Genomic DNA, 71,074 nt, shown 5'->3' with positions numbered 1-71,074 from the left:
CAGGGGATGATGCCTCCAGGCCTGGTCTTCACTTGCAATGGGGGAAGAGTTCTCTCTGCACATGTGAATATTTGACCTTTGAGAAAAGTTCTTTTTCCTTGAGGTCAGATCCCCCCACTGAAGGACAACAGCTTTCAGATTTTGAGGCCCCTCCCTTACCTCACAGTCCAAATTCCCAGATATAGCAAGTTCAGATGGGTGGAGTGGGAGCGGGAGGTTGGATTCCTATTAGCATCAGAAAGAAACCAGGAAACTCTAGAATTATTAATAGAATGGAATTCTATAAACAGCCATATGTCTATTCATACACCATTCAGGGTATACAATAGTTATTTTTATCTAAATTATTTCCTGAACAAGACTAAGATTCAAATGTTAAATTAAACAACTGTTACTCTATTTAGTTTCATTTTATGGCTAATGAAACTATGAAGACAATAAGAACTTACAATAGATCCAGAAAATATTATTACTGAGCTGATAAAAAGAGTATAAATAGTGCCCTACAAATTAATGAGTAAAACTTGAATAAGAAATATTTCTGTTTTGCCGGGCACAGTGGCTCATACCTGTAATCTCAGCACTTTGGGAGGCCAAGGTGGGCAGATCACTTGAGCCCAGGAGTTTGAGACTAGCCTGAGAAACATGGCAAAATCCCATCTCTACCAAAAATGCAAAAATTAGCTGGGTGTGGTGGTGTGTGCCTGTAGTCCCAGCTACTCAGGAGGCTGAGGTGGGAGAATTACTTGAGCCCAGGGGGTTGAGGCTGCAGTGAACAGAGATGGTGCCACTGCACTCCAGCCTGGGCGACAGAGTGAGACTCTGTCTCAAAAAAAAGATATAAAGAGAAATATTTCTGTTTTAACATGAACTAAGGACAATAAACACTAAATGGAGAAAATTAACAGGGACAGCTTGTCCTCACGCAGGTGATAAATCAAATCAAGAAATATGAAACCAAAATGAAGAAAGATATAAAAAGTCATTCACCAGGTGGTAAAGTCACAACATTATAATGCCTACTGTGTAACAGGAGCTGTAGTATGCAGTAGTAGATGGGATGCCAATTTGAAGAGACCCCTTCCCAGAGCTCTCTGGGAAGAGAAGGTCATTTGAGGTCATAGCAATTGCAACAGGAACACAGAGACTTTAAAGGGAGATCTCAGTTACTGCTGGCAAAACCCACTGCCACTCATGAGGGCCCAAGAGCAGTAAGAGTCAACCTCTGTGAGTGGCAGCAATGTAGCTCTTAGAATAAGAAACAGGTCCAAAATCAGCATTTGTGATGAGGCCTCACCCTTTGGGAGGCCAAGGTGAGCGGATCACATGAGGTCAGGAGTTTGAGACCAGCCTGACCAACATGGAGAAACCTCATCTCTACTAAAAATACAAAAATTAGCTGGATGTGGTGGCGGGCACCTGTAATCCCAGCTGCTCAGGAAGCTGAGGCTGGAGAATCGCTTGAACCTGGGAGGCAGAGGTTGCTGTGAGTCAAGGTGCCACTGCACTCCAGCCTGGGTGACAGAATGAGACTCCTCAAAAAAAAAAAAAAAAAAAAAAAAGCAGTAGCAGCAGCAGAAATGGACAGAAAGCACCCAGATTAGAACTGGGGCCCAGTGCCCCTGCTCTGCCTCTGTCCCTTGGTGGAGAAGGATGAGCTGTTTAAGATCAGTTTCCCACAGACACTGACAAATCACCCGCCTTCTGTTGACCTGAATCTTAGAATACTTGCAGACCCTGAATCCAGAGATGACCTCCCGTTTCCTGCCTCTAGTCTTTCTGTCTTACTTTCCTCCTCCCTCCCTCCCTTTGTCCCTCTCTCTCTCCTCCTTTCCGTCCTTCCTCCCCTCCTCCTTTCTTTCCATACTTCCTTCTTTCATTCCATCAACACTAACCATAGGTACAGGGCATATAGCAGCTAACAAGATGATACTTCTGTCCTCATGGATTTATAGTCCAGTGGGACAGACATTAAACAAACAAAACAATCACAGTGGTACGTATATATTTGCACAAGGAGATTGAGTGCTAGGAAGAAGTACAGGGTGCTATGCAACGGACTAACAGGGTGGATTGAATTTGGATTCTGGGAAGGTCTCTCAGGGGGAGTGATAATTAAGCTCCCTGTGGCAGGGTGCGTGGGAGTTATCCAGGCCGAGAGGGAGGGAGGGTGTTCCTGGCAGAGGGGACAGCAAGGGCAAAGGCCCCGAGGCAAGGAGCTGGAAGGAAGCCAGCGTGGCCAAAGCACTGGGAGACAGGGAAAGACTGACACAGGAGGAGCCGGGGAGTCGGCAGGTGATCGAGAATGATTTAATTTTAAGAGCGGCAGGAAATGATTTAAGGGTTTTTTACGCAGTGGAGGAGCTTAAGCAGATTTGCATTAAAAAGTTAGAGCGACTCAGAAGGCTGAAGCAGAAGCAGGAGGATCTTTGAGCCCAGGAGCTGGAGTTCAGGCGGGGTAGCTTAGGGAGACCCCCCCATCTTTAAAAAAGAGAATTTAAAAAGTTATTGTGGATGTAGAGCAGCGCATGGGTTAGTGGGGCAAGTGTGTGTTTGGAGTGACCAGGAAGAATGCCACTGTGGCCAACAAGATCGCGAGGGCACGGTGGTCTTCTATGGGACAGGGCAGGAAGGTGGCAGGAGACACGTGCGTAGATTCAGAAGACATTTCGGAGTTGGACCCTGAGACTTTTGAGAAACGGAGGGTGAGGAAGTGGAGGTGGCCGCGGTGGCAGGAGCAGCCAGGAGGATGGCGGCTCCCTTCACTGAGGTAGGGGTACCCCCTTTTTTGTGCCTGAAATTCTCCTGTTTTACAATTAAGGGGCGTTAGCGCTGGCCTTTGAGACAGACGCAGTGAACCACCCTGGCAGCAACGTCACCCGGGCAGCGGGCACAGTTGGGACTGAACGCAGGGGCTCTACCTGTGCCAGCTGTCCAGCCCTCGATGCCGCTCGGCCGCCTGACCTCCGCTCGGACTTCCCAGCTCGGAGCAGGGAGTCGCGTCCGTCAGGACTCTGGAGGCCCCGCCCCGCCCAGGCCCGCCGGGGTGGGCGTGGCTCCAGGGCTCCCGGGCTCCCGGGGCTCCCTCGGCCGCGCCTCCTTCCCAGGCGGGCGGGGCTCCTGCCGGGTCCGTCCCTCAGGCTGCCCGCTGACCCCCGCCACTCGGCCAGGCGGGGACAGTGCCAGGGGGGCTCAGCCTGGAGGGCAGCGGAGTGTGCAGGGCGCAGCGAGGCCCCCAAGCTGGCACGCCTGCTTCCTCCGCCAGCTTCTACGGCTGCCTCCCTCTGTCCCTTTTTTGCCCTTCACAGAGCATCGTCATTATCAAGTCCTACACTTTGAGCGCAGAAAGCGACCCCGTACGTGGCGGGTCTCCCACATCTGTTTATTCCGCTGGACCGCAGGCTGCATGTGATCCAGCCACCTCGCTGTTCTGTGGGCTGCCCTCCGTCCTCGTCGCCGGGACCCCTCTCCCTGCCTCCCAGACGACCTGTACCTTATCCCTTCCTGCCTCTGACATCCTCATAAATGTGCTGCTTCGTCTCCTACGTCCGTCCTTCGGGGTCCGCCCGCACCCATTACCTCTCGGCAGCATTGCGAAGCCTCTATTTTCTCCCCGACCTGCAGCAGCCTCTCCCTCCTCCGGTCAATTTCACAGGTGTTTCCCAAAACCTTCAGACACTGCCCATTGCCTGTAGGGGAAATGCAGGCCCTTCAGCCTCGCGCGGACCAGCAAGCTTTGCCTGAACTTCCTTTCCCACCTTTTTTCTCACTTCCGCTTCCTGTGCCTACAAACCAGCCCCTCTGTGTATGTTTCGGCCTTGAGCCTGGGCTTCTGCCGTTCCCTGTCCTCCTCCTCGTCTCAGAAATTAAAACCCCTCCCATTCTTCCCAGCTCAGCTCAATATGACCTCTTTGGTGAAGCCTCCCTGTCTCTTCCCCTTTACCCCTTCCAGGCTGGAGAGTCTCCTTCTCAGGGCCTTGCAGCTCTGGGACCCTCCTGCCATCCCCATGGCTGCTGATTTTGCCCCATCATTATTTGTGCTGGTGCTATGGGAAGAAGCTGCCCAGGAAAAAAGATCAGGCTCTAAGAGAGGCTGATGCTCTCTCTTGCTGCAGGATGTTTAGTTGGAGGGGCTCCAGGCACCCAGGGAGAAATGTCCACACTTCGCTTCTAATCTGGAGGCTCCTGGAAGGGAGGGTCTGTGGTGGGCTTGTCTCTACATCCCCAGCTCCCAGCACAGGGTGAGGCATGCTCAGGCACTCAGTGATGTCTGCCAAGCCAGCAACTAAGGAGCAGATGTAGGGCCCAGAGGCAGGAGCTGCTGGGATTCAGGGAGAGGGATTAAGGTACCAAGGGAAGTTCCAGGAAGGAGGAGAGATGGATCTATCTCCACTCAGCAGGCAGGGGTTTGGACAGGGAAAGGGAGGAGGAGGGTGGATGGTGAAGACTTTCTGAGAGAGGAGGAAAGAATTTCTGGAGGAGGGGTGGGAGGTAAGCTGAGACTGCAGCTGAGCTTGGGAGGAGGGACAGTGCAGGATCTGGTGGTCCTGTCTGTGCAGAGGGTGCCAGGCAGAAGGGCAGGGGGCACAGGGTGGGGCACACATTTGAGCCAGAAGGAGATCCAACCTCCCACCCTGAGCACTATGTGATCTTAGGTGCTGATCAGGGTCCTTCACCCCTTCCGCTCTGCAGGGGAGTGGCCTGAGGAAAGTCCTTTTCAGAACCTGGTCCAAAAGCCTGCATGGGAGGAAAGCAGGAGAGGGAAGCTGAAGACCTCTGTCCGTGTGCCAGCTCATGTTTTATGCTTGCCAAGTCCCAGGAGGGACACTGGGAAGGTGGGGATCTCAGCCAAGTACACAGCTTATTCCCGGAGGGGCAAGGGGCCACCATCGGGAGGTTGGGCCGGTGGTGCGGGTGGCAGAGGGTGTGAGAGGCTTTTGGAGGCAAAACCTGAGGACTGATCTGAAACAGGGGCAGGGGGAGGAATCACAGTCAGCAGAGAGGAGCGAGCCTGTGAGGTGTGTGGCTGTGTCCACTGTCCTTGAACAGAGGTGATTGCCAAGGGGACAGGCTAGGACTGAAACCAGCTCTGGCTTACAGGCCGGCCACACTGTCAGGTCAGGGAGACGGGGCCCCTTTCTCTCATTTGCACAAAGGCTCTGCTGGGGCCAGTGAGGCCCTGCTTTGGTCCCCTCTTTGCTCTCCCCAACTCCCTTTCCCTCCTTTGCCCCTCCTCCTCCCCTTCCTTCTATTTCACAGCTTCAATGCCTGTTCCCCCTCCCTACTCCCACTTAAGAGAAATGTAGTGAATTCGGAGGAAAGGCTCCATCTCAGCCATTTTACCTCAAGAAGAAGATGTTTCCCATCTGTTTCTCGTTACCTTTGCAAGGAAAGCTTCCTCTCTATTAAGTGGAGTGGGAAGGAGCAGTTTGGAGGGGTGAGAGTTAGGGGTTTCCTATGACCCATTGTCACTTACAAGGAGACACCTTTCTACCATGAATGCCCAGACCCCTGGGTGGAGTGGTCGGCCAGAAAAGCTCTGGAGGGTTGCTGGTTTGGGAGGAAAGGCTATGAATTCTGTTTTCAACAAGCAATAGCTTCTGCAGCAGGAGGACCCACACATGGGCTGAGCTCTGTTAATGGCTTGTTCTTTGTGTTTGCCAAGCACATTCTCACCCTTGGGTTCATTTAATCTGTGAATTTATTCAGTAAATATTTATTAAGCACCTACTATGTGCCAGGCCCACCTCTAGGCACAGAAAATGTAGCAGCAATGAGAACAGGTGAGGTCCTGCCTCATGGCAACAAATTGTAAAATAGAATGTCTGGTTGTAACAAGAACTGTGAAGTCTAGCCAAGCAGGTGAGGGCATAGAGAATGAGGACACACAGGCGTGCACACATATGTGTAAAGACATTTATTGTAAGGAATTGGCTCACACAAATATGGAGGCTGACAAGTCCCAAGAGCTTCTAGGCTCAAGACCCAAGAAGGGTTGATGTTCAGTTCAAGTCTGAAGACTGGAAAAAAAAAAAATAATAATGTCCCAACTCGAAGACAGCCAGGCAGAGAGAATTCTCTCTTACTCAGCCTTTCTGCTCTGTTCAGGCCTTCAACTGATTGGGTGAGGCCCACCCACATTAGGGAGGGTGATATGGTTTCTATATCCTCACCCAAATCTTATTTCAAATTGTAATCCCCACATCTCTAGGGAGAGACCTGGTAGGAGGTAATGGAATATGGGGGTGGTTTTCCCCATGCTGTTGTGATAGTGAGGGAGTTCTCAGAGGTTCGATGGTTTCATAAGGCAGTTTTCCCTGCTCTTGCTCTCTCTCTCTCTCTCTCTCTCTCTCTCTCTCTCTCTCTCTCTCTCTCTCTCTCCTCTCTCCTGCCGCCATGTAAGACATGCCTGCTTCCCCTTCCGCCATGATTGTAAGTTTCCTGAGGCCTCCCCAGTCATGTGGAACTGTGAGTTAATTATACCTCCTTTGTGTATAAATTACCCAGTCTCAGGTAGTATCTTTACAGCAGTGTGAAAACAGACTAATATGGAGGGCCATCTGTTTTACGCAGTCTACTGATTCAAACGTTAACCCCATCCAAAAACACCCTCAAAGACACACCCAGAATAACGTTTGACCAAATACCTGGGCACCCTGTGGCCGAGTCAAGTTGACACCTAGAATTCACCATCACAGCTTCTCTGAGAAGGTGTCACTTTGAGAAGAAACCTAGTGAGGAGTGGGGGTGAGCCATGATGGAGAGCCATGGGGATCTGTAGGAGAAGAGCACTGAGCCAGTGGTGACAGCAAGTGCAAAGGCCCTGAGGCAGAAGCATGGTGGGCCATGCAAGGCCCAGCAGGGTGGCCAGTGTGTCTGGAGGGGAGTTAACGTGATGGGTGGGGAGGGCAACATGGTCTGAGAGGCAGCAGAGGGTGGGGTCCGGGTAGGGTGCATGCAAGATTATGCCTGACTTTATCATCCATGGTAGGGTCATGGATTTTATTCTGAGTCAGATGGGAAGGTGGGAGGGAGGCTTTAAGCAGAGGTGAGACTGATCCGACATTGTATTTATTTATTTTATTTTATTTTTTTTTAGACATGGGATCTCACTCTGTCACCCAAGCAGGAGTGCAGTGGTGTGACTGTGGCTCACAGCAGCCTTGAACTCCTTGCCTCAAGCCATTCCCCCCACCTCAGCCTCCCGAATAGATAGGACTACAGCTGCATGCCACCATAACCAGCGAATTTATTTTAATTTTTTGCAGAGACAGGGCCTACCATGTTGTCCAAGCTGGTCTCGAATTCCTTGCCTCAAGAGATCCTCCTGCCTCAGCCTCCGGAGTCGCTGGAGTTACAGGCGTGAAGACACTGTTTGAAAGGGGTCACTCTGCTGTGTGGAGATGAGACTGTGAGGACCAGGCTGGGAAAGGGGAGAGCTGTTTCCAGGTAAGAGGCAGTGGCTGCTAGAGGGGGTGAGAAGCCAGTTAGAGTCTTTTCAGAGACATAACAATGTTTGCTGATGAAGGAGAGGTAAGGTGACAGGAAGGAGTCAGGGAGGACTCTGAGGTTTTTGCCCTAAAGCTGGAAGTGGGACTTTCATTTCCTGATGTAGGAACAGATGAGATCCCACAGGGGAAGCCTGCAGCACCGGAGACACGGAAGTGCTGGCCGTACAGAATCTGAAGAGGAGGAGAAGCCTTGGAAGAGGTGGCCCCCGGGATGCCAAGGGGAAAGTGCCCTCCATGGGGGCAGGCCCCTGTGTCAGTGCCAGGGCCTGCCATGCTCACCGCTGCCCTCACCAGCCCTGCCTGCTGGCCCAGGCTCTTTGGCCTGTGTGGCTCAGCTCAAGCCCACCAGGAGGGTGTCCCCACCCCACCGTCACCAGTCAGTGTTGTCCCTGTGTTAGTTCTGGCCTGGGCTGCAGCAAGGAAGGTGGGGCAGGAGGGAGTCAGGGACTGGAGTTCCAAGAGACTTCATGGGAACCATGCTGGTGGGGGTGGGACCCAGCGACCCTAGGAGCAGCCAGGGCGGAAAGCTGCCATGGGCAAGTCTCCATTCCGTGGAAGACAGCAGTCCCCACTCAAGGTGTACGTGGCTGCTGCCCCAGAGCCGCTGCCAGGTACATGGCCCCAGGCTCCAAGATGAGCACCTAAAAAGGGGAGGCCTGCTCCACGGGCAAGAAAGGGTTTTCTCCTCGTACTCCTGAGAGTGACCCAGGCCCACCCACGGGGAGGGAGATGGACGCCTGTCCTGGCACAGGCACCCTCAGAGTCTCTCTGTCCCCGAGTTCTCCGCTGCAGCCTGCTCCGCAGCCACACCCCCCGTCCATGGCTACACACCCCACATTCTGGTCTCTTCCCTGGATCAGACTACAGAGCAGGGCCACTGTCTCCACTGCCTCCAGCAGGCCCCTGCCGACAAGCCCGTGTCGTATCATGTTGGGAGTCTGGGGAAGGCACGGGGGCCCTTCTCCAGCAGGTCCCAATACCTCCTCGACACCTTCAGGAAAAGCAAGAGATAAACCATCGCATCCTGAGCTCTGCAGGGAACCAGAGGCGGACACCATTCATTCTGCAAACCTGCAGTGTTGACCCTTCTGGGACCTCCTTGCCTCCTCCAGGGCTGCAGCCTCTAAGGCAGGTAAGACTCAGGCCAGGCTGGCTCATGAACCTCTGTGTAGCATTGCTGACCTCACGTTATGGAAGCAGGAGGCCACTGTGAGACGTGGGGCTTAGCTGTCATCTTGGAGAAGCGGCTTATTTGAGATGGGCAGGAGCAATTTAATCAGGCTAAGTTGGCCTGGCCCTGGGACCCCTGCCTTCTCCATAACAGCAGCGTCTGCTGAAAGCAGAGCAGAGCCCATGCCTGCAAGTTCAAAGATGTCTGTGCCCAAGGTCTCAACCAGGGATGGCATCTTCTTCTTGGGGCACTTAGCATTGGGGACTCTGGGAGGGTCCCCCATGGGAACTGGGTGTGCTAACACTGTGGAACCAAGGAAGCACCAAGGCCCCAGAAAGACCCTGGGCCAGACCACCCGAATGAAGCCCAGGCATAGCAGGAGGCTCTGAGGAGGCGCAGGATGCAGGGAGAGGAACAGGGAAAATGAAGGGGAGCCGCAGGTTCAAACTGCCCCTTCCCAGGAGTGCGCAACAGCTCGCTACAGCTCGGCCATTCTTTTTCATAAGAAGGAGTTTGTAACTTTGGGAGGTGGAGGGTGATTACAGCTGGGATTCTCGTCGCCCGCCTCCTGCCTCCGGGGCTCTCAGCTCTCTCTTCTCCCCAGGCTTCTTTTCTTGCTCTCCTCCCCACCTCTCCTCCTCCCTGCAGGTCCTGACTCTGCCTCCTTGACTCCATCTTCCTGGTGCCAGCTGAGCCCTGGAAGGGCCACAGCCTCCCCTCCAGCCCCTCTGCCACAGGGTGGCTGCTGTCTCCTTTGGATCTTTTTGCGGTCTGGGCTTGCTGTTCCTCTCAACAGTAGTCAGGAAGCCCTTACCCCAAAAAGTATCTGCGGGAGGCCTCGTCCACAGGGGAGGCCGCCCCAAGGGTTCCAGGTGAGTCACAGCAAACCCAAGAACAGTGAGTGGTACTGGGGTCTCCTGGCTGTCTCTTAGAGTTGCTGGGTGACCTTAAGTCCAGCACTGAGCCTCTCTGGGCCTCAGTTATGCCACTCTTTTCATCATTTACCAGTGGGCAATGTCAAATGAGAGACTCCACAGGTAAGAAAAATCAAGGAGTGGCTCAATTACAAGCCAGGCAAAACCGCTTTGGTGGATGAAGGCCACACGGCTCTCCCAGTGTTCTGTCCTCTGTATACGGATGATCTCCTTCTGAGATCCTTTTGGGGATGACCCCTCCCACACCATAGACACTTCTGGGTGGGTTGTCACTAAAAGGTCCTGTCGAGTCTGACCCGCAGACTTAACTGAGCGACAGATGAAAAACGTACACTGACCCAGGCTTGCCTGTCAGCACGGCCAGGGCTCCGCTGCCATAGCCAACAGCTGCCTCTAGCAGCCGGTGATACTCACATTTTATTTATTTAGTACAAATTAAATAATAAAAGTCTTAAGTAAATACCATTAGAGGGTTATTAACATTTCTGACCCCCAGTAGAGAGCAGTTTCATCCATGAATGTTCAAAGGTTGGTTTTATGACTACATGAGTAAATAATCTATTGAGATAAACGCCTTTACATTCCTTTGTTATTTGTTCTAAGCTATTAGTTCAAGGTAAAAGAATTAGGCTGACTTCAACCACAACCCCCTCTCAAGGCTTTTGCAAAAACCTTCCAGCCTTCTAAGAAGGTTTACGTTTATTTTACAATTTTTCCTACCACCTTGACTGATCTCCTATTAGGTCCTGCCCTCTTCTGCCCACTGGGTGGAAACAAGAATTGAAATCTGAAGGATATGAGATTGGGAACAAAATAATTGATGCTGATTGATCCCAGCAGCTGTATGGTGAGATGATGATGAACTTTCGCTGCCTGCATCACTGACTTGCCTAATGTCTGCCCTGCCCTTGCCTGGATCTTCAGCTGCACCCTTCATCCTGTGAACCATTCCCAAATCCTTCAAATAAAGTCATTGATTGCTTGTTAGAGTGAATAATATTGCTTGCTGAGGATACAGAGACCTCTAGAGAGAGGACGTGGAATTGCACACCACAGAAAAGAGGAAGGACTAAATTACTGTGCCTAGGGGAGGTCCCACAGGTGTCAGCCCCAGGAGATGGGAGACTGATGGGGGACAGAGCTGAGAGTAGGGGTCATATATAAGAGTTCAGTTGGGGCCTAAGGAAACTTCCCCAAAGGTGAGAACCATGTTGGGATAAAGGACAGAAGAGGACCTATATGATATGGAGTGATTTGAAATATAGCTAAGTGGAATTTTCACCTCTAAAAGGGTCAGGGGCTAGATGCACCTGCAATCCCAGCACTTTGGGAAGCTGAAGTGGGTAGATCACTTGAGGTCAGGAGTTCAAGATCAGCCTGGCGAACATGGCGAAACCAGACTCTTGCTAAAAATACAAAAATTAGCTGGGCGTGGTGGCGCATGTCTGTAATCCCAGCTACTCGGGAGGCTGAAGCAGGAGAATCACTTGAACCCGAGAGACAGTGGTTGCAATAAGCTGAGATCGTGCCACTGCACTCCAACCTGGGTGACAGAGCTAGACTCCATTTCAATAAATAATTAAAGGGGGCTGAAAATGGGTTATGCCAATTACAAGTGGTTTAGATTCCCTGTTCCTCCTCCTCATGCCGGGTGGCCGGGGGATCAACACTGCAGCTGCAGTGAGGCCACAGCAGGTCAGGGATGACCACACAGACGTCCATCTCATTGTCCACCACTGACAATGAGATGGATGACCAGGCTCCCGAGTGCCATGGTGCTCTCCGGCCAGGATATGGCCAGGGCCAGGGACCCTCCTTATCTGGAATCCTCCCACTCAGCCCTGGGGTGGCCACTTGTGCCAAGACGGCCCAAGGTGAGGGGTGTGGTGTCAGGCCTCCCCAAGCTCTTTATGGCTGCAGAGCCACCGCCCTCAAGAAACAAGGCCCCTGGAAGATTCCTTCCCCATGCAGAAGCTGCGGGAGGCCATTTTAAGGCAACATGTGAGCTGCCGTGTCGCCCACACTGAGTTCAGAGGTGGTAAAGGATCCTGAGTTGGGCTGGAGGTTTACTGTGGAGGTTCAGGAGGAAAGGCCGGGTTTATGGGTCCAGGAACAATTACTGCAGGTGTGTGAGGCAAACCGAGCTCCTACCAGGTGACAGCCAGACAGCAGTAGGAGAAGAAACGATGGCTACAAGCAAAACTGCAGGGCTAAATAATGCCAGTGACCACGGGAGCTCCTGCCCCTGATGCTACCCGGACCCTCCCTATCCCACCCAGCTGCAAAGCAGCTCTTGCTTTGCCACCTGCTGCCAGCATGCGGGTGGGAATGTGTGTGCAGCTCAAGGGTGGCATCGTGTGGTCACAGTGGGGTAGTGCACCTCACAGCTTCCAAAGAGCTTCATTGTGTGGAGTCACTCAAGGAATTTTGAGTCTATGTGCCAGACTCTGTGCTCGGACTGCAAGTCCTGCAGATCCTTCCTAACAGAATCAGAGTTTCTGCGAGTAGCAGTCCCGAGGGGTGCAGAGCCTGAGAAGGGAAGGGGAGAAGAGAAGGAGAGATAGAGGGAGGTGGGAGGGAGAGGGTTACTGGAGCCGCTTAGTGAGCATGTCTACAGCCAGGCTGGTCTAGGGCAACTTTCAAAGTGGGTTCTGGGTCCACATCCCAGGCATTTGATGACTTAGCCTTTGCTTGAGCCTCTCAAATTGCAACTCAAATCCCTGCCACCCTAGGGAACCTATTCCCACCAGAGGGAGAGGGGCTCGGGAGAGGCAATATTCCAAAAAGGCTCCTGATCCCAATGCTAATGGAAAGAACCCAGACTTCAGAATCAGTCCAATCTGGATTCAAATCTAGGTTGTCCCTGCACCAGCTGTGTGACCTCGGGAAAGTCTTTAGCCCTCTCTGTGCTTCTGTGTCCTCATCTGTAAAACAGGGATAATAATGCCCGCCTGACAGCGTGGTGGGTCCTAGTCAGTGAAATAATGTCAGGACAATGGCTGGTCCCTACTGTAGAAAGCAAAGCTCCCAACTCTCTGTCCGGGGGATCAGCTCTTGGGGGCATCGGCTTGGTTGCTTGTGTGCGGCTGTCTTTCCACAGTTGTGTAAATGTGTCTGGCGTTTGGCAATCAGTTGTTTGAAATCAGCCATGGCGTTTTGCCCCCTACTTTACTCCCAAGCAGGCTCCTCACCTGCCAAGAGCCTGCAGATGTGTGCTGAGGGCTGAGTGCGCCATGGCGAGGAGCAGCTGCCAGACCTGAAGTGAGCAGTGGGAGAAACTGGACTTCAGAATAATCAGATCTGGATCTGAATCTCAGGTCCTCCCTGCACCGGAGTGTGGTCTCCAGAGAGGTCGTACGGGCAGGAAGGACCTGAGCCTTGTGGGCTGAGAGACTTGGGGAAGCCAGGGAGAGCCGGGTCCCCTCAGCTCTCTCCAAGAACTGGCAGCAGTGTCAGAACTCAAGAGCTGGAGAGGCTCAGGCCGGAGGGACTGCCCTGATCTGCAGGCCATCATGGCCTTTCAGGGAGGTAGGCAGGAGATAGAGAGGTGGCACAAAAGTGACAAAGGAAAGGCAGGAATGAAAAGGGAGAAAGTTGGGGGAGTGTGGAAGACAAAATGAGAAGTCTCTCCGAGTGGCTGATGTCACCCTCTCTGACTGTTCAAGGTGCCAGCAGGGGCACCTTGGCAAGGTGTCCCCTCTCCCAGGAAGCTGAGACCAGGGAACAGATCCAAGCTGGGCTGCACAGAGGGAGTGGCCTGAGCTGGTCTTCTTCCTGCTCTGGGCCTGGGTTTCTGCATTTGTGAAATGAGAGAAATGTGCTGGATCAGATACAATCCCCTCTTCTGCCAGGCCCACCCCACACTTGGTAGGAAAGCAAGGACTGGGACCCCAACGGCTGTCCTTGAGAGTGGGAGCCACTGAGGGCACAGGAAGGAGTTTCCGGGGGAGGCAGGCGAGGAAGCAGGCAGGATGGGAACGCCAGGCTCTTGGGGGAAGGAACCAGATAAATTACCAGCAAGGAAAACCTATAGGTTTCCCCAAAGTACAATTTGAATAGCAATGTCAAATGCACCTGGAGTTATTACATCCCGTAATCCTAATGACATATAATCCCATACACCAACAGGATAATATCACGAGTGTGTGCAGCAACACTGCCGCGTGGTAATCCCGCCTACCTCCCCTGATGATCGTTCAGGTCCAGCAGAGCCTACAGAGCCTCCTTTGTTTATCCCAGAGGTGGCCTCATCGGGCTGGACCTGAAGGAGGTGACCGTCAAAGTGAAAGTCAAAGACCCCAAGGAATAAAGTTGGCATGCCGCTAGTCAGGGGATGGACAGGGTCGTCTGGTGCTTTCATTTTTCACCTAACCTGAATGCATCCTAAGTCCCCTGGAAGTTGCCAACCCCACATCAGCATCTGTGTTCAGGATCCTCTTCTCTCCTCCCCCTCTCCCCACCCCTAATCCTTTCCTTCTCTCTCATTCTTCCTTCCCTGTTTCCTTCCCTTTTTTCCCCAGGGTCTATGCTCTGTTCTGCCAGGAGCACTCTCAGAGACATGGTTTGTTCTCTTGAAGGAGGAACACCCGCTAGGATTAATGTGCACCCATCCTGTCCATCTGTACTCCTTCGCTGCCAGCCCTGGAGCCAGGGAAGGTGGCAGTGGACTTTTGCCTGAGGCAGTGGAAGTGTGGTTGGTGGTCTGTGGTCAGGGGGCATTCAGGATGGGGCACAGAACTTTCAGGCCAGTGCACCAGCCCAAAACAGATCCCTGGTTTGTTTTATCTACCGTGTAGCCCGTGCTGGTCCCCATGACTTAAGCCTCTTTTGCTGTGAGACAGAAAATCTCTTTCTAGGCTCCTTTTAGGGAGATGAGATTTTTCAGGTCAAAGTTGCAAGGTCATTCACACAATCCAGGAATCTCCTCCCAAACTCCATACTCCTATGCTCAGCCCTCCCAGGCAGTGATTCTTGAAGTATGAATTGCTTCAAGACCAGCAACTCAGCACTACCAAGGCTCCTATTAGAAATGCAAATTCTGCTGGGCATGGTGGCTCACACCTGTAATTCCAGCACTTTGGGAAGCTGAGGCGGGCAGATCGCTTGAGGTCAGGAGTTTGAAACCAGCCTGGCCAAAATGGTGCAACCCCATCTCTACTAAAAATACAAAAATTAGCTGGGCATGGTGGCACACACCTGTAGTCCCAGCTGCTCGGGGGCCTGAGGCAGGAGAATCACTTGAACCCAGGAGGCAGAGTTTGCAGTGAGCTGAGGTTGTGCCACTGCACTCCAGCCTCCAGCCTTTGTGATAGAGCAAAACTCCATCTCAAAATAAATAAATAAATAAGCAAATTCTTAGGTTGCAGTGCCAAGGGTGGCTGGAGACAGCTTGTATCATTTCAGGAGAACCAATATACATGTCCCTTCCCTAACTCTACATTTAGTGACACTCACACTGGGGCCTTGAAGTCAACCATGGTGGGAGTGTTTACACTGTGGAACATTACAAATCAGTGCTCATTTTTCTTTCTGAGAGCCCATTGTTAAACAGTTCCCAGCACACCACCGGACCCTACCCAGACCTACTGAATCAGAGCCCTGAAGGTGGAGCCCCATGATCTGTGTTTTAACAAGCTTTCCAGGTGATTCTGACGCACACTCAAGTTTGAGGATCGCTGTTCCCATGGGCCAGCTCTAGTGGAATTATAAGAAAGAAAGGAAGGTGGGGGTGACCAAGGAGTAGAATTTCACAAGGAAACTTTGGAAATGGTAAAGAAGAGGAGAAGTAAGCCAGGACTTGGGAACCTCCTCTAGCCAGAGAGGCAAGCAGGCACTTGCCAGGAGATCCCCCTGGAGGGAGATGAGACCTGCAGCCCCAGGGAATGGAAGGAGAAGAGGGAATCTCCTGAGTAGATTGGATGCAGCCTACGTCAAATAGGTCATTTTTACGTGTATCGGGATGAGGGTGATGATGTCAATTCATGAGAAATGAGATCAGAAGGGCGCAGAATAATTGGCTGGAAAAATGCTCCTTTGGGTGCATATTTCTGTAACAAACAAAAACACATTTATGAATATTTGCAGATGGGGTCTCTCATTCAGTCACCCAGGCTGGAGTTTAGTGGCATGATCATGGCTCACTGCAGCCTCAAACTCCTGGCTCAAGCAAGCAATCCTCCTGCCTCAGCGTTCCTAGTAGCTGGGACTGCAGGTGCACAGCACCATGCCCGGCTAATTTTTGTATTTTTTGTAAAGACAACGTCTTACTATGTTGGCCAGGCTTGTTTTGAATTTCTGGGCTCAAAGGATCCTCCCACCTCAGCCTCTCAAAGTGCATGGATTACAGGTGTGAGCCACCATGCCTAGACATAAGCATTCCATTGAAGATACAAGGAAGAGAAATCTTAAGAAGTGTTTTTCAGGGAATGGATGAAGATGGAAAATCATAGTAAATGCTCATTTCTACTCATGTAAATGTGTGCAAAATGCCTCTGGAATTTTCTTTCCTTTTTTCAGCTATAAAATATTTCAAACATATAGAAAAAGACAAGGAGTTATATAACAAAAGCCTTGTACCCACCACCAGAAATAGCAAGTGATACCATTTTGCCACATTTATGTCAGATCATTTTTTAAAAGAAACAAGACAGGCCAGACACAGTGGCTCATGCCTCAAATCCCAGCACCTTGGGAAGCTGAGGCAGGAGGATTGCTTGAGTCTAGGAGTTTAAGGCCAGCCTGGGCAGCATAGCAAGACCCCATCTCTACAAAAAAATAGAAAATTAGTGGAGTGTGGTGGTTTGCACCTGTGGTCCCAGCTACTCAGGAGGCTGAGGTGGAAGGATTGCTTGAGACTGGGAGGTTGAGGCTGCAGTGAACCATGATCGTGCTGCTACACTCCAGCCTAGGCAACAAAGTGAGACCCTGTCAAGAAAGAGAAAGAAAGAAAGAGAGAGAGAAAGAGAGGAAGGAAGGAAGGAAGGAAGGAAGGAAAGAAGGGAAGGAAGGAAGGGAAGGAAGGGAAGGAAGGAAGGAGGGAAGAAAGAAAGAAAGAAAGAAAGAGAGAGAAAGAAAGAGAGAGAAAGAAAGAAAGAAAGAAAAGAAAAGAAAGAAAGAGAAAGACAGACAAAGCTACAGACACAGTTGAAGTCTTTGCGCCCCTTTCCTTCCTCCAGCCGTCCTGAAGTTGGTAGGTATTCTCACACTGGTGCTGATATTTTACCATATATGTATTACTCATAATTACACCTAGCAATGCTTTGAGTGCTTCTTAATTTACGTAAGTGATGTCACACTAAACCCACCATTCTGGAACTTATTTTTTTCAGCTAACATTGTGTTTCCAAGACCGATCCATGTTTATGCATGAAGATCTAGCTGTTCATTTTTACTGCAAAATAACATGAAACTGTACAAAGATACCACAATCCATCCATTCACCTACTGACAGGCATTAAGTTGTTTCTAGTTTTTCACCATCACAAATGATTCTGCAGTGGACATCTTTGAATACGCTTCTGTAGAGTAGACCCCTACAAGTGGTGTTGCTGGGCCGCAGGGAGGATGCATTCCAGTTATTAGACACGCTGTCAATTTGCTCGCTAGCTTGGCTGAGCCAGTTCACACTTGTGCCGGCAGCAGACAACAGTAACAGAAAATGTTATTTATTCAGTGTGCTCTTGGATTGGGCTCGCTCCTGAACACAAAACCAGTTATCAGGATTTTCTCTAGCTCCTTCCCGATCTTTATTCCCCTAATTCTACTTTCCCTTAAAGTCTTAAATTCTTTAGCCATGAATTCTTCTACAGCTAGGGTTTTCCAGAGTCTGACCTAGTGGCCCAGAAGAAATGACTGGAATGTGTGTTACAGGATGGAGTAGGGTGTGTGTGTGTGTGTGTGTGTGTGTGTGTGTGTGTGTGTGTGTGTCTGTGTTTATAGCTTTGTACCAAAGCCAACAAGAAAGAACGGGAAGGACAAGGCTTCCCACAGTATCTTTTAAATGATGCATCAAATCCAGGAAAAAGAGGTAACCAGTGTGACCCAGAATCCACTCTCAAGCTGTAGGTCCTTTCTTCCCCTTCTTGTTTGTTGTGGGTCAAGGGGGAGTTGTCCCCGGAGATTACCCTGCGGCTCCATCTTCCCTGCTCCCCAACCCCATCAGATTCCAGATACTTCTCTGAGCTGTGTAAACCCAGAGGCGAGGGAAAGAGGTGCTCTGTGCAGAGGAGGGGCAGCCCCATGTGTTCATCTGGGGTAAAGGGCTGACTTGGCCCCAGGCCTAAGAGCTCTCTGTCCATGCCAAAGACTGCTCCCACAACTGGGCCTGTGGGGTTGGGAGAGCTGCCAAAATCCTAGACTGGGCAGTGACCGTGGAGAGCATAGATCTTGGCCATTGAGCTGATCCCTCAGCCCCAGGACCATGAAGAATTTGTCTGGAATTCCTTCCCTCGTAGGCCCTGAAGCAGGAGCCTCCAAGGCCTCTGAAGCTGACTTGAGAAAAGGGGATGGGGGGATAGGGATTAAAGGGACCACCACAAAGTTGCCTGGCTCAAACCAGAGACATTTCAATAGGAAGGAACCTGAAATGAATGAAAAAGTCCAATTCACAATTAGGTGAGAGTAGGGAAGGCCCTGACCCAAAGACTGTTTTTCTGTTGTTTGTTTGGTTTTGGGTTTTTTTTGTTTTGTTTTGTTTTTGTTTTTTGAGATAGGGTCTCACTCTGTCACCCAGGCTGGAGTGCATTGGTGCAATCACTGCTCACTGCAGCCTCCACCTCTGAGGCTCAAGCAATCCTCTTGCTTCAACCTCCCCAGTAGCAGAGACCACAGGCACACACCACCACACGGCTAATTTTTAAATTTTCTTGTAGAGACAGGGTCTTGCTATGTCACCCAGGCTGGTCTCAAACTCCTGGGCTCAAGCAGTCCTCCTGCCTTGGCCTCCCCAAGTGCTGGGATTACACAAGTGAGCCACTACTTACCTTTCTCTTTCCAACAGAAAGACTATGTTTGGATGGGATTTCTCCCCCAGCAAACACTTGAAGTGTGACCTGCAGGAGTTGTTTGTTTGGAGGGGGGCATTTGTCCTTTATCAAAAAGATAAAACCTGGTTAGGTATGAGGTTCTCACCTGTAATCCCAGAACTTTGGGAGGCTGAGGCGGGAGGATTGTTTGTGGCCAGGAGTTTAAGACCAACCTGGGCAACATAGGGAGACTCTATCTCAACAAAAAAAATTAAAAATTAGCAGAGCATGGTGGTGCACACCTGTAGTCCCAGCTACTTGGGAGGCTGAAGTGGGAGGATCTCTTGAGTCCAGGAGAACGAGGCCACAGTGAGTTATGATCACACCACTGCACTTCAGCCTGGGCGACAGAGTGAGACCATATCCCAAAAGGAAAAAGATAAAGCGTGAGAATCTTGACGTCCTTGTTCTACAAGTCCTTCTGGTCAAAACAGTCTGTTCTTTGGGCAACAGGTGGCTTGCTTCAGCAAGAGGTGGCTCCCAGGGCGATTCACCAAGGGACCTCACCTCTGAGCCCTGCTCACCATCCGATGAGGACGTGTGGAGGTGACGTCACTGCATCCTGTTGCCCAGCCCAGCCTGGGAGATGGGACAGCTGGGGAAAAAAGCCAGTGCAAGTGCTGGATGCCATGACCGAAGTTGGTAAAAAGTGGTGGAGGGCAAATGAGTCAGCAGCAAGTTTAAGCAATGAACCATTGCACCATGGGGTGTTTCTCAAATTCTTGTCTACTTTTAGAAAAAGTACGCAATGACATTCAGTGGGCATCTCGATTCTGAAATAGCTACAGAAAATGCGAAAAATGCCGTGGGTGAAGATGTGCCCACATTAACCTCTTTTCTAAAACAGCAGTTGACAGTGGTGCTGCGTGTCCTTAAGCAAATCTCTTAGCCTGCCTCTTCCTTAGTGTCCTCATCTGTGACATGAGGGGAATGTATGGAAAAATATCTCCAGAGATTCCTTCAGTCTAATATTCTGTGATTTGATGGTTGAGACTATGCTCACATTCTCAATACTCAGGCTGTGTTTACACAGTGCCAAGACCACTAGCTCATTCAGTGAGTATGAACAAAATGTTCTTCCAGTCTCTTCTTTGGCATGCTGTGAACAAAACAACCAGTTCATTGGCACCATTTTTCATTTCACAACTGGTTGCACTGGTCAAGATGAACTGTTCATCTTGACCAGTGCTTCTCCAGCGGTGGTGTCCTGCCATGCTGGAGCACTTACGAGGTGTGTCCTAGGCAGCTGGCCACGGGTAATGAACTGTTGAGGTTCTCAAATGGTTGATGACTTTTTAAAATATCAATTAGAGCAGATTCAATACAGTCCTATAATAACGTCCCTGCCACGCAATTGATTTCTGATCTGCCTCCCTGAAAGGAAGAAATGGTGGAGTTATAGTTGCCAGACAGAGACAGCCTGTAGCCCTGACCCTGTTGGATGCCCACGGGAGGTGTCACACGTCATGCATGTGAATGTCACCCATCATCTGCACTACGGCATTTGAGAATGACCGATGGAAACCCCTGAGACATGGTCAGACATCAAGGCACAGGAGACTCAGGCCCTGGAGCCATCTGGGCCAGCATCCTATGACGCAGGTGCAAGCCAGAAAGACAGCATTCAACAGAGTACAGAACGAAGGGCCTGTTCATTATGCCTGTCTCTTGGTGCAAAAGGAATGATTTTACCATAATCTGTTCATAGCTGGGGAAGGAAAGGGAGCGTGAAACAGCGTCTATTAATCATGTAGGGGCCAAGCCCAATGCCAGACACTCATGGCAGGTTTTAGCATTGCTTGCCATGTACTTTATTCTCAGCTGTCCAAGGGGGACTACACTTCCTCTTTCTTGTGGTTTGGAAGAGTCATGTAAAATTCTGGCCAATGGGTTGTGGGTAGAAGTGATGTGTGCCGACTCAATGCCAGGGCATTTTGCTGATAGTTTTAGACCCTCCAGAGCTCCCTCTCCCTCTAGCATGGGAACTGGCAACAGTCTGATGGCTCCTCCACCATCGGCCTGAGTCCCAGAATACTAGGGAACCGAGCTCCCAGGTGAGCCGTGAGGCATGTGCATCATGCATTACACGTGAGGACGGAGTAAAACCGTTGTTGTAAGCCGCCAAGGTTTTGAGGTGCCTATAACTGCAGCACAACCTAATTTTGTGCTGACTGATGCAATGAGTTATATAATACGGTAGCGTAGTAGAAAAATGTGAGCTTTAGAGTTTACAATGCTGGGCATGGTGTCTCATGCCTGTAATCCCAGCACTTTAGGAGGCCAGGGCGGGAGGATGGTTTGAGCCTAGGAGTTTGAGACCAGTGTGAACAACGTAGTGAGACTCCATTCTATTTTACTTCTTAAAAAAAAAAAAAAAAACAATTTTAAAAATGGAGTTTAAAAGGCAGTGAGCTAAAATCTAAACAATCACTGGCTGTGAGCAAATCTGTTAGCTTCTCTGAGTCTGTTTCTTCATCTATAAAATGACATGATGTTTTTATTAGGTTTGGAAATAATATTTTAAAATATCTAGCACAGGATTTGGCACATAGTAAATGTTCAGTTATAACAATTTTAATTTCATGTATTCCTCAAAATAATGGTATGAGTAAAGAGAGAGCATGGGAGTAAAAGAAAGAATAGTCATTACGGACGTTTCAAATGCCTTCCCCTGAACTCAGAGAAGCCCTAGAAGGGAGACAAGGCCCTGAAGATACCATGTACAATTTAGCCTTTCCACTGCCAGAGGCAAAGCAGATTCTACTTATGGTAGTGACTATTGACACCATCAGCATATAAAATAAGAATATAGCAGTGGAGTGAGTTAGTGTCCCTGTTAGTTTCACTGAAGCCTGTTATCCTAGCCAAGCACCAGCAGAGGTCTTTCCCAAAGGCACAATGAACTAAACTCTTCTCTCAAATCAGCTTATTAGTATTATCATGACCACTTCAGCTAGCTCACCCGGGACCTGGGAATGAGCTGGAGAGTGAACTACAGAGGAAGGGAGAGAAAGAGAATATCCTCGAAGTGGGAGGAGAATGAGGGGCCTTTGCCTCCTCCTGCTTCCCAGCAAGCCTTGCTTGATGGAGGAGCAGGAGCAGTCGGAGAAGGGGGTGGGGGAATTCCAATTCTGTGTGTCCTTCCCTCACCACGCCAGTTGCTCCGGAAACCTCCAGTTCCAGGTCAGACACCTGCTACAGTTCCCACTTACATTTAATTTGGTAGAGTTGTTACCTCCAAGCCCAGTTTTCTCCAAGGTCTGCTCCCAGATCATCGTTTGCCTCTGAAATACCACATCCTGGCCATGAACTTGGAATTCTGAACATTCAATGGCCTGCCCCCTTGGAAAGCCTCAATTCTGCCTCTGGGATGAAAGTTCCCTGCACATTTTCACACACATGGAGTAGAGACAGTAGCTCAGGATCCAAGGAGAACTTGGATGTCATCAGCAGGAGGTCAGGCTGGAAGCACTTCTTGAAGCCACCAAGCCTTTGGTGAATGAAAAATAGAGATGTTCAGTTCCAGACAAAGCACCACATGCTTGTGCAGCTGTTACACCTGCCATCAATCCAACCCTGATCTGCACTTGACTGACTTTTCACTTTCCACGCAGATCAAGATCCCACGAAAATGCCCATGGCCAGTCAGGTGACTCTAATTTCCAGCAAATGGGTGGTTCTTCTAAAATGGGGAGGTTTACCCGAAGCATGTATTAGATGAACATGGATTTGTGACCTGTGCTCAGGGTTTAAAGCATGCTGAGAATGGAAGTAAGATGCTGAGACTGAGTCTTGGTGGGGCTAGTTGACCTCATTTTGATCAAGACCACAGATTTTACCCCTGACCCAGATTAAAATCTATAAAATGGGCTTCTGTGATCATGAGAGACACAAACAGTGATGTGCTGGAGCGGACTCATAGCAGCTTGTGAAATCCAGGTGTAACATATTCTGGAAATTTCTAAGCCAATTTTTAAAATCATTAGTAGCTTGAAATTTATTATGGTGCAAGTATTTATACCATGGAAATTGGTAAACCCCTACAAATCGGGGTTTCTCTTCCTTCTCTCCTCCTCCTCCTCCTCCTCCTCCTCCTCCTTCTCCTCCTCCTCCTCCTCCTTCTTCGTTAAGAGCTTGTTTACTAAGGTATGTGCATCTTTTTGCAAAACCAGTCTTTCATTGCAAAAACTATTCTAGAGATGGGATTAGGGGAATCAGTTTTATATATGGGAAGAACATAGCTCTCTGGAATCACAGACAGCTTTGAGGACTAAAAAAAAAAACCAATCAACTTTTAACATCGATAGAAACTTTGATTAGATAGGGAGTTGTGGCTTCAGTGACTGTGCTGCGATTTTAAATTTAAAAGATCTTGCTGAAGTGAAAATTACATGTAAATGTTGGGTTGTATAGCGCTGTAGGAGTCTGTAAAAAGAGCTGTAGTGATGTTCTGTAAAAAGCCTTTATTGAATTCTCAGTACAGCAGTGGTCTCTCATTGATGTGGCTTCCAGGGAGGGAGCATCTGGTCCCCAATCCTTGCAGAGAGGGGCTGACACCCAGATTGCACCTGATTGTGCCCACTGCCGTGGGGGCTGCTGTAGGAGGGACAAAGAGAGCTTTGAATAATCTGTTATGGGCTGAAGCCTGTGCCCTAAAATTCATGTACTGAATTCCTAATCTCCAATGTAAACTGTGTTTGGAGATAGGATCTTTAAGGAGGTGATTAAGGTTAAATGAGGTGGGGAACTAACCCAGTCTGACCAATGTCCTTATAAAAGAGGAAATTTGGACCCACAGAGACACACTGGGGATGAGCGTGCATAGAGAAAAGGCCACGTGAGGACACAGGGAGAAGGTTATGTCTGTAAGCCAAAGAGAGAGGCCTCACCAGAAACTAAGTCTGTGTGCACCTTGATCTTGGACTCTCAGCCTCAGAACTGTGAGGATGTAAATTTCTGTTGTTTAAGCCACCCATCTATGGTATTTTGTTATGACCGTCCTAGCTGGCTAATGCCATCTGCAATCCAGATTGCCTATTGCTGTTCTTGTCTGTTGATTGATCAGTTTTACAGGGTAATTGACCCTCCTCCACAATTCTTCAGGCCCTCCTAACCCTGCCTGAGATTCTCAATGTGCCCAGTCACTCAAAGGGTAGAGCCAAGGTGACTCAGTCAGAACTTGGCAGTTTACCTTAGGGGGTGACACTCAGATTGGACGTGAGTAGAACTTGGTTCTGCCAGCGTTTAGCTACAGAATCGTGAGCAAGCCTTCGTCCTCTTCATGCCTCAGGGTCCTCATCTGGAGAATGGAGGCAAAAACATTCTCCTCCCTCATAGGATTACAGTGATGACAAAACAAGATCATGGAAGGATAAGCACGTAGCACAGTGCTCAGTGAGCACTGTCTTCTGAAGCTAAGCTGGCCTGGGCACAGCCTGGGTTAGAGACGGCTCTGCTTGCCCTGGCACTGGGTGGGTGGAGGAGGCATGGGGGGATGGGGAGGGTGCCTGAGAGGGGAGGGTCTTTTCTCTCCAGGTGACCTGCACTGTGGGGAGCAGGCCACTCACTAGGACAGCTCCTCCTGGCACCAAGACCTTCCCCCTTTTCTCCCTTTAGCTGTTCCCTCACAGAACAAGCTCTTCACAGAGAATATTGTGTGTCTTAAAAAATAAGATAATCAAGTAAAAGTGTCACAGAGAGCCTGGTTTTCAGCAGGCAATCAATACATGTTAACAATTCCTACATGTGCAGTTCCTAAAGCAGTTTTCATGCCAACCCCCAGGGCAGCTGTGGCCATAGAACTAAAGCATAATTTGGACACTGTTGATAGGAACAGCATTGGATACTTTTATTAACCAACTTGGTTCAGCCTTACTAAGGAGGAGAGCTCCATTCATGCCAAAGGCTTCTCCAAGCCCTTCCCAAATACCCAGGATACAACAGCCTGAGTCCCCCCGAGAATGACTCCTCCCAGAACACAGCACAGCCCAGCAGCATGGCCCTTCCTGACTCTCCTATCCTTCTTGCCACATGGGCTGATGGAGGACTCGGCTCTGTGGCTCTACCGAGCCCCATCTCTCTTCCTGCACCACGAGCAAGAGCATTTGGTGACCCGGTGAGAAAGTGGGAATGGACACCAGGCCTGACTCCTGGCAGGAGGCTTCAGACTTGCAGCATGTCCTTAAACCTCAGGAAACAGGGTGTGGCTCACAGGTGGTCCGAGCCCAGGAATCATGAACCCCATGCTGCTGGGAGTTCACCTCATGGAGTCAGCTCTGTGACATTTGGGCCATGGAGCTATGGACCCAGCTCTCCAGAAATCTCCACCTGCAATGACTAAAAGCTCCTTTAGCACTTTTCTATTTTCCTGTCCCCTGGGATCCTGCTGAGCACATGGGGGCTCTGGTAGAAATCACTTTGTGTCTCTGTGTCAACTTTTGATTAAAAGTACTTTAAAAATCATGTACTGGGCCATGTAGGGTGGCTCATGCCTGTAATCCCAGCACTTTGGGAGGACGAGGCAAGGAGATCACCTGGGGTCAGGAGTTCTAGACCAGCATGGCCAACATGGTGAAACTCTGTTTCTACTAAAAATACAAAAAAAAATTAGTCAGGCATGGTAACGTGCACCTGTAATCCCAGCTACTCAGGAGGCTGAGGCATGAGAATCACTTGAACTCAGTGGGTAGAGGTTGCAATGAGCCGAGATTGTGTCACTGCACTCCAGCCAGGGCGACAGAGCAAGATGCTGTCAAAAAAAAAGGCAAAAAAAGTCATGTTCTGGAATGGCCTGGTTTGTACCTACAAAAGAGAAGAGTTTTCGGAGTCAGGCAAAATAAAGGGTCGGCTTACAATCTAACCTTATCAGAGACCTGGTGGCTAAGGGACCTTTCTGTGGAGAGTTGTGAGGATGCACTCAGCAGAGAATAGAGGCTCACAAAGGAATTCAGGTAAGGAAATTCCTCTGGTGATTCAGAAAAAGGCAGTCACAAGTTTCTAGCATTCTAGAAACGTCACGTTACTGTCACATGTCACTGTATTAACTCCCTATTTACTCTCTATCTGCAGGGCAGAGACAAAGATGCCCAGAAGGAACTAAAGCCTTCCTGTGGGAAGCTATAAAAGATCAGGAGGGATAATCCCAGCTATCCAGGAGGCTGAGGCAGAGAATCACTCGAACCTGGGAGGAAGAGGCTGCAGTGAGCTGAGATCGCGCCATTGCACTCCAGCCGGGGCGACAAGAGTGAGACTCTGTCTTAAAAGAAACAAGAAGTTGAAGACCAGGACTCGACAAATCTGACCAGATTCGACACACACCTAAGAAAAGTAAGACTCAGAATCTATTAATTCTACATAAGCCTAAGGATTAAAGCAAACAAAGAATGACAGCACAAGTAATAAGGGTACTGGTTTATGCCTAGGTGTTTGTATTTCTTTAGGTCTAACTCTAACTGCATATCCTATTTTGAATTAATAGTTGTTATTCTTTGTTTTTGGTTATTTTAACAAAAAGCTCTATTTAAAGAACACTAGCCAGATGTGATAGCTTATGCCTGTAATCCCAGCACTTTGGGAGGCTGAGGCAGGTGGATTGCTTGAGCTCAGGAGTTTGAGGCCAGCCTGGCCAACATGGTGGAACCACATCTCTATAAAAATATAAAAATTAGCCAGGCATGGTGGCACATGCCTGTAGTCTCAGCTACTTGTGAGGCTGAGGCAGGAAGACTGCTTGAGCCCAGGACCCTGAGACTGCCGTGAGCCTTGATCACACCACTGCACTCAAGCCAGGGTGACGGAGTAAGACCCCATCTCAGAACAAGACAAAAAGAGAACACCAATGCCATTAGGAAACAATGCTTTAATTATTAATGCCATTGAGGAGCTAAACAATTCAAACCCGCCTGAATCCAGGTGGCGTTTCAAGTACAGGCAAGGAGGCTCAAAGGAAATAAACAGTTTGTGAGGTTCTAGCAACGCGAACTTATAAGGTTCTTGTAACTGTCATAATGCTTGATCATTAATGTTTAATGCTTGATCATTAATGTTTACTTATTAGCAAACCACATTCTAGAAGGAACAAGTTTTAAAAGCCTGAAAACTGACAGCCAATGTCCTAAAGGTGAGTGAGTAACAGTGAGAGAGAGACCAAGTGGGGCGATGCTTCTGTGCTTTAGGTAAAAATGTCAGTAAATGGTTCAGCCTTCACATACACAAAACAATCAAATTCTACAATAGTGAAAGGTGGAGGCATTCTGTGCAAAGTTAAGTCAGGCTCCTTGGAGGTTACAAGAGCTCAGAGGAGATTCTTGGGTTTTGGAGATATCCTGGGGTAACTTATTTGGTTCAAAAATGCAGAAAAGGAAACATGGAGTCCCACAAAGAGATGAAAAAACTTCTGTTTTGCAGAAACTTTTATTTCTCATCAAATATCCATGTACCCACCCACTTTTCTGACCCGCTTCCGTTAGTTAGGGGCCATGTGGCTGATAGAAAAGTGACTGATGCTGCTTCTGGGCTGATGAGTGTAGGAGCTGGCACCCCACATGCCAACTCTTCTCCTGTCTCAGGGGCCACATGCTGAGGTGTCAGGGAAGGATGTGGAATAGAGATCCTCCTGCAAGCTGAGTTGGTGCACTGTGTAAGCATGCAAGAAGCCCGGGAGGTGCAAGGCCTCTGAAATTCCAAAGGTAGTTTGCTCCTGCAGTTTGGCCTCACCTGAGCTGGAGTGTACATACATCATTCCTATGCCAATCTCAGTAACCAGGCTAGGAGGCAATAGAACCTCTGCCATCAACCTATGTGTGACCTTGAGGAAGTCACTCTTTTCTGGGTGTCATTTTCCTCATGTGGAAATGTAGAGTTGGGTCAGCTGGCCTTTGTGCTGTCATTCTCCAATTTTGTGTTTTTGAAAATTTCCATCAAATAGTGTCTGAAAAGTTGCCACTACTAGTGTCTGTCTATCCCTGTCTATTATCTGCCTAGACACCTCTCCATCCACCCATCTGTCTATGTTCATCCATCCATCCTCCCATCATACATCCTTCCATCCATCCTCCCATCATCCATCCTTCCATCCATCCACTCATCATCCATTCTTCCATCCATCCATCCTCCCATCCATCCATCCTCCCATCCATCCTCTCATTCATCTATCTTCCCATCCATTTATCTGCCCATCCATCTCCATCCTCCCATCCATCCATTGCTCCATTTGAGTCCTGTTTCATTATGAAGGTAGCTGGGACAGCTGAAATAGTGTTTGGGACTCGGCAATTTGCCTCCCCTTCCCTGCATCCCTTGCTGTGATGGTTAATTTTATATCAAACTGGCTGGGCCACAGTGCCAGATAGTCAGCCAAACACTATCCTGGGTGTTTCTGTGGGTATGTTTTGGATGAGATTAACATTTAAACCGGCAGGCTTTGAGTAAAGCAGATTCCCCTCCACCATGTGGGTGGGCTCCATCCAATGAGTTGAAGGCCTGACAACAGCAAAACATCCTCAGAGATACACATATGAGCAGAAATGCAGGAGCCTGCTCTGAATTCCCTAACATAAACATAAAAGGGCACATACCCCACATGCTTACAAACAGGAAAAATTCAAGGTGCTGCTGTCATAGCACCTGTACCTCAGCACTGACCCTCCCACCTGCACCCCTGATCTGCCCAGGGTCACCCAGTGCCCCTTGGCCAGTCAGCATGCTCTGCTTCAACCCTGCCACCCCTATGGCCCCTTCCCGATGGTGCTACTCTGACTGGTTGCAACACGGACACTCAGAGTTTGGGAAGAGGAAGCTGTGATTGTGCTGAGCTTTGCAACCCCTCCCCCTGCCCCCACTCCCCAATTCTTTTTTTCCCAGAGAACTTAGCAGTAAAGGCTAATTTATGAAGTCCCTAAAGATTTGAACTTTCTGCAGAACTGGCCGCAGTTTCCAGTGGGTTAGAGTCTACTTGGAGTAGAGCAGAAGCCGTGAGCTGTGCTGCCGAGGGGAGGGAAGGAAGGAGCCATACCAGACCGGCATCCCCAACAGCCTTCCTCCCCTACAGAGAGCTCAAAGATGACACTGAATGTTGGGCGTGGGATGAGGGGGATACAAGGTGCCCAGAAGAGCAGGAAGGTTGGGGGGTCAGGAGAGCTCTGGCTGGAGGGACCACCTCCATTACTAATATCCCAGTCAAATTCGGAAACTACCCAAGCCCTGGAGGCTCCTAAAGGCACTTGCTCCACCCTTGTACCACCCTCGTTCTCTCCTGAGTTCGCAAGATCAAATCCAGTTTAAGGCTACCCCTTGAATTTTCTCATGTCATGGGCTGACGCCCACTGCTGGGACCAAACATTCAATCCCCTCTCCATGAAGGTCAAAGCTAAATTTGGTAAGGATAAATTAACATTAAAAATAAGAGGTTCACAGCCGGGTGTGGTAGCTCACACCTATAATCCCAGTGCTTTGGGTGGCCAAGGCAGGAGGATATCTTGGGCTCAGGAGTTTGAGACCAGCCTGGGCAACATGGTGAGACTCCATCTCTACAAAAATTTTAAAATTAGCTAAGCATGGTGGCCTGTGCCTGTAGTCCCAGCTACTTGGGAGGCTGAAGTAGAAGGATCATTTGAGCCCAGCAGGTTGAGGCTGCAGTGAGTCGAGATCACGCCACTGCACTTTAGCCTGGGCCACAGAGAAAGACCCTGTCTCTAAAACAAACAAACAAAGTAGAGGCTTAAAACATTTTATTATTATTATTATTATTATTTTTTGAGATGGAGTCTCACTCTGTCACCCAGGCTGCAGTGCAGTGGCGTGATCTCGGCTCACTGCAACCTCTGCCTCCTGAGTTCAAGTGATTCTCTTGCCTCAGGCTCCAGAGTAGCTGAGAATATAGGCATGCACCACCACCCCCGGCTAATTTTTGTATTTTTAGTAGAGATGAGGTTTCACCATATTGGTCAAGCTGGTCTTGAACTCCTGACCTCAAATAATCCACCCTCCTCAGCCTCCCAGAGTGCTGGGATTACAGGCATGAGCCACCAAACCTGGCCATCAAAACAGGGACTTAATTTTCCCTGTTGAAAATAAACAGAAGAGGCTCTTCCAGCCCATCTCACTTCCTTTTCCTAGAGCACTTACTTTTGGAAACCCATAATTAGCAGTTCTTTCTCTGTCTCTTAAATGTATGTAAATCTTTTTAAAAGCTAAATAAGCCTCTTGCCAACTTTAGGACCCAACTATGTCTTTCTCCAAGGACCTGGGAACCATCCCTTTGAAAGGTAATCATCAAGGAACATAGCTGCCCATCTTCTAGTCTCTGGAGAAGGGTAGGAGCCTAACTTCAGCTCCACCTTGCAAAACTACCTCTTGTCATAAAGACATAAATTTATTATTTTTCCTTTGGGTAAAGAGAATTAGCAAACACAGATGACCACCCCAATAACCAGGTGACTTTAGGATGAACTGTGTGTGACAAATAGAACTTGTCCCCTGAAAACTAGTTGTTGTTTAATGTGAGAACACGTATGTAACAGCTTGGAGCTGCCTGGCTGGTCAAAAGGTAGGCCTCCTTTGTGTCTTCGCAATCTCTTCGCAGATTGCCTGGCGTGCGCGTCACATTCTGGTTGAATGCTTGTGCTTGTGCAATAATAAAACTGTTTTCTTTTGCTTCTACCTTTATGGAGAGGTTTTCCAGGTTGTGAGGAGATTTTGTTTTTAATTATAGTTCCCCAGCAATTCTCCTGCTCTCCTAAAGAGAGGATACCCAGGCCCTTCAGGAGGAGGGAGGCTGAGGCAGCACCACCAGCTGGGGAGGGAGGAGAGCGGAGGGACATGCAGGCCCTGCCAAGGTCAGATGCTGCTGGGATAGCGGAACCTCGGCATCATCGTCAAGAAACAGGCTCCATCCATCCTGGATAGTTCCCCCGCTTCCCCAGCCCCCAGCCCCTCTCTGGTCTTCCTTCCCGGGCTCCCTTGCCCTGGGTTCACCCGTTCTCTTTTATGCATGGACTGCTACACTTCTGTTTTGCCTGTCAGCAGTTCTCACCTGCTTCGCATACAGAGGCTGTGCGTAATAGATGCACAATGAGATTCCATTCTCTACCTGTCTGCCGAGTCCCCTTTGTTCCCGATGTGAACCTCATTCATCTGGAACCCATTCATGACATTTTCAAAAATCACTTTCCTAAGCAAAGACTGAAGTGTATTTTGCTTTTTCTGTGAAGGAAGATGATGTCACGTAAATTTACCAACAAACTTGCTGGGAGCCACTCAGTTGACTTGAGATCAGGAGTTTTTTTTGAGCATTTGATGACATCTTTGCATACTGGATTGTTGAACACTGATTATTTTTCTCCTCCATTCTCACTCCCAACAGCTTAAATGGGACCCCAGGCTCTGCCCTAGTCAGACTGGGGGCTAGTTGGCGGCTTAAGGGGAAAGCCTGAAGAGGCAATTTGGTTTAAGCCTTTGAACTCTAATTCTCAACACTGGCAGCACTTCAGAAACACCAGAGGAGCTTAAAAGTATATACATGAATGTGCAGATCCCAGCCCCAGCGCTTCTGTCTTAATTGAGGTGCGGTGGCGCAGAGGGCAGCATCTGCCTTAACAGCTCCCGGGATGGGAGTCTCTATCACATCTGTCAGTCAGCGCTCTCTGTGAGTTCAGAGGCTAGAGGTAAAGGCCTCCCAACCCTAGGTGCTCGTTACAGCACCAAGAGAGCTTTTTAAAAATATGAATGCCGGCCCGGCGTGGTGGCTCATGCCTGTAATCCCAACACTTTGGGAAGCTGAGGTGGGTAGCTCCCTTGAACCCAGGAGTTCAAGACTAGCCTGAGCAATACAGTAAAACCCCATCTCTACAAAAGATACAAAAAATTAGCTGAGGGTAGTGGCATGGGAGACTGAGGTGGGAGGATCACCTGAGACCAGACAGTTGAGGCTGCAGTGAGCGGTGATCAAGCCGCTGTACTTCAGCTTGGGTGACACAATATGACACTGTCTTAAAAAAAAAAAAATTGAATGCCTGTCACAAAGCCCAGCGATTCTAGTTTTATTGGGCTGAGACCTGGGCACCAGGAGCCTCTAATGGGTAGCCAGAGTGAGACTCACTGGGACAGGAGAAAGAACCCTGACTTCTCAGACTGACTAGACCTAGAGTCTGGGCTCTGCTGGGCGATTGAAGCAGGTTAATTCACCTCTCTGAGCCTCCTTTTTCTCATTTCCAACATTGGAGTGGTGCAACCCCCCATTCAGGGTTGACTGCAGCTGGCATCCTCCACCAGCATGGCCTGGGCAACATAGGGAGATCCCCCCATCTCTACCAAAAAAAAAAAAAAATTAGCTAGGTGTGGTGATATACACCTATGGTCCTAGCTATTTGGGAGGCTGAGGTGGGAGGAGTGACTGAGCCTGGGAGGTTGAAGATGCAGTGAGCTGTGCTCTTGCCACTGCACTCCAGCCTGGGTGACAGAGAGAGACCCCTTAAAAAAAAAATGGCTGGGCATGGTGGTTCAGGCCTGTAATCCCAGCACTTTGGGAGGCCAAGGTGAGTGGATCACCTGAGGTCAGGAGTTGGAGACCAGCCTGGCCAACCTGGTGAAATCTTGTGTCTACTAAAAATATGAAAATTAGCTGGCCGTGGTGGTGGGTGCCTGTAATCCCAGCTACTTGGGAGGCTGAGGCAGAAGAATCACTTGAACCCAGGAGGTGGAGGTAGCAGTAAGCTGAGATCACGCCGTTACACTCCAGCCTGGGTGACAAGTGCAAAACTCCGTCTCAAAAAAAAAAAGCTGAAAAAGCAAAAGTTCTGCATGCTAGATCTTATTGTAAAGAACACATTACTTTTTGTTAGAAATAATCACATTTGTATTACAAAATAAGTAAAAATCAAGTTAGTTCAGGAACTGAGCCTGGAACTTACTATCAGATCACATGGATTCTAGAGCATCTGTGTGTGTTTGGCTAACACCCCTCAATCACTGTCCTGTGCCAGGAGATGTCATTTTCAAAAAACAGAGTATCTTTTATTCTGGTTAAACAAATAATGAACATTGTAGAAAACATCCAGAGAAGATAATTCAAATTTCTTATTAATCCACTACCGTGAAATCGTGAATGTTTTGTATTTTTTAACACATGACTTTTCTCTCTCTCTTGCGTCTCTATATTTGTGTATTTTTTTCTATGAGAACTAGGATCATGTAGTACACACTATTTTGCAAATGCCTTAAGTTTCTTTTCATGCCATTAAATATTCTTCCATGATGTAATTCACAACTGCTACATTGTGTGAATATGCCATAAATTATTTAGCCAAACTCTATGGTTGAAAATTTATATCATTTTCAACGATTTTTTTTCCTTTTAAAATAAGGCGTTCATGCATAATCTTGTAGATAAATCTCTGCAAATACTCATGCTTATTTCCTTAGGATCATTTCTAAAAGCTGGGTTCATGGTTCTGGCATGCAAATTTTTATGGCCCTGGATGCCCACTGTAAGAGCTCTCTGATGAGACCCTGAGGGATAGCTTCCCTGCTGGATGGCCTGGGAAGGCACGGCCTGGCAGGAAGCTGGGCAGAACTCTTCAAGCACCTTGGAAATTCCTGCAGTACTGAAGTTAATAGCTGGAACAAAGAATGTGGGAGAAAGTAGAGTCAGCTAATGTGAAGCCAGGAAGCTTAGCCACCTTTTGGAGAGTCAGGGAACCTAAGGATTGCAGGTGGAACCCTGTGAATCATTTCACTGAGGTGAATCAGGTGCTTCAAAGAGGGAGAATCCAGAAAGGACAGACTCTTTTCAGCTCAAAAACCTGCCTGTAGGCCAGGCTAGATGGCTCACACCTGCCATCCCAGCACTTTGCGAGGCTGAGGCAGGAGGATTGATTGAGCCTGGGAGTTTGAGACCAGCCTGGGCAATATAGTGAGACCTGGTCTCTAAAAAAAGAAAAATAGCTGGGTACCATACCCGGCTACCTGGGAGGCTGAAGTGGGAGGATTGCTTGACCCTGGGACTTCAAGGCTGCAGTGAGCTGTAATCTTGCCATTGCATTCTAGCCTGGGCAACAGAGGGAGACCCTTTCTCAAAACAAACAAACAACATCTGCTTATAACTTTCAAGGGAGCCCTAGGTTTGTCCATACTTTTGGGCTGTGATCTGTCTCTCTCAGACACAGACACATCTGAAGCACATGTGGGTAGGAGCTGGGTGCTGGGGAGCTGCACTGTCTAGGCCAGGAGAGTCCCCCTGAGCTCCTGGCTGCTGGGACACACTGCTCAGCTATGCCATCCTCTGCAAAGTGTCATACAGCAACCCTGGTTATGCAACAAGCTGCCTCAGCCCTGGGCAATCAGACCCTCTGACTCCTCGACTCCATTACAGGCCATAACGGGACGAACCAGACCTCGGGCCCAATGGTTGCGTAAAAGCAGGATGGATAGATTATTCTGGTCACTGCGTTCCACCCAGCTGAGCAGGCGCATTTGAACTCCTTCCCCCCGGACTGCTTAGCCCATGCAAAGCAGGCACCTTCTTCAGGCAGCCTTCCAGACCAACCCTACTCAGTCATGTGCTTCAAAAGCCCCTGCTCTCATTCATAATGAACACTTTCAGAGTGCTTTATTTGCAATAACCCAAATGATCCCCACAACAACACTATGAGGGGGTGCTGTGATGCTTTTATGACAAACGAGGCAACAGAGGCAGAGGGAGCACAAGCAGTTACCCAAGTCCCACGCAGAGCCAGGATTGAACCCATCCCAGGCAGTGCAGCTCCAGGGTCAGCCCAGGAAACACCATGCCATGCAGCCCCCAGCAGGCAGTGGCTATCACAGCCACATTTCCATAGTGATTCTGAGTTGTTTCCAAATTTTTGCTGGAAAACTGTGGATTCCTCGAGGGCATGAACTATAACTTTCACTTCCATGGGACCACCCAGGGCCCAGCTGAGCACTGAGTGCACAGCGCCTTTCCAGGGACTTGAAGCTCCGAAGCCCCCCTCCTTTCCAGCTGCAGGAGCAAGTGGTGAATCCACTGAGCCCTAATCTTACTGCTGGAGGCTTATCTACAGGTACTTATGCGAGTGGTGTGGCAAAACACCTCTTTAGGGACAAATGCAGGGCTGGAGACGTGGGAAGCCTCGGGACGTGTCAGATCACAGCTTTCTGCAGGGCTCAAGGCTTCTTGCTGCTTCTCCAGAACATCTCTCCAAATGCCTGTGCAGCCCTGGGCACCTGGGCAGGGTCCAGCTCTACAAAGGATCATGGCTCGAGTCCTTCCACTCCAATGGGAAAGACCAACCAAGTGAGAGAAAGAGCATGCAGCCCAGAGGGGGAGCTGGTTGCCATCAACCTCTTGGCTGTCATTTGTTTCTTCAGGGTTTCCAGGCTGGCTTCCAACCAAGGATGTAAGAGGCTGTTACCAAGTCTAGGCAGATCAGTGCAAACATATTAACAGGGGTTATCTCAGCATGGTGTGATGAGGGATGACTTTTTCTCATGGCTTTGCTTCTCTGCCTTTTCTAATTTTCTGCAATGCACATGATTATTTTGGCAATTAAATAATCACAAGGAGGGGAAAGTCATTGTTCTTGCTCTGGCCTTTGCAGGACTCTTTCCCCAGACTTATATGGGCTGCTAAGCTCCAATGTGGTCTCTATTTCATGTGGCTTCCACCGAGCTCTTTATGATATTCACACCAGCAAATTCCCATCCCTACTCTGTCCTTTCCACACCCTTTACTGTGTACTGATCTGCTCAAAACCTTGCAGATTACAAAATGTTTCACTGGCCTGAGACTGCTGGGCCCCACAACCCTGATTTCATAAGAAGTCATCTTTTGTGTCCTTGCAGAGGGTGCCTGGGGCATGTCTCTATCCTTGGTCCCTTACCTGGACTGCAGCCCCAGTTAACTGCTGAACACCAGTGGCCACATGTCCTCGGCAACCACGTTCACAAGAAGCATCTTCATCCCACCCACTACTTCTGTGTCTCTACCAGCAGCATTGAGCTGTAGATGGGAAAGTGTGTGGAAATACGATCGCTTTTTCCCTAGGGTTAACAGGGTTGGTGTTCTTTTCTTCAAAATTTCTTTTGGATCTGTCTTTTCTGTCTCCCCACTACCCCTCACTCATGCTCCGGAACCACTGCTGAGGTCCAGGGCTGTACCGTTCTCATTTTGGAATCTCCAGGATCTAGCACAGTACCCAGTGCATAGTATGCCCTCAATGTATGCCTCTCGGTTCAATGAATGAATGCATGAACAAACAGGTGACTAAGTAATTTTTAATAACTTGTCACCTCGATTTTTATTTCTTGCAATCCTTCCTGCATTTCTTGGAATCCTTGTTTTTTTCCTTGCAATCCTCCCTGTGTGTCTCTGCCCTATGAATCTTCCAAAATGGTGACTCGATCACATGAATGTCCTCCGGTGCCTTTAATGGCTTCCACTGTCTACAAAGGCCTTTCAAGACCCAGTCCCTCGTTACCTTTCTTTGCAAGGATTTTATCTCTCACTCCCTGAAGCTCCCTTCCAGCTGACCAGGCCCCTCCTTTCCCACCCTTGTAGAGTTGCCTTTTTCTCTGTGTAGCCACTTAGCCACCTGTGCTGATGCTTGCTGCGGGCTAAGTTTGTCATGAGTTCAGTGTGACACCCTTTCCCATGATGGGCTGATTACAGTCAGGTCCCAATCTGGTGGTGCTTCTCTCTATTGCTGGGTTGGGCAATCTCCTCCCAATTACTCTGGGTTTGGCCATGTGACTTGCTTTGGTCAACAACAAAAAAAGAGCAAACAGGATGTTAGCAGAGACTTGAAAAGTGCTTGCAAGTTGGGTTTTCCATCTTTTGCTGCTCTTGAGAATCCAGAAGCTGTCACCATGTAATCAAGTCCAGGCTAGACCAGTTACCATCATCATCTCAGCTGATAGCCAGCCAGCCACCATAGGCATGAGTCAGGCCATATTGCTGGACCCACAGAATTATGAGCTAAATAAATAGTCTTGGGTTAAGCCACTAAGTTTTACTAATAGTGTGTTATGTAGCTCACAAATATATAAGACTGTGTATTTGTTGACGGGAGGAAGAGATGCTATGAAAACCACCTTTTGAAACTTCCCAGATACTGCCGCTGATGTCCTGATGGAGGTAAGAAGACATCCACTAAAATCTGTGGTTTACTTATTTTTCATTATTTTGTTTAAGGAGGTCTATAGTGGGAGAGGGAGAGGGGATAGGTGAAACGAGATAAGGAAAAGACACGAGGCAAGAGGTGAAAGAGAACTCAAGGTGACATAACCAGCATGGAATCCTTCCCAGGCATGAGAGTGGCCGGTCTGGAGCACTGGCAGTGTCTGGCTGGAGGAAGCTGGGACCATTTGTCCATCTAAGAGACCACTTGTTTCCCTCACCCTCTTCCTCCTCTGCTCATGCACACATACCCCCTTGTAAGACTGGCCAGGACTAGAGTGTGCCCTGCCACAGTCTACGTCCTAAAGATAAGACCCCTGGCTTTCTCATTTTCATAACGCCTACCAGTGCTAGCAGTCAGTCACTGTCTGTGGAACTGATACACAGCAAACCTGAATGACCCACCCAGAAATGAAATCAAAACCCTCTCCTGCTTAGCCCAGTGCCCTACTCACCAAGTGAACAGACCCAGCCTGGGGGGACTGAAGGCAAATCTAACGTGCTTGGTAACCTTATGTTTCCATAAGCTGAGCCTTTAGAAAATGGGGACCTCTGCAGTCCTCCACTATAAGGAGCAGCCACTGTTCAAGAAAGAGAAGGTGTGAGTGAGTCGGCACTGAGACGTGTCCATCTTCCCCACCCTCCCTCAAAGCCTGTTGGAAGCTGAAAACTTGACCCAGAATCAACCAAGAAAGTCAGCTTTGGGGGAGTTGAACAGACACAGTGGATCATTTGTTAATGAACAAAACTATCAGGTAGAACTAGAGTACGTGGAGAAATAGGTTAGACCCAAGAGGATTGAGGGGTGGAAAGCGTGGGTGTGTCCCGTGGAAGCTGTGGAGCTCAGGATGGGCAGTGCATCCATCTCGCACTGCTAGGTGGCCTGGCCCCTGGCGCTGCTTTGCTTTGTCAAGCTGTAGTCTTCACCCTGGCCTATTGCAAATGGCTTAACATGACGTATTTAGTGGGGTATTTATTCCATAGATGTTTATTAGCAGCGTGAGCCACTGTACCAGGCCTTCATTTTTTATTTTTAAGAGACAGGGTACAGTTCTTTCACCCAGGCTGGAGCACAGTGGCACGATCATGGCTCACTGCAGCCTCAAACTCCTGGGCACAAGCGATCCTCCCACCTCAGCCTCCCAAGTAGCTAGGACCACAGGTGCACACCAAGCACCAGGCTTTTTTTTTTCTTGTATAGAGACAGGGTTTCACTAGGTTGCCCAGGCTGGTCGCAAAGTCCTGGCCTCAATTGATCCTCCCACCTCAGTCTCCCTAAGTGCTGAGATTACAAGCATGAGCCACTGCATCCGGTCTTTTCTTTTACTTGGTTCAAGGGCATCATTTGCAGTTCCCTGCTTTATATGATGGGTTGGCTTTTTTTTTTTTTAGATGGATTTTCACTCTTGTTGCCCAGGTTGGAGCACAATGGTCCAATCTCGGCTCACTGCAACCTCCACTTCCTGGGTTCAATCGATTCTCCTGCCTCAGCCTCCCAAGTAGCTGGGACTACAGGCATGCACCACCATACTTAGCTGATTTCGTATTTTTAGTAGAGACGAGATTACACCATGTTGGCCAGGCTGGTCTCAAACTCCTGACCTCAGGTGATCCACCCCCCTCGGCCTCCCAAAGTGCTGAGATTACAGGCATGAGCCACCGAGTCCGGCTGGGTTGATTCTTAACAGAGTGGTTTGTTTTTGGAGCTTCTCTTCGCGATGGGGACCAGAACAGGCCTGGGTTCCTAGCCCACCACTATTCCTCAGCAGCTGGGGATTCTAAGGGAAGTCCCATTTAACCTCCCTGGACCTTTGTTTCCCATCCCTGAAGCCCGAGGATAAAACCACCCTCTCGCAGGCTGTGATGAGGAAAACAAAGCTACGTCTGGGACCATCACCCTCACACCCACTTTGTACATAGGAAATACAGGGTTGAGAATGGAGACCCACAGTGCTTCCAGAGCGTCCCCAAAGGCAGCAGTGCCCGCCCGGAGCCCTCCAGAGAGCGCGCACTCCCTGGGGTGCCAGCCCTCAGAAACAACTCCCCCTGGGCCTTAGAACTGGATTCTCCGCGCGCCAGAGAAGGAGTGGGACGGCAGAACCCCCAGCCCCTCATTCTGGGTGGGCGCGCCTGGCGCAGGGCGGGCCGCTCCCTCTAACCCCGGGCTTCCCGGACATCCAGGGCTGTCGGGGCTGAGCGCCGCGTGGGCAGCGGCCGGCCGAGTCCCGGCTTGCCACGCCGCCTCCAAGCCGCGCCCGGGCCAGCGAGGGCGCCGCCGGATGCCCCAGCCGGCTCCGCAGAGCCTCTCACAGCCACCCCGCCCCGGCCGCTCCACGCGCGGCTCGAAGCACCTTCCCGAGAGGCCGATCTTTGCGCCATAGTCGCCCCGGAGCCTCTGGCGGGACATCGAGGATTTCTCGCTCCTGCCAGCCACACTCAAATTTTTGGGAGATGCCCAAGGGTGTGCGCGTGGCTCCTGGTGCTCCTAGGCCCTCCCTCGAGACTCTGCGAGGCGCGCACTGCGGGACCGGGGCTCGCAGTCGCCTGGCCGGACGCTGCCCTGAGGGGCGGGGCGGGGCTGGAGCTGGCACTTGGGGTGCGCCGGGGCCTGCCGGACCGTTGCGCAAGTTGTGATCCAGCTGCTATAAGAGGGGCGGGCAGGCATGGAGCCCCGTAGGAATCGCGGCGCCAGCTGTTGCAAGGTAAGGCCCTGGCGCGCTCCTTCCTCCTTCTCTGCTGGTCTTTCTTGGCGGGCCACAGCGCCCCACCCCACTCTGGACCCCAGGAAAACTGAAGCAGGCAGGAGGCAGGGCGATGGCTTAGTTCTGGACTATGATAGCTTTGCACCGAGTTCTAGCCAGAGAAGGCTCCCGGGAACCAGGGAGAGTTGGATTTGCTGCTGGGCTGTGCCGGTGCCCAGAAGGCAGGACTCCGACCTTGCAGAACCAGCCAGGTCCCTGGGAGACTGTCAGACCCACCAACCTCGTGGCATTGGCAGAGCTGAGATGCCTTGGAAATTGCCTTGGGCGCATCCCCAATGATCAGGGTATACCCACCCCCAATGATCAGGGTATACCCACCCCCATCTGGAGGAGATAAAGTTGGGAGTTGGAGGGACGCAGATGGAAGTGATCCGTCTCAGGCCTAGACATTGCCTTGCTCTGCAGGTAAGAATCAGGCTTCATTTTCCAGGGAAGTTCCTGACCTCTGAATGGGAGGGGCTGTATAAGGCCAATGCCTAGGAGAATGGCAACGGTGAGTAGAGGTGGGGGAAATCAAGTGTCAGGAAGACTCAAAATCTTCCAGTGAAATTGTGCAGGGTCTCACCAGATCTGGCCTCAAAGCCGCGCAAATTGCCTTCTTTGCAATGGATACAATGAGGTGTCGCTGGGGACAGAACTGGTTATGAGAACTTCTAGCCAGGACTGCTCAATATGTGCTGTTGGCCCATCTGGCTCACCTATAGCCTTCCTTGTCTCTGGGCTTGGTTTGGATTTCAGTGTGAATGCCGTCACCTTTACCTCCAGTTTCTATAGTTTAAATGGTGGTGCTTTTGGGAAAGGACTCCTTAAATAGAGTTAGGTCCAAGTGAGACAACTGGACCAAATGACAGGCTGGCTGTCATTTCAGAATAGTAGCTTCAAAGAGGTGATTAATTTCTTTTGGAAGGGTGATCTTTGGGGAGGTGGGTGAAGAGCAGAGACTTGGTGGTGCCATTCCAGGAGCACAAGCTCTCTTCCTTTGCAGGGCAGGAATGACCTCTGGCAGCCAGAGTTGTGTTTGTTCTGTAGGATTCTGAGATAGGCCATGGGCAGCTGGAACTGGGGAGTGTTCCCAGACTCTTTTCCATTAGGATTGTCTGCAGAACCAAACATGGAGGCATCTAGAAACGTGGGTGCTCCTGTTCTAACGCCCTTAGCAACAGGAAGGCCATGCTGATCATTTCTCTCTCAGGCAGGGAGACAAGGCAAGAGAGAAACATCCAGATGGATGCTTTTAGAGTCTTTCCCTTCCCAAGCGGTTGTGGACATTGTGCTGAGGGGAATATTTCCATGTTGGCTAAAGGAGCGTCCTCCTCATATTTTGTACATCTTATACCCAAAATAACTCTTCTTGGTATTTGGGGAAATATTTTCCTCCCCCTCCATTCCAGGAAATGGCTCCAAGTGCCAAGGACAGAGCCAGGGAAGTTGCAATGAATTCCTGCCCGTCAGACCCCAGGCAGATGCCTCACATGTCTGAGTGGCCCATGCAGGGCACGGAGGTGGCCGCCACAGAGCCTGGCTCAATGTACCACCCCCGCCTAGATGTCAACAGGGGCATGGGAGCCAAAGAGAGAAGAGGGGCTCCAGGAAGATAGAGTCCTTGTGTCTTGTGCATCTGTGAACAGCACTGGTATGATTTAAAGGAAAATTGAGCCAAATTCTCCGGCAGTCAGGTACCCCATCTGCACCAGGGTAGGAGTCTGGCAGCCTCAGCTCCGTTCTGGCCGGTCAATGGCAATCAATACATGTTAGCCGCCAACCATCAAACCTATGCTGAGTAATTATGGTGTGTCAGGTACTACACTCCATAAATTGTATTAGGTTTGTACAAAAGTAATTGTGGTTTTTAAGAGTAATGGCAAAAACAGCAATTATTTTTGTACCAACTATTTGCTGTCTTGAATTATCCCTCCTCTCCTAGTCCCTAACTCTGCTCCTCCCAGCCATTCTTCCTCCCCTTCACGGGCCATGGCCAGGCCCCGCCCAGTTACTGAGACTCAGGTGAACCAAGGAAGACTTAATGCCCACTCTTTTCTGATGCCCATGATGGCCTGCCTTGTCAGTTAGCATTAAGTTTGGCTGCATTTAGCAGAGACCCAAAAGAACAGTGGCTTTTTAAAGGCAGACATTATGTCTCTCACACACACCTAGCACAAGTCCAGAGGTAGGTAGTCCAAGACCAGCATGGCATCTCAGCTCCATGAGGTCCTCAGGAACCGAGCTCCTGCAGCCCCCAGCCCTGCATCCATAAGGGTGAGGCCTTCGTCCTCCTGGCCCAAGGTGCTGCTAGACTCTCGGCTACCACATCTACAGTCCAGGCATCAGAATGGAGCAAGGGATGAAAAAGGAAGAGACAAAGGCACGTGACAGGTTCCTGAGACACTTCTGTTTATATTTCACTGGCCAGAATTTAGTCACATGGCCACACCTAGTTGAGAGACTCTGAGAAGCAAAGTATTTATTCTAGATGGCTATATCCCTACCTAAGACTTGGAGTTTCTATGACTGGGGAAGAATGGAAGACAAGATATTGGGAATGACTAGCATCCTCTATGAAAAGGGTGATCTGTATTGATGTGTGGGTGTGTGATGTGTGTACGAATATGTGTGTTGTGTGTTGGTAGGGCAGATTCTTGCAAGCACTTTGATCTCAGATGGATGTTACCAGTTCTCTCTGCAGACTCTCATAGGTTTCCCCTAAACCTGGCCCCTCCTGTTGGGCAGCCTTACTCAGTGGCAGCTTCTCAGCTCCACGTTTTCAAGAAACCACAATTTATTTCCAGCCTCCACTGAAGCATATTATCAGTGGTGATAGAGGGGGCTTGTAAAACTGTTTTTGCACTTAGGTATTAGAGGGTGGCCATTATGTGAGAGTGACTATGACCACAGTTAATAGTCACTCTCAGGATCTGGTAATAAATTCTGGTAATAAATTCTCTTGGGAAGGAGGGTGTCATCAACACATGAATCTTAGAAAAGGAGGCAAGTTGATCTTGGGCCGCATGGGGAAGACCCAGAGACACCATGCATCCTGTTGAGATAGCCCGTGGGACACAATGGGCCAAATGCTTGATTCACAGTTGGCTACAGGTAGTGTGGCCCACCTGCCTGGTAATTATAATAATTTACTCCCCAACCCTGCTCTGGGCACGCACACCAAGGGCAGGGGCCTCACAGGTTCATCTCATTTGCCCTTGTGGAGCCAGGTGGTGGTGTTAGCTCCATTTTACTGAAAGGAAAGGATGTTTGAAGGAAGTATCTTGTGCAGAGACATGAAACTAACAAGAGCAGAGCCTGCTGCTGGAGCCGCAGCGCCTAATCACTACACTGTCCCACCTCTGCTAGGGTTTCACGGAATCGAAAGGGGGATTAGCACTATTTAACCCAGTTCCACAAACATTTGGTCTATTACTCAGGTAACAAGTAGTTAATAGGGGAAGTTTTACTTTTTTAAGAGATAAATTTGCCTTTTCCCAAATTACTTGGTACACAGTATTTTTCATGTTTGAAGCTGAGATGGGGGTACAATGTCATAGCTTCATCCCAGAGCAGGGCATTTGCTTCCACATGCCATATTCCCAGCAGCTGCCCTTGACTGGGAATTGGGGTATAATATGGACTTTTCCTTAAATCCTGGAGGTGCTGGAGGGCAGTGGCTTGCACTCCCACCTTCTGGGTCTGAATCCTGACTATGTGATGGACCTGTTTGACTTTAGGCAAGTTGACTCCTCTTCCCGAGTCCCATATTTTTCTCTCTTGTAAAATTCAGATTAAAAAAAAGGACTCTGCTCAAACATTATAAAGAATATATAGACAGACTGCTTGTTTTTATTGTATTGCCAGAAAATGAATCCTACTAATATTGCCATCTATGAACAGAAAATGTATTACCTGTTTTCATCAAGACCCAGACGAGAAAGAACACAAAAAGCAGAGAGTAACTTTACTACCACCTCCAGAACCTTCATCCTAATATTTACTTACATTTCATTATTATTTCAGGCTCATGCACATATACTTAGCATGGATCATTGGCCACAGACTTGCATACATTTAGCTTTATTACCTTTTGCCTCATGTATCTCATTAAAACTTTGCTGCTTAATCAAGGATCTGCATATCATTTTAATTTTAGAATTCACAGTTCCAAGACTTTGAAAGTTCCAAGCGTTCTGAGTGAATGTTATGTTATCTCCCAATGCCATGTCTTCATACTTCCCGACTTCTCTGCCACTATGGCCACCACCACTTTCTACTCTTAGTAACCCATACTCAGTCCTTAATCCCCAGCTCAGGTGACACTTCCTCCAGGGAGCCCCCTTTGCGCTCTGGTGGTATTTTTTTTTTTTGAGACAGAGTCTCACTCTGTTGCCTAGGCTGGAGTGCAGTGGCATGATCTCAACTCACTGAAACCTCTACCGCCTGGGGTTCAAGCGATTCTCCTGCCTCAGCCTCCTGAGTAGCTGGGACTACAGGTCCCTGCCACCGTGCCCAGCTAATTTTTGTATTTTCAGTAGAGATGGGGTTTAACCATCTTGGTCAGGCTGGTCTTGAACGCCTGACCTCATGATCCATCCACTTCGGCCTCCCAAAGTGCTAGGATTACAGGCGTGAGCCGCCGCGCCTGTCCTCTGATGGTATCTTGTACCTGCCCTTTTTGCAAAGCCCTTTCCTTTTGCTTTAGAATGGCTCATTGACCTATTTGTTTCTCCTGTTAACTCAGCTCCCCTTGAGGGTGGAGAGCATCTATTGTTCACCATTGCATCCCTGGTGTGGAGCACTGTGTCTGACATATTATTTAGACAATCAAGAAGTGCCAGTGGGATTCAGGCTCCCAGTGGGTGGGAGAGAAAGGAAGTAAGGAAGCAAGTGGTAAAGGCCGTCACAGAGCATCAGCAGGCTGCTGTGAGGGAGAAATGCAGAGGACGGGTGAGTAGCATAATCGCTAATGACAGGGTAATGATAGAGAACATTTCACAACGCCTTTAAGCTCTTTCGCATGCATTATCTAATTTGGTCCTCATAAAAGCCTAGAGATAGATATATTACAGGGATGAAGGTGGAGTATTTTGTGATTATGTGATATGCTTAAAATTATACAGCAAGTAAATGACTGGGTTCAAACCACACCTTAAAAGTCTGTTCTTTTTCCCTTGAGGCACGCACTGAAGTCTACATCATCCCTACCACGTCCATTCGATCACACCCTGGCCTCACTGCTCTGTGGTCTACAGGATACCTCATGGTGGTTTTATTTACCAGACAATAATCCTCTTCCTAAGGGGATGCATTTCATTAATACATATGTAGATCATGAATTGTCTTTGACTTTGAGGGGCTGGTAGCCAGGACAGAAAGTAAAGCTGATTTTCATCCGCATCCGGTAATGTGGTTGGTAATGGGGCAGATGGGTGTATTCTGAGATACCAGCTCCTTGCAATGTGTGGTTCCTTCTGTTTTCAGGCCCAAGAGGCACATCCTGGGAAGAAAAATGCGTTGCGGATGCCTGTGCCGATTCCTGTGGCTTTGGGCCTGTCTGTCCTACACCCAAGCTGTGCCCATCCAAAGAGTTCAAGATGACACCAAAACCCTCATCAAGACAATTATCACCAGGATCAATAATCTTTCACATACGGTAGGGAGGGTCTGCGAGGACAAAGTAGAACTATGGCTAGCCCAGCACTGGTTCCTAGTGGGACTGGACCCAGATAGTCCAAGAGACATTTATTGAACACCTCCTGAGTGCCAGGCACCTACTGGAAGCTGAGAAGGATTTGAAAGCACAGGTCTCCCACTCTTTCTGGTTCTTTCTTTTGACCCAAGAACATTTAACTTTGCCACATGTTTCCATTTAAAAATCATAGCATTTGGGCTGGGTGTGGTTGCTCACACCTGTCATCCTGGCACTTTGGGAGGCCAAAGCAGGAGAATCACTTGAGCCCAAGAGTTCGAGACCAGCCTGGGCAGCATAGGGAGACCCCATCTCTACAAAAATAATTTTAAAAATTAGCTGGACATAGTAGTGCACACCTGTGGTCCCAGCTATTTGGGAGGCTAAGATGGGAGGATCACCTGAGCCTGGGAGGTTGAGGCTACAGTGGGCTGTGATCATGCCACCATGCTCCAGCCTGGGTGACAGAGCAAGACCCTGTCTCAAAATAAGTAAATAAATAAATAAATAAATATCATAGGATTTGGTCAGGCACGATGGATCACATCTGTAATCCCAGTGCTTTAGGAGGCCAAGGCAGGAGGATCAGTTGAGACCAGGAGTTCAAGACCAGCCTGGGCAACATGGCAAGACCTCTATCTCTAATTTAAAAATAAAAAATAAAATTAGGCTGGGCATGGTGGCTCACGCCTGCAATCCCAGCACTTTGGGAGGCCAAGGCGGGTGGATCACCAGGTCAGGAGATCGAGACTATCCTGGCTAACACAGTGAAATCCCGTCTCTATTACAAATTCAAAAAATTAGCCAGGCGTGGTGGCACATGCCTGTAGTCCCAGCTACTCAGGAGGCTGAGGCAGGAGAATTGCTTGAACCCAGGAGGCGGAGGTTGCAGTGAGCCAAGATCATGCCACTGCGTTCCAGCCTGCCTGGGTGACAAGAGCAAGACTCTTATCTCAATAAATAAATTAATTAATAATAATTTAAAAATAAGAAAAAAAATAAGAGGATTCTCTGATATCATGAGGCCTCGTGTGCTTATTTTCACTCTACCAAGGGGAAAACCAGGCCTCAGAGATTAGCTGAGGCACATGTAGGCACAGCCACAGCCTCTTTCCTTCCTCTCCCCTCTGTCCCTGCCTTCTGCACTCTCCTTCCTCCCTGACTTCACTTCCTTGAGTCTTAGTGCCTAGGACCAGAGGGAGCCGGGAAGTTCCTTGTGTCCCACTGGCAGGTGCAAGACCCCCAGCAGCATCTCCTCGGGGCCTCTATCCCATCTCTAATATGCTTGTCATTAGGGCTCTTGTAGTTCCAACTGATCTCTGGCCCCACCTCTCAAAGATACCCAAAAGAGTGAGTCTACCCTTTTTCACATTCAACCTTCTACTGATTTGCAAATAGCAGTCAGTGCCCTCCCTGGTTCTTTCTTTGAGATCCAGCAGGCCTAGACCTTCAGCCATTTCCCTGATGAGGTCTGTATTAGAAATTAGGAAGATTAAGTGTGAATCTTCACACTTGTGATGTCTGTGAGATCTTCAGCAGGTTCCTTAATGTCTTTAAGCCTTAGTTTCATCATCTGGATAATGGGGATATCACGCACTATTCACAAGGTTGTTATGAGACCTAAATTAGCTAAAGCAAGTGAATCCTCCTTACCCCCTGCATGGAGCTCTCTGGAGACTTCCACATCTCCTGGTCATTGTGGGTGTCTCATGGTAGTCTTGAGCAGTTAGGGAGAAGTTAGGTGTCCAGAAGCAAAGATGGCTTAGAACTAGATAAAGTCTTGGGCATTTTATAGAGAAAAACTCTTGTCTCCTTTCAAAATAGCCACTCAGCAAGGCTGCACATGATACATCCCAAGTGCCCCAACTTGATTGGTGTCAATACATGATATCACGGGGTCCCAAGGGTAGTAACCACAGAGGTGTCAGCCTCAGTGCTGTGGGCAGACAGATGGGGAGAGCCCTCCTGGAACTGGAGTCACTGGAGCAGGGTGTGGGGACCTCACTGAGGATACGACCTTGGTCTCTGAGGAGGAGGGACTGCCTGGAAAAGCTGACTGGGAGGAAGGACTCTGCTGGGGGTGGAAGGGACTAGGGCTGGCTGGGGTGGGAGTGCTTATGGAAGACCTCAGATGCCTGGAGAACAGACTCCACTAAATAAGACATAGGGAAGCATGGCTGGTTTTTCAGCAGAGACGATGTAGAGAAAGGAATGACCTAGGAAAGCTGGTCTGGAAATGGAGGGAAGGCTGGTGTGGGAAGGGCAGGAATCTAGGAGACCAGCTTAGAAGCTTGGCAGTCACCTGGGCTCAGGATACAAGGACCTGAATCAAAGTGGTGAGGGAGGGTGGAAGGAGGCAGCCGAGAGAATGAGCCTCCATGCCCACGGGGAAGGCAGAGGGCTCTGAGAGTGATTCCTCTCCGGTGCTGAGCACTTGTTCTCCCTCTTTCTCCTGCACAGCAATCGGTCTCCCCCAAACAAAGGATCACTGGTTTGGACTTCATTCCCGGGTTCCACTCTGACCTGAGCTTTTCCAAGATGGATGAGATACTGGCGATCTACCAACAGATTATCATCAGTCTGCCTTCCGGAAACATGATCCAAATATCCAACGACCTGGAGAACCTCCGGGCCCTTCTTCACCTGCTGGCCGCCTCTGAGAGCTGCCACTTGCCCTGGGCCAGTGGTCTGGAGACCTTGGCAAACCTGGGGGGTCTCCTGGAAGCTTCGCTCCACTCCATGGAGGTGGTGGCCCTGAGCAGGCTGCAGGAGTCTCTGCAGGACATGCTGCAGCAGCTGGACCTCGGCCCTGCATGCTGAGGCCTTGAAGGTCGCTTTTCCCCCAAGGACCACATTGAGGGAAGGAACCAGCTGTCTCCAGGAAAAAAGAGCATTGCATGGACACCCCTTAACCAGGACTCTGTCCATTTCTCTGACTCCTCTAAACCACCCTTCCAAAGGCATAAGACCCTAAGCCTCCATATGCTTGAAACCAAAGATATATACACAGGATCCTATTCTCACCAGGAAGGAGGTCTGCCCAGGAAATAGTGGACTGCATCTGGGACTCCCACCAAGGTCTTCAGCCATTAACAAGAGTTGTCTTTCCCCCTCTTTGTCCATTTCCCCCTCACTGCATGCTTCAATGTGACCAGTGATGATTTCAGAGGGGATAGAGGGGCAGGCAGAGCCTTTGGATGGCCAGAGCAAAGTTCCCTCTGAGAATTCCAAGGAACTCCGTGAAGGCCACATCCACGACACAGCAGGAACTCCAAGCAATAAAATTTTTGGTAATTTTGGCCTTGCTTGGGTGAGCCAATCACAAGAACTACAATTTGGCATGCAAGCCCCAACTAGGAACACTGCCATGTAATAAATCCAGAGTGGGATCAACTCTGGACCATTCCACATCAAGGACCCCTGCTCTGAAGATCACAGTCTCCAGTGTGGGACCATCACTCTCTGATAGGAATGACCACTCTCTAGCAGTCGGAGAAAGCCAGAGCTCACCACTGCCCCAACAAACAGCCTTCAACTTCATCACTTCCCTCTAGGGGCGCCTGGCCAGGCCTCACACACACACACCCCTCCACTGCCAAAAGAGCTATTTTCATGAAAAAAATCCCCAAAATCTTGGGGGGATTTTACTCCAGTGGTAAAGAAAACTCCTTTATCAGGTGGTCCTGAGACCTGACAAGCACCGCTAGGTACCCACCTTGGCACACAGGTAAGTGCAGTTTGACGACTGGAAATGCAAGGTCCCTGAGGGCGGGCCACCAGGATGGCCCTTCCCGCTGGAAGTCACGTTCAGGAAGACGAACGAACGGGGAGGTCTGGGGTTTGCCAGCATCCTGCTGCTGTGTTTTTGCCATCACACAGTGGGTGGTGGATCTGTCCCAGGAAACCTGAATCAAAGCAATTAACTTAAGACTCAGCACCTGCTTCGTGCTCAGCCCTGACTGGGGCTATGGGTTGGAGAAGCTTACCAAATAAACATTAAGATTCAGCCCTGCTCTGGACCCTGCATTCCCAGCGGTCAAACTGCACTCACTTTTGTTCCAAGGCGGGCAATTTACCATGGCAGCCAAACAGCCGAACGCACAGTGCAGTCAGCAGCAGGTGGGAAATGGTGTGAGCTGAGGGTGGCCGTGCCCAGGGGCCCGCAGGGAAGCCTGCTTGCACGTTGCAGCATGTTTGCTTTTCAGGGCACGTTAGCATCTATTATTGCATAGTCACAAGATAACTGAGAATTTAAAATAAGAAATACCTAAGACCATAGCAACCAACAAGTGGCAGGACCAGGACCCCAGCCCAGGTCCCTGACCCCCAGAGCGTCCCGTGAGGCAGATAATGCTCTCTAGAGAGGGACTGGAGCAGGAAGACCAAGTACTTTCTGGAAAAGAGGAATTTTGAGGCAGAGTTTAAAGTGAGGGATGGGAATTGCCTGCAGAGAGAAAGCTGTTTTGCTGGAAGGTTTCGTGTGTGGAGATGCAGAGGTGAAGGTGTGAGCAGTGAGTTACAGCGAGAGGCAGAGAAAGAAGAGATGGGAGGGAAAGGGCCATGTTGAAGGGAACTTGAAGGGTAAAGAAGTTTGATATTAAAGGAGTTAAGAGTTGCAAGTTCTAGAGAAGCTGGTGCCGTGGCCAGGGTCAGAGCTACTCTGGAAAACATGACCCAGATCATCACAACTACCTAATGAGGCTGGGGCTTCTTAAGCCTTTTGCTCACAAAACCTGGAACAATGGCTAATTCCCAGAGTGTGAAACTTCCCATGTTTTTGCAACTTAAAAATAAAAAAAAAGAAAGAAAAGAAAAAAAGAAAAACAAAAGTTTGGTTGTTTTTTCAAAAAATCTAAATACATTAACCTTGCCTGCTGGTCTTTGTTTCCTGTCGTTGTTTGTGGAGGGGCTTCAGGAGAGCTGTTTGTGTGTGATAGGGCAAGGCCTGGCTGGCCCCCATCCACCACTGGGGTCAGCTCCACCCCGGGCTTGGCCACAGCCAGCCGCCAGTTATTCAGGCAAAAGGATTACCCCAAGCACAGAGCTGGTGAATGAACACATTCCGCACCCATCAGGGTGCAAATCAGCCTCGAAAAGCATCAAATTATTAAAAGAAAAAAGAAACAACAACCACACGCACATACACACATAGCCATGCAAGCAATCAAACAAAAAAAGCATACAGCCCAATAACAGACCCAGCCAGGTAATAGAGTGGAAAGAGGGAACCTCTCTTGCTTCAGGCACAGAGCATAGGCAGCCGCCCCTGCAGTGCACGCAGAATCTGACAGTTTCAACCCAAGGCCTGGGGGACTTGGAGGGCTGGCCCTTCAAAGGCAATCACTTCCATGAGCGACTTCAAAGACTCTCCCCTCTTCAGAAAAGTTGCTGGCTGCTCTGGGAATGAAAAGAAATAGTGACCCAGCACAGTGTCTGGGTTTAAGTGAACCTTTCTTCCCTTCCCATCCCAATTAGCAACAGGCTTGCAATGTCAGTGGTCCCAGGCCAGGGAGCATGTGGACATCAGCTTACCTTAGGCACAGATGACAGCTGCTGCATCCTCTCCCGCTGTCTTAGCTTGAGGTGCTGCAACAGATCACTTCCCTCCAGGAGTGCCTGGCCAGACCTCACAACCCCCAACCGCAAAGAGCTATTTTCATGGAAACATCCTAAGTAGTTGCAGACGATGAGAAAATGATTTCACTCCTTCCAAAGAACCCACCCACAGCCTGGGTGGCTTCAACAACAGACATTTATTTCTCATGGTTCTGGGAGTTGGAAGACCGGGATCAGGGTGCCAGCATGGTGTGGTTCTGGGAACGGCCCCATGCAACCCTCTTGATTGCATACTGCCATCTTCCCGTGTGTTCTCACATAGTGGAGAGAGGGAGAGAGCTTTGTGAGATCCCCTTCGTGAAGGCCCCACTCCCACTCGTGAGGGTGATGGCTCCAACCTCATAACCTAATCACTTCCCAAAGGCCTCACCTCCTAACGCCATCGCACTGGGGGTTAGGATCTCAACAGATGCATTTTGGGGGGACACACACATTTGGTCCTCTGCACCCGTGTACTAGGTTATGGGGAAGGAAGGGTGCCGCAAGCTCCTGAATGAGGGGAGACCACGGAAGTGGGGCCATCAGATGTGGCTGGCTGGGCCTCAGTGGGACACTTGCCCATTGGTGAAGTGCCTGACTTCCCATCAGGACTCCTTTAGCTGCCAGTGGCAGAAACCCAAGACAAACCAACCTAAATCTAAAAGGGGAGAATGGGCAGGGCGGGGTGATTCATGCTTATAATCCCAGCACTTTGGGAGGCTGAGGAGGGTGGATCACGAGGCCAGGAGTTCGAAAACCACCCTGTCCCATATGGTGAGACCCTGTTCTTACTAAAAAATACAAAAATTAGCCGGGCATGGTGGTGCACACCTATAGTCCCTGCTACTTGGGAGGCTGAGGCAGGAGAATGGTTCGAACCCAGGAGGCGGAGGTTGCAGTGAGCCAAGATCATGCCACTGCACTCCAGCGTGGGCGACAGAGTGAGACTACATCTCAAAAAAATAAAAAATAAAAATAAAATAAAAAGAGAGGCCGTCATGCCTGTAATCCCAGCACTTTGGGAGGCCTAGACAGGCGGATCATGACGTCAGGAGTTCGAGACCAACCTGACCAACATGGTGAAACCCCAACTCTACTAAAAATATAAAAATTAGCCGGGCATGGTGGCAGGCGACTATAATCCCAGCTTCTCAGGAAGCTGAGGCAGGAGAATTCACTGAACCTGGGAGGCAGACGTTGCAGCGAGCCAAGATTGTGCCACTGCAGTCCAGCCTGGATGACAGAGTGAGACTTCATCTCAAAATAAATAAATAAATAAAATAAAATAATAAAAAGAGAGAATGAGCTAGCCACAGTTGCTAAGAAGCCCAGGCCCTGGTCATCTCTTATAGCTGTTCTTTGCATTTCTTTCTTCTCAGACAGCCTCTCCCTCTCCTCGCAGTGACACAGACAGCCTCCAGCATCTCCAGGTCCTTGGGATTCTCGGTGCCCAGGATCTCGGGAGATGAGCTACTCTCTCTGTCAGTAGTGCCAGCAAACACTTTATGGAGGGCTCCTATTGGCCAGGCCTTGTCACAAGCCCACCTCTGTTGCCATGGGCAGCCCCATGTGAACCATGTGGACTGAGAGTGGGCATCAAGAGTCCCACCACGAGATACCCAGAAAAGTAGATAAACAAGCCAAACGTGCAAAAAGTAGAAAACATATTCCCACTACCGCATCTCCTGCTCTCTGGAGTCACTGAAGTTCATGACTTAACCTGGGAAGACCTTGAGTCCCACCTCACTCCCCGGCAGTTCCCGCTACTGCCCACCTCTCCCACCAAGCCAGCCCCTCCTGCCAGGCCCCGGTTCTGGCCCACCCTCGCCACTGTGCAACAAAGGTCAATCAGTGGGGAATGGGGGTCTGTGGGTAAATGCCCCAGCCTCCCACCCTCCACAGGGGCAACTGTGTGGTGCCTTCTTCATGGGATTGAGACCTGGGGCCGACATCAGTAACCAGATGGTAATGCCTCTTTACTGGCTTCCCCCTGCCCTGCCTCATTCTCCTCTATCCTCGCTCCTGCTTCCCAGGCATACCTCCCAAATAAACCTCCTGTGCTAGAATCCTCCTCTCAGGCTCTGCTCTTGGAGATCCCCAAAGTAAGACAGCTGCAAGGAAAACAGAGCTGGGTTTGGACACTGAGAGGGTTGGGAAACAGGTTGTAGGGAGGCGCAGGAAGCACACACCAAGACCCAGAGGGAGGCCTCCGTGCCGTCCCGAGGAATGAGGACAAGGACAGGGACCCTCAGGAAGAAGGGATCCGCTTCAGAGAAGGCCCCTTAACACGGGACAGAGCAAGGACAGGGAGAGGCACCGCCCAGATGGCAGAAGGACAGGATCCATAGAGAAAGAGGGATGAGGGGAATGAAAGAGGAGAAATAGATTTGAAGAGTTCAACATCACCTTACGATGCAACTAGTCTGGTCCAGTGCCCAGCACAATGCAGCCCCTCCATTCTGATGTGGTGGCCAAAAGAACTGAGATTCTTGGGCAGGATGCAGTGGCTCATGCCTGTCATCCCAGCACTTTGAGAGGCTGACGCAGGCGGTTCACTTGAAGCCAGGAGTTCGAGACCAGCCTGGCCAACATGGCAAAGCCCTATCTCTACTAAAAACACAAAAATTAGCCAGGTATGGTGGCACGTGCCTGTAATCCCAGCTACACAGAAGACTGAGGCAGGAGAATCACTTATACCCGGGAGGCAGAGGTAGCAGTGAACCGAGATCGCACCACTGCATTCCAGCCTGGGTGACACAGTGAGACTCCATCTCAAAGAAAAAAAAAAGAATTGAGATTCTTGCTGGTAAGCTCATTATTTAACATGTAGGCAAATTCTTCAAAAAGCTTGAAAACATACCTATCAAAGGTTAAACTCCTTATTAGAATTCTGATTAATCTTAATTTGTTCAACAAACCATTTTGAGTTCAAATAGAGGTCCAAATCAACTGTATAAAAGACAGCTTTGAGATAATGAGGGAAATTTAAATGTGGGTTCCGCTTTCTTTCTTTTTCTTCTTTTTAACTTTTTTCCCAGTGACACAGTCTCAGAAGGCCCTGAGAACATGTGCCCCAATTTCATTTTAGATGCTGATAAGGAAGTCTAGTTAATTTTACCAGGTGTAATGATGGCATGGCGATGTAATTATTCTTCAATGCTTCCTTCTGCATTCAAGATAGATGCAAACGGAAGTTTCGGGTGAAATACTGTAATGTCTGGGATTAACCTTAAAAAACTTCAGCAAAACTATTTTTAGTATACATTAGAATTTTTTATAATTTTATAATCTTTAATATATATTATAACCTATATATAAGTAAATATATATCTCAACAAGATCAGCAAAATGTTGAGAATTGCTAAAGCTAAGTGACACATACATGGGAAGGGCATCCATAACACCAGACCCTCTACTTCTGGGTGAAATTTCCAGAAGAAACACTTTTTGGAAATGTCTGGTTCAGCCTGGCCCATCCCCTGCCGGGGGAATTTTGCATTCCCGGAGAGGGAGGAGGGGGAGTGGGGAGAGGAGAGGGAGAAAGAGAATGTGGCGTGGAGCTGAGCTGTATTTAAGCGCACATTTGATTTCACTGCCTGGCAGATGTCCCAGGGCCTTGCGGAGATGGCAGATTGTCAGTGCCAGTGTGAAACAGTGAACCAAGACAGAGATCTAGCAAATCAAACCAGGAAGGAGTGGTAAGAACCAGCTGCAAGGGGCAGGAGAGGCAAGTCCCGATGCTCACAGGAAAAAAACAGAGCTGCCTCTATCAGGGCCTCTAGCTCTACCCCAGCCCTGCTTGGGCCTCAGGTGTCCCACGGAAGCCAACTACCCCCACCCAAGGGGGCATCGTGGTATTCCTGCTGTGCAGCTGTCCCTCCATATTAAATGATACTGTGTAGGGAGAGAAGCCTTTAGACCATTTGTAACCACGCAATGGGTTCACCTTGCCCGCTGCCTGTAGACAGAACCAATTTATCAAAACTAAAGAGTAATTCACGCAGAGCAGGCTGTGCAGGAGATGGTAGTTTTATTATTACTTAAATCAGTCTCCCCGAGCATTAGGGGAACAGAGTTTTTAAAGACGATTTGGAGGGTAGGGGCTTGGGAAGTGGGGAGTGCTGATTGGTCAGGCTGGAGGTAGAACCCCACTCGGTCAAGTCAGGTTTTCTTACTGTCTTCTGTTCCTGGGTGGGATGGCAGAACCGGTTGGGCCAGATTATGGGTCTGAGTGTGGTCAGCTGATCCATGGAGTGCAGGCTCCGCGGCATATCTCAAGCACTGATCTTAGGCTTTACAACAGTGGTGTTACCCCCAGGAGCAATGTGGGGAGGTTCAGACTCTTGGAGCTGGGAGCTGCATGGCCCTAAATTGTCGTTTACGATCTTGCAGTGACTTCCTTAGTCCTGCAAAGGCAGACTGGTCCCCAGGTGAGAAGGGGGGCTTTTCAGGAAAGGGCTGTTATCAATTTTGTTTTAGAGTCAAACCATGAACTGAATTCCTTCCAAAAGTTAGTTTGACCTATGCCCAGGGATGAATAAAAACAGCTTAAGGGTTAGAAGCAAGGTGGAGTTAGGTCTGTCATCATTTCCTCAGTTATAATTTTGCAAAGGTGGTTTCACAATTGCAAAGGAAACTGGGATCCCTGTCTTCTTTGCCGCCTCAGAAATGAGGCTCCTATCTCTCCCTTCATAATCTTGATCTGCAGCCACCTGCAGCCAGCTCAGCCCACCTCTTCCCTTGCTTACTTCAGATTCCTTCCAGGGCCAGGGGCAGACCACTATTCAAATCCCATCCTACCCACCCCAGACAGAATCCTCCTGAGTCCAGGAGATTCCGAGAGTGCAGAAGGAACTGCCAGGGGGCCTATTCAGAGGTCTGCCAGCGTTCCCTCTGGGGCCTCCCTTCAGCCAGGTTAAGCCAGACCCTCAGGTGCCAGAGACTTCCAAACACAGACCCTCCCTGCAGAAGGTAAGTGTTTCATCTCAAGCAAATGTCCCCAGTCACACCCCAGAAAAGCACCCCTGAGGTTATGATGACTGCCCCTTAATTCCTGCAGAAACACCAACTCTCACAACTTCACCTTTCCTGTGTAGAAAATGTGTGCATTTCTCTGATGGTGAGCTGGTATGTGCCATGCCAGTCATACTGAGCAGAGCCTCCCCCACTAGGCCCGAGACAGTCACAGAATGGGGGGCTCTCTTCCTTCCTCTCTTGGGCTTGGACTTCACCTCTGACCTAAAATCTGGAGCTGGTCTGCACAGCCCAGCAATGATCTGGGGCTCATGGAAACAGTCTAGGAACCCCCTCCACACTTCAGGATGGAGCAATTGAGGGTCCAGCCTAGCCTTGGGGGCATGTCAGGTGTTCATTACTCAGTTAATTTAATTGGATGATGGAACTGAAGCTAGGAAGCCTTACAAGACCTGCCCCCAAAGAACTCACATCTGAAGATTAGAATCTGAATCTGACTTGCAATGCTCAGGTGCCATAAATATACATGTATAAATGGAAAGACAGGTATAGATTGATGGATAGTTCTTTACTTGCCCCATCTGTGCCCCAAACACAAACACACATAGACATTTCTAGCCATCTTCTGCTTGCCAACCCATCCTCACCTCTTCCCACAGAGGGACAGTCATCAGGAAATACACTTCCTGGCCATGTTGCAGGGGTTCCGTCAGGGTGGTGGGAGAAATTATAAGAGAAAAATTATAGAGGAAAGGACACAAACCTTCTTGGAAGACCAACAGGTTTTTGCAAAAGTCTCAGCAAGGAATGAGCCAAAGGTGGTGGTTCTTACCCAGAAGCAATTAGGCAGGAGTAGGTACAAAGGAATGTAAGAGAGTTTATCTAAAGAGCTTGTTTACTCATGTGGTCCTAGACCAACCTTTGAACATGACTGCTGTCTACTCAGGGGGTCAACAATGTTATTACCCACAAATGGCATTTGCTTTAGGCCTCAGAACCTGGCCTTTAATCACTTGTAGGAATGCTCTTTCCAGGGAGGGCAACCATGTTGATTATCCACAAGTGTGTTGACTCAAAGTCTTTGTCATTAAATCTATACTGAATAAATGTCTGCAGCACCAGCTGGTGAGGGCTGTGGCTGCTGACTTTTTACAGCACCCTCCTCAGGGTCTGTCAGTAGCCTGGACCCCTAGCCCACTCTTTCACTGGATATCTGTGTCTCAGTGTATTTGTTCATGTCTCTGGGTCAGGGTCTGTGGGTCAGACCCAACACCATGTCACTATCTTAATGTTTTTTTGTTTGTTTGTTTGCTTTTATTGTGCTTGTTTGTTTGCTTTAGAGATGGAGTCTTGCTCTGTTGCCCAGCCTGGAGTGCAGTGATGCCATCATAGCTCACTGCAGCCTCAAACTCCTGGGCTCAAGTGATCCTCCTGCCTCAGCCTCCTGAATGGCTGGAACTACAGGAACATGCCACCATGCCTGGCTAAGTTTTTTCTTCTTATTTTTTAGAGGTAGGGTCTTGCTATGTTGCCCAGGCTGGTCCAAACTCCTGGCCTTAAGTGATCCTCACCATTTCAGCCTCCCAAAGTGCTGGGAAGTGTCCTAAAGTTGAGTAGTTTACAGCCTGGGTTGACTGTAAACACACACACATGCGCGCGCACACATGCACACATACACACACACAGAGCTGGCTCCAGGGCTCACCCACAGATCTGCCTGCCTTCCCACCAGCACTGCCCAAAGCCCTCTCCATTACTCCCCTGCCCTGCTTCTTCTCTAGGGTAAAGAGCTCTTTAAATCATAGTCATCGTTGCTGGGTATGGTAGCTCACAAACGTAATCCCAGCACTTTGGGAGGGCAAGGTGGGAAGATCACCTGAGGTAAGGAGTTCAAGACCAGCCTGGCCAAATGGAGAAACCCTATCTCTACTAAAAATAAAAAAACTATCTGGGCATGGTGGCAGGTGCCTGTAGTTCCGGCTACTCAGGAGACTAAGACAGGATAATCACTTGAACCTGGGAGGCAGAGGCTATAGTGAGCCAAGATCACGCCACTGCACTCCAGCCCGGGTGACACAGGGAAACCCCTTCTCAAAAAACAAAAAACAAAAAACACAGTCATCATTTCCCTGATCTTCACTCCATCCACTCTTCTTCATTTCCACATATTTTACTTGTACATTTGTTTAATAATTAATATCTACCCCAATAAGAATGTAGGCTCTGCCGGGCATGGTGGCCCATGCCTGTAATCTCAGCACTTTGGAAGGCTGAGGCAGGTGGATATCACCTGAGGTCAGGAGTTCGGAACCAGCCTGACCAACATGTTAAAACCCCATCTCTACTAAAAATACAAAAAATTAGCTGGGCGTGGTGGTGGGCATCTGCAATCCCAGCTACTTGGAAGGATCAGGCAGGAGCATCACTTGAACCTGGGAAGCAGAGGTTGCTGTGAGCAGAGATTGCACTATTGCACTCCAGCCTGGACAACAAAAGCAAAATTCCATCTCAAAAAAAAAAAAAAAAGATAAAAGAAAGAAAAAAAAGAAAGAATGCAGGTTCCCAGCAGGCAGGGATTGTCTTTTGGTCCATTTTGTTGCCAGCTAGATCCCCAGCACCTAGGCTAGATCCTGGCATAGAGTAGGCACAATCTGTTGGCTGAATGGGTTTTTAACCTCAAGAGCTGATACCTCATGTCCCCTTAGCATTTAGGTACAAAAAAGATGCATGAGGGGAGGTGGAATGCTGGGCAGTCTGTCCACTTAGAGGATTCCAAGCCAGGCATGGTTGCCAAAGCCTTGTCATGTGGACAAGATTGGAGGGAGATGGGGGATCAACAAGTAGAATGTGGCAGAAGGCAAGCTTTGGCTTAGTCTCACCGTCAGAACCACTCTTTGATAGCAGTGCCAGCTGGGGCAGACTGTGGGCAGATTGCTGCGGCAATGGCGCCCAGGTGCGACTCCTGCCTTCTGGTGTCCACCCCCGAGGTCGTCTCCCTGCAACACTGACACTGGGTTTGGCCACGTGACCTGCTTGCCACAGTGGGACAACAGCAAACAAGACACAAGCAAAGGTTGGAAAAGGGCTTGCCCATAGGGGCTTGTCCTCTCTCGCTGCAGGGAAGTCTTCAGGCACCATGCAAAGGAGCCCAGACTGGCCTCCAAGAGGATAAGCGACCCTGTGGACAGAGGCCCCAGCCATCCCAGCTGTATTAGTTGGTCTTTTTTTTTTTTCCCCTATATTTTCTGATACTGTGACATCTTGGGACCTCATTGACACTGCAGGGACTGATCCTCCCAGGTTAGCTAATTCCCAGAGATAGCAAACAGCTCAAGGGGTGCATGCCTTTCAAATGAAAATCAACCAGTCTAGAGTCCCCACCCCAACCACCTTCTCTATTGAGCTGTCATACTCAGGGCCACTGTCCCCTCCCCTAATCTTCCCAGGGCCAGGTACCAGACAACTAGAGCCAGCCCCCATGCTCCAGAGCCCACTGAAATTACTCAAACTAGCCAATCCTAAACCTGCTTACCCTCACTTGCCTTGCTTTTTCTATGCAGTTGAAGCGGTGCTCAAACCATGTCAGCTGGACTCATTCTCCATCTCTCAGCTTTGCTTCCTTCAGCACTGGCTTTATTATTAGATAGTGGCAAAGATGACCATCAAAAACTCCAGGCCTATACCTTCCAGACTGGCAGCTCCCCAGGAAAGAGAGCTCTCCTTCCTAACTGTTTCAGTCAAAGTCCCAGAGCTGACTCTCATTGGTCTGGCTTGAATCACATACCTATTGTTGAAACAATCACTAGGGCCAGGAAAATGCAGTACTGTGATTGGTTAGATTTGAGTCAAACCAAGGAAGGGATTAATTGCACTTGGAATAAGAATGGGGACTGGGTAGTTTCCCAAAGGAAAAGAGTGTCTGTCACCAAAAAGCGGGAGGAATGGGTCCTGGGAAGGCAGAAACAACAGATTCCCTCCAGGAATGCTCTGAGCCTTTCTTTCCTGGCCTGATTCCTGACAGCTTTCTGGAACCTTGTCCCAGTCTGGATTTCTTTCTGAGAGAAGGAAGAGACTCACTCCCTTTGACCCTTTACTTTTGTACTGAGAACCAAAACCAGTTCTGACTGGCTCTTAATGTCAACCACTCAGCATCAAATAAAAAATAATGTTTGACCCTGGGCTTAGAAAAGGGTGGAATGATTGTCCTTGGCTCTGACAACTGCTTCTGATTAAGAATGAAGAACATTTTTGTTATTGGTTATAGTGGATTGGGACTTGATATTCTATCATCCAAATTGTTATTCCTTTCAATGGGGTTATTTTACTGGTCTTTCTGCTTTATCTGGGGTCATTCTTTTCCATGGGGAAATTTGTTCTTTTTCTCCTCCCTTATAACAGAGGTCATGATGCTGACACCTTATGTTGTAGGGATGGCTCTTCTGATTGCTTTACAATAAGCATGATGATCAGAAGGATTTCTTACAGCAGAACAGCACCTTGCCATCTATAAAGCATTTTCACACACGTTATTATATTTGATCTCTACAATAAGCAGCATTGAGGAGAACAAATAGTATTATAACCACTTTCTATAGATATGGAAATAGTCCCAGAGAGGTTAAGTGACTGGTGAAAGGTCACAGAGCTATGTTGCCTTAGGTAGCATGAAAATATGGGCAAGGAATAAACAGGCATTTGTTCAAGGCTTGATTTATTTAACAAGACAAGGCTTTATTATTACAAAGCTAATCTGGGCTAACTCCCCAGCTCCCTTCTTATTTTGGTACACAAACTACATAGCCCCGAAGGGACACACACATACACACACACACACACACACACACACACACACACACACACAAACCCTGGGCCACCAATAGCCATGGCTAGAACCCAGCCAAGCTTGTCAGCATGCAGCCTCAACCACGAGCAGGTCTGGGAGATGCAGCCCCAGTCTGGCCCACGGGCAGGTGTCCAGGAGCCCACGGCTTGGTTCAGTCCTCCCAGGAGCTCCTCACCTCACCCAGCACTTTCTCTCCTCAAAGGGGCTAGTGACTGAGGCTATGGATAGGGCTAGGGCTAGGGCTTTGACAGGAGGGAGGAGGCAGGTCTGGTAGGGCCTGGGGGGCTGGGGAAATCTCAAGTCCTGAATGGAAACTCCAGACTGATACGCTGAGAGCATCCCTTCCAGGGACTCTCCTCTCCCTCTACATCCTTATGTTTTACCTCTGTGCCTGAACCTTGCACAGAAAATTCTGATTAAAAGGATGGCTCGGCCGGGGGTACTGGGGCTCATGCCTGTAATGCCGGCATTTTGGGGAGGCTGAGGGAAGCGGATGACCTGAGGTCGGGAGTCCGAGACCAGCCTGATCGATATGGAGAAACCTCGTCTCTACTAAAAATACAAAATTAGCCAGGCATGGTGGTGAATGCCTCTAATTCCAGCTACTCGGGAGGCTGAGGCAGGAGAATCACTTGAACCCAGGAGGAGGAGGTTGTGGTGAGCCCAGATCACATCATTACACTCCAGCCTGGGCAACAAGAGTGAAACTGTCTCAAAAAAAAAAAAAAAAAAAACAGAATGTCTGGAGGTCTTCCTTGGTTTCCACGTGACCCATAAAGTCTACTCATTACCAGAGAAAAGCAGAGAGCAAGGTCACCAGAGTAGATGCTATCTCCATTGTCCCTCCTGTCATGGGAGGAAGGGTCTCCTAGGAGATTCCTAGGATTCCTTGTCATGATTCGAGGATTCTCCAGGCAAGCCTCTCTATTTGAACACTCTGCCTGTGTCCTAACAAACAAGGTAAATGGCAACCCCCGCCGCAGTGGTCCCTGACCCCAACCCTGTCATCCCCATCTCTGGGACTCACTGTGGAAGTCCTGGGCATTCAGCATGACAGACTGGCCAGCAGGGAAGTGACGTAGCCCCAGAGCTCTCTGGGAAAGAAACCTCAGCATTGGCCCCTGACTCGACTCTGGGGTTTTCATAGGTCCAAGCACCTTCCCAGCATCCAGGTGACAGCACCTTCCAGCATCCAGCACTTATTAAACCCTGCCCAACCCAGCCTGGGTGAAGCCTTCCCTAGATGCTTCTTGGTTGTGCACTACGGGGAGACTTCTATTCTGGAAGATCCTGCAGCAGAGAAGAATAGGAAATGCCAGAAACTCATCTATCTGATAGGATTTGTTTTTCCCCCATAGGAGAAAAACCCAATCACACCATCTCCCACTTGGAATAACTGCAATTACCCGCTCCCCATAAGTGGAAGAACAGCAGGACTAATCAAATGACAGCACTCTGGGAAGCCAATGTGTCCCAGTACCAATCCTTTTAAAAAGCCCACATGGAAAGCTACACATTCTATTTGTCTTGTCTGGGGGAAAAACGAGTTTTAAATATGTTGAATCAAAAATGATATATACCAGACACTAGTGATCCAGAACAAATGACTTGGGAGAAAAATGACTCTGAAAATGTTCAGTATTCAGATTGCCAAAGAACTGGAAATTTAGGCTGAAATACAAGCACAGAACATTCACATTGGACACCCACATGCCCCTGACCAGGCCCCAGTGAAATGGGTCCTCAGACAGAGCCCTGGTCCCTGAGCACTGGCCTCAGCAGCTTTCCCCAGTGACACTCCCTGGCCACCTCCTAGTGATCTTCAATGTCTTCCTGTTGGGCCAGGCTGCCGAGGCCTGAAGAACTTGAGTCTGCCCTACTGAGCCAGCCTGACCAGGTTGAGGAAAGGCTGGGGAGGTAGAGAAGAGGTTCACTTTCCACCGGATTCCCAAGCCCAGCAGACAATGATGCCATTTAAAAGTCAGTTTATGGCCGGGCAAGGTGGCTCATGCTTGTAATCCAAGCACTTTGGGAGGCCAAGGCAGGTGGATCACAAGGTCAGGAGATCAAGACCATCCTGGCTAACACAGTGAAACCCCATCCTGGCTAACACAGTGAAACCCTGTCTCTACTAAAATACAAAAATTAGCGGGGTGTGGTGGCACGTGCCTGTAATCGCAGCTACTTGGGAGGCTGAAGCTGAATCGCTTGAACCAGAGAGACGGTGCCGGTTGAACCCGGGAGGCGGAGGTTGCAGTGAGCAGCTGAGATCTCGCCATTGATTGTACTCCAGCCTGTGTGACAGAGAGAGACTCAAAAAAAAAAAAAAAAAAAAAAGGTCAGTTTACAGCCAAGCACGGTGGCTCACGCCTGTAATTGCAGCACTTTGGGAGGCTGAGGCAGGTGGATCACGAGGTCAAGAGTTTGAGACGAGCCTGGCCAAAATGGTGAAACCCTGTCTCTACTAAAAATTCAAAAATTGGCCAGCTGTGGTGGCAGGTGCCTGTAATCCCAGCTCCTCAGGAGGCTGAGGCAGAATTGCTTGAACCCAGGAGGCAGAGGTTGCAGTGAACCAAGACGGAATCATTGTACTCCAGCCTGAGACACAGCGAGACTCCGTCTTTAAAAAAAAAAAAAAAAAAAAAAAAAGTCAGTTTACAAACCATGGAGGGCACTGATTGTTCTCTTCCAAGTAAAACCGGTGAGGTAGAAAGCTCCTGGGAGTGGACACCGGGAGACCTGGGTTCTAACCCGAGCTCTGTTAGTAGCCGCTAGTGCCAAAGGTCTTGGACAAATCCCTTCTCTTCTCTAGTCCTTAGTTGATAAATTAAGAAACTGGATTTAAATGCTCTCTTTCAATTCTACAACCAACATTTTTTTTCTTTGCACTCTTTCAAGAGTCTGTAGAAAAGGGTCGAAAAAGCTACCTCTTTTTTTCAAGAGGGTAGAGCATGGTGAATAAGAGCAGTCTTTCAAATCAGCCTTCACGGGTTTGAATCCCAGCCCGGCTGCTTTCAAACTGTGTGACCCTGATCAAGTAACTTAACCTCTCTGTGCTTCCATTTTCGCTTCTGTACCACGAAGATAGTAGCATCTATCTCACACCCTTGTGAAAGGACATGATGAATTAGCACTCAAAGGCCTTCCGATAGCTCCTAGCACTAGCTATTATTTCTTCAGCAACTACTGTATACCACCCTCTCTCCCAGGCAACTGCAGATACAAAAATGATCGAGAGCCATGGTCCTTGCCCTCTAGGATAGTACTGTCTGCTAGGAAAATGTTACCCTGGCAGCCTCTCTCTGATGGTCACATGTTTGCATCCCTAAAGGTGGGATGATTCCTGACCTTCTGCCCGGCTCGAGGTTGGGCATGGAGCAAGACCCCCCACAGGTCTCCGAAGCGCAAACCAGCGTCCTGACTCTTGATTTTTTTTCTTTCCCTGCTTCTTTACTGCTTTTTCCCCTCCTGATTCTACTTGATGTCTAACTTCAAAGAGAATAGAAATAAACAAAAGCTCCTGCAAAAGAGGCTGTCCTCCTCTCCACTGCCTTCCCTCTGCCTGTTTGGATTGCATCACTCCTGCTCACCGCCTTGCTCCATTTGCCCTGTTTAGGGAGCTACGAGATCCCTCAGTGCCTCCCTGCCCTCCTAAGAACACACTCTGGCCTTGCTCTTCCTAGAACCGGACACAGCTGTAATCTTCTTGGTTCCTGAGGACACTGGCTGCAGGAACATTCAGCTGTGTTTTCCCAGGGGATGGGGGAGGGGGCAAGAGAAATGGTTCAGCCCCTGCTCAGTCAGCAGGGAAGGTAATCGGGATTAATCTGAGCACTGCCAAATGCAGATGAGTCCCCAGCCTAGGAGGGAGGGCAGGCAGCTGCTGTCTCAGGGGCCAGCTGCAGCTGCCAGGGGGTCCGGGGATGAGGAATGAGGCGCTGGCACAGAACAGAGACCCCCAAGGGGTTTGGACAGCATCATGGAGGTCAGAGGCTGCCCAGCCCAGTCTGGCCAGGAGGGCTGCTTGGTGGATGCCTTTCATGGCAGGCTAGGGAGCTGGCAGCCTAACTGTGTACGCCCAAATGCACAGTGGCTGTTTGAGGAATTCCCAAGTCCCTTGCTGGAGCCAAGATTATGAAAAACAGGATTCTAGAGAAATCCTGTGGCCTCCCCTGCCACCATGCTCATTCTTGGGCTGCCAGGGGTGGGGGTACTGCAGGGAGGAGTGCAAATGGCAGCCCTTTGGCCAGTTCTGGCAGGTCCTGGGCCAGGAAGATTAATTGGTGGTAAGCGAGAAGCTGGGCAAATATTTCTGAGTGCCTACTATGTGCCCGATGCTGTGCCAGGCTCTGGAGAAACAAAACTGAACAGGAGAAAACAGAGGAGCTCATAGCCTAGCAGGCAGACAGCAGCACAGGGGGACGAAGAGGTTCCCTGAGCTGTGAGAAACACGTGGAGGTGACCTTTGGAGTCCTGGTGCCCCTGCCACCCCCTCCTCCATGCCCCTCATCCCTGCAAGTGCCATAATGCTTTTACAGTGTTAGTGGTTAGTGAAGAGTTACTTCCAGGATGATTTATTTAAAGAGAAAATTCTTGAAGCCCTCAAACCCTCCAGTGGTAACAGGGGGCAGGGGATCAAAATGGCAACGTTTTAGGCCTCCTGGTAGACCTGGGGAGGGGGAGGAAGTAATCACCCACTGACTTGAGGTCAGGATGTCTGGGGTCTGGTCCATGCCCTGTCACTCTAGGCTGGGTGAGCTGGGGCAAGTCACTAAGCTCTCAAAGCCTCCCTCCCAGGTTTCTGTGCAGATTAGAGGAGATGTGTTTGGCAGGGAAGGGGCAGACCCTGGCGTGATACCTTGCAGGAGCCTCCCTGTCTCCATCTTGCAGCAGCCCTGTGGCCCTCTCATATCTCTGGATGCACACCTGCTGCTGAGTTTCCTATGGGTCATGTTTACATTCATTCATGTGTAAACAGCTGTTTATGAGGCTAAACAGAAGACATGGGGCCCTATAAAATAACAAAGGCGTAGTCTGGTGGAACAGAATAGAGAACTCAGGAACAAATTCACACATCTACAGTGAACTCATTTTTGACAAAGTTTCCAAGAACATACATTGAGGAAATGTATTTAATAGATGGTGCTGAGAAAACTGGATATCCATATGCGGAAGAATGAAACTAGACTCCTATCTCTCGCCATACAAAAATCAAATCAAAATGAATTAAAGACTGAAATCTAAGTCCTCAAACTATGAAACTATTACAAGCAACCATTGGGGAAACTCTCCAGGACACTGGAGAGGGCAGAGATTTCTTGAGTAAATACCCCACACGCACAGGAACCAAAGCAAAAATGGACCAATGGGATCACATCAAGTTAAAAAGCTTCTTTACAGCAAAGGAAACTACCAACAAAGTGAAGACACAAGCCACAGCATGGGGGAAAGTATTTGCAAACTACCCATCTGACAAGGGATTAATAACCTGGATATATAAGGAGCTCAAACTACTCTATGGGAAAAAAATATAATAATCCCATTTTTAAAATTGGCAGAAGATCCGAATAGATGTTTCTCAAAAGACACACAAATGGCAAACAGGTACATGATCCAAATGACAGACAATGACAAATGCTGGCGAGCGTATGGCAAAAAGGGAATCCTCATACACTGTTAGTGGAAATATAAATTAGCACAACCACTATGGAGAACAGTTTGGAAGTTCCTCGAAAAACTAAAAACAAAGCTATCATGTGATATCTGCACTCCGGTGCTTACTGTAGCACTGTTCACAATAGCCAAGATTTGGAAGCAGCCTAAGCGTCCACCAATAGATAAATGGTGGTGGGCGCAGCGGTTCACACCCATAATCCTAGCACTCTGGGAGACCAAGGCAGGTGGATGGCTTGAACCCAGGAGTTCGAGATCAGCCTGGGCAACACGGTGAAACCCTGTCTCTAAAAAGAAATACAAAAATTAGCCAGGTGTGCACACGCCTGTAGTCCCAGCTCCTTGGGAGACTGAGGGACTGAGATGGGACGATCAATGGAGCCCAGGAGGTTGAAGCTGCAGTGAGCCGTGATTGCTCCACTGTACTCCGGCTTAGGCAAGAGAGTGAGACCCTGTCACAAAAAAAAAAAAAAAAAAAAAAAAAAAAAGATGAATGGATAAAGAAAATGTGATACATCTACACAGTGGAGTATCATTCAGTCATAAAAAAGATGAGATACTATCATTTGCAACAACGTGAATGGAACTGGAGATCATTATGTTAAGTGAAATAAGTCAGGGACAGAAAGATAAACTTCTGTTCATGCTTATCTGTGGGTGCCAAAAATTAAAATGGTTGAACTTATAGAGACTAGAAGGATGGTTACCAGAGGCTGCGAAGGGTAGTGAGGTGGAGGAGGGATGACGGTTAATAGGTACAAAAAAAATTTAAAGAGTAAATAAGACAAAGTATTTGCTAGCATAAAAGGGAGACTATAGTAAAAACTAATGTAATTGTACATTTTAAAATAACTAATGCTTGAGGGAATGAATACCTTATTTACCCTGATGTGATTAGTACACATTTGCATGCCTGTATCAGAATATCTCATGTAACCCATAAATATGTACATCTACAGTGTACCCACAAAAATTAAAAATTAAAAAAAATTAAGGCGAGACACAGTGGCTCACGCCTGTAATCCCAGCACTTTGGGAGGCCGAGGAGGATGGATCATTTGAGGTCAGGAGTTCAAGATGAGCCTGGCCAACATGGTAAAACCCCGTCTCTACCAAAAATATTAAAAATTAGCTGTGTGTGGTGGCATGCGCCTGTAATCCCAGCAACTCGGGAGGCTGAGGCAGGAGAATCGCTTGAACCCAGGAGGCGGAGGTTGCAGTGAGCCGAGATCGTGCCACTGCTCTCCAGCCTGGGCAACAGAGTGAAACTCTATCTCAAAAAAAAAAAAAAATTAAAAAAGAAGACAAGGGGCCCTTGTGGGGTGTGGGGAGGGCGTCTCTGTGACTCATACATTCTGGGGCCAAAGTGGCCCACTATCTGAAAAGGCAGCTTCAGGGCCATTTAAAATAGACTTGGAAGAACCAGGTCTCCCCTAGACCTGTGCAGGGGAAGCCGTGGGTCTCCAATGCGCACTTGCCAGTCCTTTAAATGGGCAGGGTTTGTGCCCAGCGCCCAGTGGCTACTCATCACACGTTGGCCCGTGCTCCTCTAGCCGAACTCAGCCATGACACAGGTCGGGGTCGCGGTGCGTCAAGCCCTTGGTCGGCTTCCACCTCCAGGCGGCTCCCAGACGAGAGGCCCAGCCTAGTCCTCCAAGCCCCGCTGGGGAAAGCGCCCTCCACCTTCTCCGCCGCCCCCTCTGTCTCGCCTGGAAACCGCTGCGGGTGCTAGGCAGAGGCCGCGAGTTCCCGCTCTGCCTCTTGGCTCTTCACGGGGCTGAAAGGGGTGAGGGTTGCAAAAAGCAAGGTCCGGGGCTCAGGGACGTCGTCTTGGTCAAGGCTTTCCACGCCGGGCTGGGGCAGAGCGCAGCTACGTGGGAGAGTTAACAAAGGCCCCGCTGGGATGCCAGCCAGCAGCAGTCTAATCTTGATGCTGTGTGGTCTGGGCACGCGTTTTCCTCTTTCTGGGCCTGTTTCCTCAGCTGCAAAATCGCATCCTAGACCCATTTGCTTAGGTCGATTCTGCATCCACAATTTCATGATTCCGTAGATGGGTGTATCCGGGAGGATGGCACCCAGTCAGGTCCCCCAGCAGCCCAGTCCTTTGCCTCTGAGCCCACATAACACATTTGGAACACACGTTTTATTGCGGTGCCAGCCGAGCTCTGTTGGGGGTGGCTACCGGAGTGAGCGTTGAGAAGGAGTCTGAGGTCACAGTTGGGTCCAGCAGGAGACAGGAGAGCGCAGGGTTAAAGATGGACCGGGAGGCGGGGAGGTCGACGCCTGGGTTCTAGCGCCAGCGCCCTGTGCCTGTGGACAAGTTACTCGATCCCTCCCTGCGCGAGGCATGGTACCGTGCCGGGCCGCGGGACTGGTGGTGGAAGCGGAATTAAACGATGCACGCGAGGTCCGCGCGCGGGCTCGGCGGAGTCCACGCACCCCACGCAGGAGGACTGCCTGGGCGGGCGTGGGAGGGCCGGGAACCCCAGGATTATCCTGGTTGCCCGCCCAGTGTCTCCCAGAAAAGGGGAGCCGGAATCTCACAAGGAGTCAAGTCGGAAGAGACTCGAGTCCTCGGGAAACCGCTGAGCTGCTCGGGTGCCTTTTCTTTTTGTCCTGGAAGGAATCTACCCGTACAGGAAATATCTTCGCGACCTCCGTCCCGACTCTTCACAGAGCCCACCCTGTGCCCCCTTCTGAGCCGGTCCGGGAGGGCTGGGGCCTCTCCCCTGGGGCCTCTCCCCCGGGATTCCCGCCCAGGGCCGCGGGAGGCACTGGCGCGGGGGAGCTCAGCGGCCGGAGTCTGCAGGCGCAGAGGTGCGCCCTGACTCGCTGGCTGGGGCGGGACGATTCCACCCGCTCAGCAAATTTCCCTTTATTATTGTTGGTTTTGTCTGTTGGCTTTTACCCCCTTTCCTTTTCCTTCTTCCCCTGAGGCAGCAATGCTGAGCCCAGCGAAGCAGATGGGCCGAAGGGGAGAGACGCACGGAGCGCCCCCGGGTTCCCCAGACTCGACTGCCCCCAACCCTCCCAGCCAGCTTCGCGCTGCGCTTCTGAGCCTCTTTTCTGCCAAGGCAACTGAATGTCCATCCCCGAGGGCCCAGTCCAAGGGGTTGGAGGGGGAGGGGGTGGGGGTGGGAGGCGGGGCGCTGGGCAGCGGCACCATTGGTCCCGTGAGCGCTCCCGCTGCCCAAAGCTCCGGTCCCCCCAGCTAACTACCTGGATGACTTCGGGCCCCTTTAACAAGCGCTTTACATTTAACTCGTTTCATCCTCACAGTTCTGTGAGTAGGTCCTGTTATTATTCCACACTGTTAGTGTCAGCCACCTAGCCAACCAATAACAATAACATAACAACGAAAGCCCAGCAAACCAGTAATTTTTCATCTGAGCATTCAGATTTGAAGGGAATATTTGGGAGGTGCCTGCCCACAAAAATATCACCCTACACTCAGGTCTAAAAATCTACCACTGGTTATTTCTTTGTTTGAATTAATTGCTGTTCTTTCAGGCTTGGGCCGACAAGTTCAGCTGTCTGCACTTTCCATGAGTGTGTGTCCCATGCAATAATACTTATACTAAAAATGCATCTGTTGTTAATCATCAGGGGCATATTTACACCAAAAAAAAATCTACGGATAATCTGAAATTCAAATTTCACTTGGTGTCTTTTTTTTTTTTTTTTTTTTGAGACGGAGTTTGGTTCTTGTTGCCCAGGCTGGAGTGCAATGGCGCGATCTCGACTCACGGCAACCTCTGTCTCCCGGGTTCAAGCAATTCTCCTGCCTCAGGATTACAGGCATGCACCACCAGGCCCAGCTAATTTTGTATTTTTAGTAGAGACAGAGTTTATCCATATTGGCCAGGCTGTGATGAGGGAGTGGGGAGGAGAGCTTGAGGGGGAGGCAGGGCGCAGCGTGGGCCCGGGAAGCACATCTGTTTGAATTCTGAGAGCCCAGGCCTGGCCATCACGGTGGCTCACACCTATAATCCTAGCACTTTGGGAGGCCAAGGAGGGAGGATCACTTGAGGCCAGGAGTTTGAGACCAGCCTAAGCATAGTGAGACCCTGTCTCTGTCAAAAATTTTAAAAAGAAAAAAATTAGCCAGGAATGGTGGTACATATCTGTGATCCTAGCTACTGAGGAGGCTAAGGCAGGGAAGTCGAGGCTTCAGTGCACTATGATCGCCCCACTGCACTCCAGCCTGGGTGACAGAGTGAGACCCTGTCTCAAAATAATAAAATAAATAAAAATGAAATAAAAAGAATTCTGAGAGCCTGGAGAGCCGAAGAGATAAACATTGGGCTGAGGTGTCTAAGGAAGTGGGTGGTGAGGGGGCAGAATTCAGAGCACCAGGTGCTCCTGCCTCAGGTGGGAGGAGGGTTGGGGTCTTCCCTTGCAGCAGGGGGGTGAAGCCAGGCACAGGGCTGAGGTGGTGAGTGTGGGGGTTTGTAGACCCGGAGATCAGGAAAGGGAATTGTCATGTGGCTTCTATTTTGCCGCAGAAGCAGGGAACAATGTCAAATGCCAAGGTTGTGGGGAAAACTGGAGGGACTGACCAAGCACATGTCAGAACCTGCTCAGAGAACTGAGCAGGTTTTGAGACAGAGTCTCGCTCTGTCACCCAGGCTGGTGTGCAGTGGCGTGATCTCAGTTCATGTAATTCTGCCTCCTGGATTCAAGAGATTCTCCTGCCTCAGCCTCCAGAGTAGCTGGGATTATAAGTGTGCACCACCACATCTGG

At 49.4% G+C, this 71,074-nt stretch overlaps 1 protein-coding gene across 2 annotated transcripts; it reads left to right on the top strand.

Moving 5' to 3' along the window:
• Positions 1–39,435: 39,435 nt before the first annotated feature.
• Positions 39,436–50,124, top strand: LEP (leptin). Of its 2 annotated transcripts, none has more exons than XM_021673609.2 (3): positions 39,436–39,511; positions 45,038–45,209; positions 47,706–50,124. In XM_021673609.2, exons 2-3 carry the CDS (start codon positions 45,066–45,068, stop codon positions 48,063–48,065), a joined length of 504 nt encoding a protein of 167 aa, XP_021529284.1. In that variant the 5' UTR covers positions 39,436–39,511; positions 45,038–45,065; the 3' UTR covers positions 48,066–50,124. The 2 variants fall into 2 exon arrangements, with proteins under 2 accessions (XP_021529284.1, XP_064229738.1); XM_064373668.1 differs by lacking the exon at positions 39,436–39,511 and adding an exon at positions 39,938–39,976.
• Positions 50,125–71,074: the final 20,950 nt, after the last annotated feature.

Source organism: Aotus nancymaae, unplaced genomic scaffold, assembly GCF_030222135.1.
Source record: "Aotus nancymaae isolate 86718 unplaced genomic scaffold, 86718_ANA_hifiasm-v0.15.2.pri h1tg000002l, whole genome shotgun sequence".
Taxonomy (NCBI): domain Eukaryota; kingdom Metazoa; phylum Chordata; class Mammalia; order Primates; family Aotidae; genus Aotus; species Aotus nancymaae.
Note: the sequence above shows the minus strand (reverse complement) of the source record. Positions and strands in the feature narration are given on the sequence as shown.

Coding starts and splice junctions, on each gene's coding strand:
- LEP (XM_021673609.2), top strand. CDS start 45,066: ATGCGTTGCGGATGCCTGTGCCGATTCCTGTGGCTTTGGGCCTGTCTG. Junction 45,210..47,705: donor TCAATAATCTTTCACATACG/GTAGGGAGGGTC, acceptor TCTCCTGCACAG/CAATCGGTCTCCCCCAAACA.